This window comes from Hibiscus syriacus, unplaced genomic scaffold (genome assembly GCF_006381635.1).
Source record: "Hibiscus syriacus cultivar Baekdansim isolate YM2019G1 unplaced genomic scaffold, ASM638163v2 tig00012409_pilon, whole genome shotgun sequence".
NCBI classification, from domain to species: Eukaryota; Viridiplantae; Streptophyta; class Magnoliopsida; order Malvales; family Malvaceae; genus Hibiscus; species Hibiscus syriacus.
In genome coordinates, this window is record NW_024062274.1 from 1 (window position 1) to 70920 (window position 70920).

General features: G+C 33.9%; 5 protein-coding genes, 1 non-coding gene and 2 pseudogenes across 9 annotated transcripts; 7 read left to right on the forward strand and 1 right to left on the reverse strand.

Moving 5' to 3' along the window:
• Positions 1-341: 341 nt before the first annotated feature.
• Positions 342-4256, reverse strand: LOC120205383 (annotated as a pseudogene).
• Positions 4257-11486: 7230 nt separating this feature from the next.
• On the forward strand, positions 11487-11558 carry TRNAW-CCA. The gene has a single exon. It is a non-coding gene; the product is annotated as a tRNA-Trp (tRNA).
• A 5253-nt stretch (positions 11559-16811) lies between these two features.
• Positions 16812-22258, forward strand: LOC120205384 (DNA replication licensing factor MCM2-like). The gene is made up of 16 exons (XM_039205274.1): positions 16812-17273; positions 17384-17562; positions 17638-17827; positions 17952-18171; positions 18261-18468; positions 18722-18856; positions 18945-19136; positions 19252-19424; positions 19507-19695; positions 19825-19941; positions 20439-20523; positions 20615-20767; positions 20852-20977; positions 21061-21243; positions 21722-21883; positions 21952-22258. Exons 1-16 carry the CDS (start codon positions 16883-16885, stop codon positions 22072-22074), a joined length of 2826 nt encoding a protein of 941 aa, XP_039061205.1. The 5' UTR covers positions 16812-16882; the 3' UTR covers positions 22075-22258.
• A 1754-nt stretch (positions 22259-24012) lies between these two features.
• On the forward strand, positions 24013-33259 carry LOC120205385 (zinc finger CCCH domain-containing protein 5-like). 2 transcript variants are annotated; one of them, XM_039205275.1, is made up of 9 exons: positions 24013-24463; positions 24818-24952; positions 25051-25182; positions 25354-25512; positions 27833-27925; positions 28263-28379; positions 31568-31642; positions 31848-32071; positions 32256-33259. In XM_039205275.1, exons 1-9 carry the CDS (start codon positions 24047-24049, stop codon positions 33028-33030), a joined length of 2127 nt encoding a protein of 708 aa, XP_039061206.1. In that variant the 5' UTR covers positions 24013-24046; the 3' UTR covers positions 33031-33259. The 2 variants fall into 2 exon arrangements, with proteins under 2 accessions (XP_039061206.1, XP_039061207.1); XM_039205276.1 differs by having other exon boundaries at positions 24013-24457; positions 32256-33258.
• A 3660-nt stretch (positions 33260-36919) lies between these two features.
• On the forward strand, positions 36920-41333 carry LOC120205386 (lysophospholipid acyltransferase 1-like). The gene is made up of 8 exons (XM_039205277.1): positions 36920-37226; positions 37667-37722; positions 38180-38400; positions 38500-38908; positions 39328-39413; positions 39577-39640; positions 39724-39842; positions 41142-41333. Exons 1-8 carry the CDS (start codon positions 36925-36927, stop codon positions 41277-41279), a joined length of 1395 nt encoding a protein of 464 aa, XP_039061208.1. The 5' UTR covers positions 36920-36924; the 3' UTR covers positions 41280-41333.
• A 2762-nt stretch (positions 41334-44095) lies between these two features.
• On the forward strand, positions 44096-45617 carry LOC120205387 (annotated as a pseudogene).
• A 2776-nt stretch (positions 45618-48393) lies between these two features.
• LOC120205388 (histidinol dehydrogenase, chloroplastic-like) lies at positions 48394-54420 on the forward strand. 2 transcript variants are annotated; one of them, XM_039205279.1, is made up of 15 exons: positions 48394-48770; positions 49162-49283; positions 49379-49431; positions 49520-49592; positions 49702-49803; positions 49881-49982; positions 50089-50160; positions 50228-50290; positions 50408-50449; positions 51426-51485; positions 51598-51705; positions 52836-53009; positions 53293-53383; positions 53932-54216; positions 54320-54420. In XM_039205279.1, exons 1-14 carry the CDS (start codon positions 48644-48646, stop codon positions 54213-54215), a joined length of 1473 nt encoding a protein of 490 aa, XP_039061210.1. In that variant the 5' UTR covers positions 48394-48643; the 3' UTR covers position 54216; positions 54320-54420. The 2 variants fall into 2 exon arrangements, with proteins under 2 accessions (XP_039061210.1, XP_039061209.1); XM_039205278.1 differs by having other exon boundaries at positions 53932-54393.
• Positions 54421-65164: 10744 nt separating this feature from the next.
• On the forward strand, positions 65165-70193 carry LOC120205389 (coatomer subunit epsilon-1-like). 2 transcript variants are annotated; one of them, XR_005524025.1, is made up of 8 exons: positions 65165-65335; positions 65426-65515; positions 65641-65792; positions 68085-68220; positions 68301-68456; positions 68894-68973; positions 69901-70056; positions 70088-70193. XR_005524025.1 is itself a non-coding variant. In XM_039205280.1 (7 exons), exons 1-7 carry the CDS (start codon positions 65165-65167, stop codon positions 69992-69994), a joined length of 879 nt encoding a protein of 292 aa, XP_039061211.1. In that variant the 3' UTR covers positions 69995-70193. The 2 variants fall into 2 exon arrangements, 1 of the variants encoding a protein (XP_039061211.1); XM_039205280.1 differs by having other exon boundaries at positions 69901-70193.
• The last annotated feature ends 727 nt before the right edge of the window (positions 70194-70920 follow it).

Consider the following 70920-nt stretch of genomic DNA (forward strand, 5'->3'; position numbering starts at 1 on the left):
TCTGATCAACACCAACATAATTTAAATGGATGACTGTTCGAGCGTGGATTTAACAAAAATATCTTAAAAAGAACAGGAAACAGCAAATATTTGCATCTATTTTATGTGTTGAATCATAAAATTTGACATTTGAACAGAAAAGGTACAAACTTGTTTGTTACATCTCAATACCCCAATTTTGGCCACTTTCTCACCACCTTCATCTTGTAAATGTTAAAAAAAGTAAGAAAAAGGCCACAATGAATGAATATATATAGAGCAGCTAGCTCTCTTGCGAATTGATTTATCCCTGTAAAAAGCAAATTTGGGTACTTTGTCATACTGGTTCCTTAATGTGATCTGAATGTTCAATCTGTGTTCATGTTGAGTTCGGCAAAGAGGTGCCTGCAGAAGGGAGTTCAGTCATGGTGGTACTTGCTCATCCAATCTGCATCAACCGTAGAGCTGTCAAACCTGATCTAAATACCAAAAACTCACCTAATTTGTTCAAACCTGAACTAGAATCAAATCAATGTGATCACAAAACAATAACTTTGAACCGATCAACTCAAAAACAACTAATCCAACGAACTAGAAAGAAAATGACTCAACCTAAAATGTTTCAAACCCAAATGACAAAAACTGATAAAAGAAATCCAAACTCAAATTAAGAATAATTTTATTTTAAAAAAGTATTAATGTAATTAAAATATAAACATAAGCAGTCTACTAATATTTAATATTCTTTTTTAAATTGTTTATGTGCTTTATATACCTTTGAAGATCTATTTCTTAACCATGAGTATCCTTTTAATCATATAAAAACATATGAAATGTGAGCTATTCTCTATCAATATTTTTTATGATATTGAAAATCAAATGGAAGATAGCTATGAGTTGACAAGATAGCAATTTTGACTAACCTAATTACAGATAAAAAAAATCTGACCTTATCTACCAATTCATTCAAGATCCAACTTGATTTGACTTTATATGTCAATGACTTGAACTCGAGAATGATCTAATCCGTTCGAAGTCAAACCTAAATGACTAGAATCAGAGATTAAAAGAACCGAAAAAATGACCAGGACAGCAGGAACCAATGCAATCTGAACCAACCCAACCCGACCACTCATTCGACACTGCAAATCAATCATTGAGAGAATTCATTCATATTATGGATATCATCTCAAACACATAAATGCTTTCCTTCCTAACCCATATTCAACACTTACACCCGAGCCTAAGTAATAAAGCATATAGTAATAAAGTAACACAAGCAAGCCATTCAATATATGATCAATTCATAAAGCCTCTAACAGTTTGCAGTCATCTTAGAAGATGAATACCAACTGAGCAGTGTATAAATTACAACTGGAAGAAGTGAAATTAGAAAGGATTTGAACTCACATTGCTTTCCATTCACTGCAGGAAGTCCATAATCAGCAAGCAGTACGAAAGAAAATTTCATTCCAGATATCGGGTAAGCCAGGAAGACACCAATGGCTACAATCAGGTACCAATGGTTTGTCACTCCACTCACCCACATGTGCATCTCTCCGGAAGGCTGACATGGAAGTTACTTGCAGAATGGCTATAGGAACAGTCATATTCTTTACCACCTCAAATATAGTCTCCGAGAAAATGCTTTGATCCCTCCCTTCGGTTTCTGACAACGGGTTCTGAGTCACGTTGCAAAACCTGCGGGATTTTTCACTGATGCAGAAACCAAAAATAGTAATGATTTATAGCCTGACGAACATATTTTTCATTTGGAAATTAACCAAATAAGCAAATATTGTAATAGATAACTCAAAAGTCTTTTATCAGAAGAATGAATAATGAAAAAATAATTAGGAAACTGTCAAGCAGATATCAAATTGTGAAACTGTTCAACTTTTACATATAAACCAATCCAGGGTTGTTTGCTGGAAAAGAGCAAAGGCTGCAATATTTGTGTACGTGTGCATCCCACTGATAAAAGGAGAACAATCCAAAATATGGACAAAAAACATATTTAATTTAGCAACCAAAAGGAGTTCACTTTGGGCGTGTTTTCTGAAAGAGCATCATGGTGCAGCAGAGCCTTCCGCTCAGTCATAGGTGCAAATGTTCTCCAACTCAAAAGGGCTGAGTTCAAATTCCCCTTCCCCCAAAATTATACTTGATCAAAGAGAAACAAAAGGACAGAAGAAGCATCATAGTATTATTGGTTACCTCCAGTGTGATGGCTCGAATGTTCGGAAGAAGACAAGTGTTCTGTTTGCGTCAATCGTGTTCTCAACCCATGATGCCCAAGTACTTAATGCCGTTTTATATGCTGCAGGAATTGAAATTCCAAGCTTTACTGAGTTCCCAACCTGGAAGTAGCAACCACTGCCAAACAAAGACATTTATGAAATTTTCTTATATGGGTATGGAAAAGCATCTAGGAAATGTCATTTCAGCTAGTCATAGTAAGTTCATAGATAGTAAATGGTAAGAAAAAACACATTTACAAACAAATATTAGCATACAACAGAGAAGGCCAGTGCGCCCCCACCAGTATCCTCTTTCAGTTTAGAATATTTTGAATTGTACGCTTCAAGCATCAATTTAACTAATCATTCAAATCAACACAGCAATAGTAACTATACCGACTTTGCGTTTGTCAAAATTATGAAGGTAAAGCATCAATTCCGTAAAGCAAACTGAAGAAACACTAGACGAGGCAGTAAAAAAGGAGAAATGTTTATTGAACAAATTGCAAGAGGGGAAAACTTAGGTGAAAAAAATACATGAAGGTAATCATGAACTATTTCTTAGTTTCCAATCAACATTTTTTATACATTAGTTTCCAACCTTCAAAAAGGGAAAAAGCTGTAAGTTAAGAGTAGAAGGGATTCAAATTGAAAAATAAGAACCATAAGAATTCATGTAGAAATTATGAAACATTCTCGTTAATTATTATCTTATAAAACTTCAGTCTCAAACTCTTCAGTTGAGGCCAAAAGATACATTATCAAATAATTGAATCATTGCAACCTAATAACCCATAAACTATTATTAATTGAAGTAGACTAATCCCAGTTCAAGTAGTATCAATTACCCACTTAAATTATGTAAATTTGGAAAATGATAATGCAAAAGAGAGTAGACACTGTTTTGTAAGTTCTACCAAAATTATTCGTAAGAACCCAGATACTAGAGGAGATTGCTCTAGAATTAAACATGAAATTAAATATTTTTCATGATATAAGTTTATAGATAGACTGAAGGCAACTTACGTTTCAAAGAGCTTCCCTGGAACCCACCATTGTCCAGTGTTGAATATGAGAACATCTGCATTAATCCACTCATTGCTAATATCATCCAGTTTATCCAACTTAAGGGTTGATCTAACACGCTTTGGTGCATGCCTAGGCATCCAACCATGTTGCACCAAGAAAACTGAGCGAAAGAACTCAATGGTAAAGTTGAAGGAAGCAAACCGAACACCAAGAAATCTGATACGTTTTGTTATCCTATTGCCATTAACTTCATAAACACTCTTCTTATCTTCTACTCCGGTCATGAGCAAGCATATCAATGATTCCCACTGCGTTCTACTCATAGAATCTCCAACAAAAACAATCCTCTTATCTCGAAGCATTTCCAGAACATTGCGAACGTTAAACCTTCGAATATCACAATCTTTGGTTTCCATCTCCATTTAAGATAATCTTTATCTTTCCTTCCATTTCCCAAGCAATTGAATCCTTGTTCCACAAATGGACAATCTGAAGCATTGTATAAGGGGTAATAGTCATCTATAATCCAGCTTCCATCAAAAAAATCACAACATTTCTTGAATCATTGAATTTTAACACACCATATCCATGAAATGCTCGAGTCAGACTAGGGAGAACATATATATACCTCCATTAAGTAGTATAATAAATGAAAGCAAAGCCCCAACGAGAACAAGGACAGGAAACAAGCGTGAAACCCAACCTGAGTTATGATAAATTCTAGGACTATGGAAACACAAAGGTTTAGTGCTTAGAACATTCAAAGCTTTGGGGCTTGAAACATTCAAAATTCTGGGGCCTTCAGCATTCAATGCCCTTCGGTTAAATGATGTACTACTCAAGTTATTCACCATCTCAATCAATTCATAATGCCAGTATATTCAAAGAACCATTCTTGAAACTAGGCAATTTTCTTTTACCATCTTGGCTTACCAACATTCAACAATCTCCCAACCAAAAACAATGAAAAGTTTATAACTTGAAGATCTTCAATAGCCCTTTTCTCTATAAACACTCCAACATTATAGAATCGATCCAATACAAGTACCAGACTAACGATTCACAAAATTTCACCACCAGTTCAGATCAATGTTCGCCCATTCAGCCCACGTAAGTACAAGAGTTTCACAGTAGAGCAAGACACCACGTCAAAGTAAAACATTCAAGTACAAAGAAACCAACACACCTATACATATCTAACATTCAAATTACAGCTTTTACAAAAATTCAGGCAAATCTATCGTCTACATGACAACCCATTTCCCAGCAGTGGCAAATAAAACAAAGTGGGTTTTTCCCAAATCTCAAGAAAAACAACCCGGATTCACAGAATAAAGAATTTCAACAATCGTGGATGAATTGAAGAGAACGAAGAAGAAGGAAGATCTTACTTAGCTTTCGGATGAAGGCAAAGTTAGATAGAAATATAGCATTCAATGAGTGAGAAATGACAGGATGGAAAGAAATGGGAGAGATGAGAGGGGTGTGAAGCGAAGCAGATCGGAGAGGTGGTTAAGAGAATACGACAGCAATACATAAAAATGACTATACTACAAACATTAGTCACCAACTTATTACATCTATTCGATTAGGAGTTATAAAAATCTTGTTGTGGGGTAATCCTCGCTCGAATAACTCGTGTTTGTTTCATGTAATTTGTTTTTCGAAAAATTTTTTCGTGTTTGTTTTACGTAATTTGTTTTTAGGAAAATGTTTTTAGTGTTTGATTGGAGGAAAATTAGTTGATCAACGTAAAACATTTTCCTGATCAACAAAATTTCCTTTGTATTTTCTGAAAAATAATTTATGATCTGATTTTTCGTAAATTATTTTCTGAATTTTTCACTTTAAAAAATAAATACTCAAAATAATTTTATTTTATGAATTTAATATTAATAAAATATTTTAATATCATTTTAATCAAAATATTAATTATTAAAATATTTAAAATATATTTATTAATATTCTAATAATATAATTATATTTTTAATATTATAATAAAATAATCAATTATATTATAATAATATAAGATAATATATATATTTTATTTTAATAATATATAATAAATTATTAATAAAATTTATATATTAGTAATTTCATAGAAATAATATTATTAAATATTAATAATGAATAATATATTTATATATTTAATATCAATATAATAATCTAATAATATTTTAATAAATATATTTAAAATATAATAATTAATATTTTAAAATATAATATAACATTATTACTTTAATAAATAATTAATATAATTTATAATATTTTTATTTGAATAAAATATACCAATATTAATATTTTATTTATAAAATTATAAAAAATAATAATAATAATTAATAAATTATTTTAATATTTTAAAATAATAATATTAGGTTTTATGATAAATAATATTTATTGTATTTAATATTTGTAATAAATAATTTTTAAAAAACTCATCAACTAGTGAAAAAAAGTTTAAACAACATCTTCCAAACATCGTAAAACGTTTTCTAGAAATGTAATTCATTTTCTATAATTTAAATTCCAATAATTCATTTTCCAAAATTCAATTTCTAAAAATTAAATTTAAGCCAAACAAACGAGTTCAATTTACTAATCTACCAACGGAAATATTAAACGCTAAACTTCACAAAGCTCAACGTATAGCGACCATTTGTTGTCTATTTTTTATTCATTTATTATATGACCCAAAATAAAAAAATAATAAAAACAAACAACTAAGTAAATTATTTGCAAGAGAACCCAACTAGACCCATAATCTTAACTATGATAAAACCCTATGATTTCTCTAATACTGCACTAAGTCCACGTCTTTTATTTTATTCTAAAAATTCATCATGCCGCTTCCTGTAGTGGATACTATATACCATATAATTCAAGTATTGGATCCCTAATAAAGGAATGATCCATAATAGAGGTCCAATCATAAGTGGGTGGACATTTGACGAAGTTTTCTTTGAAATTTTAATGATATTATGTTTTTTAAAAAATAATATTTTTTTTTAAAAAAAACAAAAATTTTAAAATAATGTATCATATGTCATATTTTGAGTTGTTAACATATTTTTTAACGAACAATAAAATTGATCTTAAAATGGTTATAGAAAAAACGATAGATACTTAATTTGATCAGAAAAGTTAAACGCCTAAAGTGAATAAAATATAATTAGTCACTTATTTTTTTAATTAATCCAAAAAATTTAGATTATTTTAAAAAACTTTTATCAAAGATTAATATCTAAAATAATAAAAATAAGAGAAAATAACTTCAGTCACCGAAAATGCCTTATCATATACGATTTTAACCAATTTTTTTGGATTTGCGAAAATGACCAACAAATTCGTAACGCGATCTCAAATTCGCAACGCGAACTCCAATTTCGCAACACATGTTTCAAAATCGCAACGCGAATAAGTAAATCACGTGAATATGTAAATCGCAACACAGAAGTCAAATTCGCAACGCTAATTACCGATATAGGTAAACAGTACTATCGCAACGCGATTTTCGTTTTCGCAACGCGATTCTTCAAAATCGCAATGTGAATTTCATTTCCGCAACGCTAATTACCTATATCGGTAATTAGCGTTGAGAAATTCGAGTTGCGAATTTGGAGAATTCGCGTTGTGATTTACATATTATCGTTGCAATTTAACTATTCACGTTGCGAATTTGGAAAATCGCTACGCGAATTTCGTTTTCGCAACGCTAATTACCTATATCGGTAATTGTCTTTGCGAAATTCAAGTTGCGAATTTGGAGAATTCGCGTTGCGATTTACATATGATCGTTGTGATTTACCTATTCGCAACGCTAATTACCGAAGTAGGTAATTAGCGTTGCGAAATTCAAGTTGCGAAAACAAAATTCGCAATGCGATTCTCCAAAATCGCAACGCGAATTTCGTTTTCGCAACACTAATTACCAATATCGGTAATTAGCGTTGCGAAATTCGAGTTGCGAATTTGGAAAATTTGCGTTGCGATTTACATATTATCGTTGCGATTTTCCAATTACTATTCGCGTTGCGAAATTGGAAAATCGCAAAACGAATTTCATTTTCGCAATGCGATTCTCCAAAATCGCAACGCGAATTTCGTTTTCGCAACGCTAATTACCTATATTGGTAATTAGCGTTACGAAATTCGAGTTGCGAATTTGGAGAATTTGTGTTGTTATTTACATATTATCATTGCGATTTACTTATTCGCGTTGCGAATTACATATTATCGTTGTGATTTAACTATTCACGTTGCAAATTTTACTTTTGCATTGCGATTTTGAATTTCGCGTTGCTGTTTTGACTTTCGAGTTGCGATTTTGACTTTCGCGTTGCGAATTTGATTTTCGCGTTGCGATTTTGGAACCTGTGTTGCGAAATTAGAGTTCGTGTTGCGAATTTGTTGGTCATTTTCGTAAATCCAAAAAAAGTTGGTTAAAATCGTATATTATAAGGCATTTTCAGTCACTGAAATTATTTTCTCTAAAAATAAAGTAATACCGAATTGAAAGTTGAGGAGTCAAACTAATTAAAAAGATAAAAACAGATAAGGCTTTTTACTTTGGAGGGGATGTGACCCTCAAATTATATTTTCACTCATACAAATGTAATATTCTAACTTAGAAAATAAATGTAATGTGATCATTTCATCAATATTTTTTTAACTTTGATTGTTACGGTATTGATATGACAATTTATGATACGGACATGGTAGTTTACGGTATAGAAGTAATAGTCCACATTGGCTGATAATGTGACATATGACATGATAAATAGACTAAATCGATTTTTCGGTCATGTTTGAGAGCTAAATTAATTTTTATATATAGAATTTTAAGGGCTTGTTTTTTTAAAAAAAAGTATTTTAAAATTTAAATATAAAATATGCAAATATTAAAAAATCAATATTAAAAATAAAAAAAATTACTATATATATATATATATTAAAATACTATTAAAAATTTTAAAATAAATAAATATATCATAAGATATACAATGATAACTTATAAATTATTAAAAATATTTTTAGAAAGATATATGTAACACCCAACCTGTACCCGACCTGGAAACGAGTCTGAGATGTCATATTGACTTTTCAAAATAATTTCCTTACAAAATAACCAAACATTTGGACTTTTATTAATAAAATACGATCATATACTGTGGAATTATGTTTCATTATAACAAATTTGAAAAAAATACGTTTTCATGAACAGTACTATTCGTATGAACATTGTCATGAACAATGTACCGATGCACAAAACACATCGAATATAAATTGTGTATCGATGCACTGCTACAGTAACTTCGGCAAAACATGTATAAAACTCATAAAAATTTAAGCTTTCATCAGTATAAAATTTCCATTTACATATATACGTTTAAAACATTACAAAACTCAATCATATGATTTTACAAAACCGATTTAGAATATATCAGAGTCAAATCTTTATATACATGCCAACCAATATCAGTATTACAAAATACATACTATTCAATCTGTTTCTGATCTGATTTTTGGAAAGGAGAAACTGACCTGTCTTGCATAACTTTTATCGATCTTCCTCTTCTCGAAACTTATGTATGAAACAATCGCACACTAAGTCGTTGACATAGTGAGGCATATAAAACATAATTATATGCTAACTGTAACTTCTACAATGCATGAACATTTGATACTACCTTATCATACCAAAGGATATATTCTTCTATGTAGCATATACATACATGCACATATTATGTAACATAACATCATTAACATGCTTATCATTTCTCATTTTATCATCACTAATTTATTTTTATACCATATCAGCATATAATATAAACTCTAAATCACACCAATGCATAAACAATTACCAATCTCATATCATATACCAACACATATTATCTCATATAACAAATACATTTCAATTAGGAATACACCCATCACATATAAATATTGTAAATACTTTTGATATCTTTTATAGGCCCATGTACATTACTGAGAACTTAAGGTATTCGAGTACATTGAGGTTGTGCACTTATGTTGTCACCACATTTCGTATAGGGTCCCACTAGGGGCATGTGAACTTTGTCCCGAAAGACCTATGTATTTGTCCTGAAGGACTTCTGTATATGTCCCGAATGACTGCGTCGACCCTCGACTCTTGGCATGCCAACTATACCTCTAGCTCTCATATCACATAACATTGACATTATTTTTATACTTATCACTTTACATATTCACACATTCATACCACATCATTCTTTCACATAGCTCTTTATCACATTTCATATGATCACATGTTTATTCTCTTCTGCCATGTACCACATGTATGTGTAATCATTGATCTTATATCATATGATTTTCTCGTATATTCTCATATCCGATTGCCACGTATTCATATGTCACATAGTTCATATAACTTTTGCATGTAATCACATAAACATATATATACATCATATCTTTTTCACATATGTTTCCCATATAACTCATATCATTTAATTCGTATCTTACTCTTATATCATCATATATATGTCATCTATGTTCATTCACTTAATCTCTTATGTTCATATATCACATATTGCATATTCATGTAATCATATAGGTCATGTCACATATAATAACATATATATATTTTCATGTACTCATGCACACATAAGAATCACATCAATCATATAACATTTTAGGAGTCACTTCTTATTATAGTAACTCCGTCACTGGCTCATCGCAAGCCAATGTTTGATCAATAACACAAGTACAATTAAATTGCACTCACCTTAGCCTTGCTTTTATTCTATCCTAATTCTTTGATTGTTCCAGAACTTGTTTAGGCTCAATATCTACATAAACATAATTTTCGAGACGATTATCAGAAGTCTAAACCTTATAACTTGATGTTAATAACTTAAGCTAGTTTAATGAACCAAAATTCCATTTTCTTTAGGGGTGTACCGATGCACTATGGGTGCATCGATACCCAAAATAGCTTCGAATTTTTCATGCATCGATGCACTCCTTAATGTATCGATGCACCTTCAAAATTTGTCTTAGTGCATCGGTACCTATTCATAGTGTACCGATGCACCTATCAATTAATAAACTGGTTTCACCCGAAAATTCCACAACTTTTCATTAAAATTCCTCCCCTTTCATGTTCTTAACTTACATATACATGCTTAAACTCATTTATATCCATTTATCTCATCTTTAACCTTAATATCCTCTCATCTTTATGAACTTTAAGAATCATACCCAATTTTAAACATGTTTTAAATCTAATTCTAATACTCCATATTCATTAATTAGGTTGATTACAAGTCAAATCCAACTTTCAATTCTTATCATAAATTATATTTCCAAATTTCACTCAATAACTCCAAATCTTTAATCTTACCTATCTCCTTTATCTTTTGATTTTAAGATAACTTGAGCTTTCCTTAAGCTTAGTTATCATCTAATGATCAAAACCCAAACTTTAATTCAATAAATAATCAACTAATTAGAAAACTTACATGTGCAAGCTTGGCTCCCTTTCTCTCGTATGAAGAAGAAGAAGAAGATGATGATGAAAGAATTGCGTGGAATCAAAATGGATTCCACGTGTCTCCCTTATCTTATAAGGGAAATAAAAATCTTTCATGTCAAATGACCATTTTGCCCCTTAACTCCTTTAATAATTACTAACAACTTTCAGGAAAAATTTCCAAATAAATCATTAAACTATTCAATATTATACTTTAATCACCAGATTATGAAATTTTACAATTTAGTCACTAACCCGTAGTTTGGGATGTTACAATATATATATATATATAATCATATCATCAATGCTTATACAAAATATTCTTACTGGATTAGTTAAGACTTACAAATTTTCTAGTTAAATATAATTATGAAACATAGTAATTTTTTGTATCAATACACATTTAATCATACTTTGAAAGATTCTAAGGATTACTCGTAAATCTTTACACATTTTATAATAAGTTAGTATATAAAGTGACACTTCAAAATTATTTTAAATATGATTAGATTTGTGTATTGATGTGAGTTGCGAGTAACTTACAATGTTTTCCTAATTATATATTTATTAATTGGTTAAGTTAATTTATTTTGAATAACGTCAGCTTATTGGTAAAACGTAGATGAACTCAATTATAAATAAATAACGCTCGTTCCTATTTAAAGAACCAAATATTACAAGAAAACAAATTGGTATTATTATTTAATGTATAGAATAAGAGCACCGCCGGATCCGTGGCGCAATGGTAGCGCGTCTGACTCCAGATCAGAAGGTTGCGTGTTCGATTCACGTCGGGTTCAATATCCCGATCACAGGCGGGTCTTTTTTTTACTAGATATTTATAAAGATACCCCCTATAATATCTCCATCTTAACTGAAAAGCCTCAATCTTGTCCAAACAGAGAGAAGAAATTGGTCGTAATTTCATCACTCTACTTCCCTCCGATCCCATGAGGATCTTTTATTTTTGGACTTTTATAAAAATGCCTTGCCCACTTTGAGTACTGGTTAGCAGCTATTCGCAAAAGCAACAATACCTTGCTTACTATTTGTAAAGCTCGGCCACATATTAGGCAAGTTCTCATGTTAATATAATTTATTTCTTCTTTCTTTATGAGCAAATTTTGATTTTAGTGCTGGATCATCTGTTCATTCCCTTTCTTTGGGAGGGGAGACTTAAACCATCAAAAATGGAACAAGACCATGCTTTCCTGCTCCAGCTGCTTTTGTGGCACAGAAGATTCGTTCTTCTACTTTTCAGTTGTAATCTTCAAAATATCTTTTTACTTTGTACAAGCTTTTGTGTTGCTAATTTCAGTAAGACGGTAACATCCTTTAGTCATTTTTATTGGGTGGAGTAGATATGATTAAGACTGCTCCTCAGCTTTGCATTCTGCTAAAAGATTATAAAGTGCATATTTGGCTTTCATGTAAAGCTGGCAGGATTATGCTTGTAATTCCAAATTGAAAGAAATTGTTGTTGGTAAATTAGATGAAGACGGTAGAATCAGAGACTATATAGAATTATAAAGAAAACTTCAGGTCGCATATGACATTTTTCAAAGAGGACTATTTGCCTCCACACAAAGCTGCTAGAGGGTTAAAGACAAAGGTCCTCTCGGGATACAACGAAATTTGAATTTTAGTTGACAAGTAAAATCAATAAATTCTCTTACTCTCACTTTTGTTATAGAAGATTGAATTGTTTGCAAAGAAAAGAGTGATTTGGAAAGCACTATGAATCATCTATTTATATGCATCTAATAAGCACAACTTTAAAATATCATAATATTTTGCACGTCATTACGTTGGAGCAGATTAATGATAGTCAAGACATAACAAACAAATTCTATGTTTACAAAGTACATGCTTGGGCTAGTAGAGATACCTCTCTTGCTATTCATTCCGAACAAAGTATTATTATATGCAGTGACGAACTTTAAAATTTAAAAATAAGAATCTAAAATTTTCAACAAAATGGATATACAAATTTAGTTTTTCTACCCTTAAATAGTAAACTATAAAATGCAAAGCATCATGAGAGAATAGAATTGGCTGTTAAAAATTCTCACATTTAAATTGATAAGGCATACAATGCTAATATTGTATAAAGTTAAACTTCTTAGTGTTAAAACTAAGTGATTAGTTTTCATCATCCTAATTTGTATACAGTATACCCCATTCTAAGTTGGCTTATGCTAAGGTTTGGAATAAAATCGTTGCTCTCATCTCGCTGATATAATCAATGAGGGAGGATGGATAGAGAAGTGGGTGGATGCCCCTACAAATTTTAAATTTCTATATATTTTAGATTTTTTTTTATTGCCTCCAATGACAAGTCTTATTGGCATCGTGAGAATCATCATAGAGGCCCTAATAACCCGATATTCTCCATTCCATTCTTTGTTTTCTTTTTCCCTACCGTCGTGCACTTCACTGGCCAGTGCGATCCGCTTCGCCATCGCCACCTCTGCCTTCTACCATACCCTAGACTTAGCCAGAGTTGCAAACGCTAATCATGCGGGCCTATTACCAGCTCACTTGATTACCCTGATACTTAGTCCAGTTTGCTTGAGCCCAGTGACCTGTATATGAACCTAAATCATCAGCCATTCAGTGAGCCCAACTTATCTGAGCTTGTTTCTATGCATCATATAATAAGCTAACCCAAATCGCTAGTCCAATGACATGTTAAGCCCAATAACTACGAAAACTTCATCAAGATCTACATGAATTGGATATGGATATCAACTTGAGACTTGAGGAAATTGCAATATATTTCAAATTTATCACAAATCAAAATGAAAAGAGAAGCATATCAAATTTTGTCTTGCTGGGACTGGAATGGAAAGTACGCAGTCACAATTCTTAACATCAACGTGTAAACCTCAGAAGTTTAAGAAAGATCAAATGCTCATCAGTTAGAAGAGCTACGTTAATTACGAAACCCGCATTTATAGTTGGTTAAAGCATTCATGACTGAAGGAATCAGATTGCAACAACATCTATATATGGTGAATTTCTAAACAAATTACATTAAAAACGTGATGATCACGCCAAATAGATAATAAAAGGGGTAATTTTGGCCAAGAGTAACATTTAGTTGGATGAACAAAAAAAGTTTAGTTGCAAATTTGAATTAAAAATAGCTCCCAACATCGGAAGTAAAGTCGATATACCAAGCAGCTCAACCAAAACAAATAACAGAAAAACACACTAAAAAGGAAAAGGAAGTACCAGCAAATTAGCTTTAAGCAAAACTTACCCAAAAGCAACACAAAATATCAGATTGCAAAGTAAAGCAGAAGTGAAGGATAAAGCCAGCACTAAATAAAGAAAACCCCGAAATACCCAGAAAGGAATTACGAATAAAGGAGCCAATTCAGATCAGAAAATTTGGATTGAGAATGCAAAAATTAAAAGAGAATTGAATAAAGCTGAAGAAATGGCGAAACGGCTACCTCCTTTTGTGTTCTTATTTTTCATCATCAAACGCTTGCAATGCAAAATCCGAACAAACAGAGGGCTGGAATATTTGTGGGGTTTTTCAAAAGGATTGTCGGTTTAAGGGAAGAGGAAAACAAAATGGAACAAACAGAGCGATAATTGCAATGCAAATAAACAGGCAGCGATGGTACCTTTCAGGACAAAACTGGGAACTGCACCTGCGATGGAGTCTTCGGTTTAACATCTGAAAATGAAAATGGCTGAAACAATTTTTTAAAAACTTTGTTTCGTTGCAACACTGAATATTAAAATTAAAAATGAGGTAAAGTTACATTTCTCCCTGTGTTTTTCATCTTCTTCCCTTTAACGGATGCGGGCTTAATTTGAGTTTTTTTAAATAAAAAATAAACGGGTAATAACCAATAACAATGTGAAGCTTGTCGCATGATACCCATGTGATCAATTGCTGCTTTAATTTAGTTTCTTAATCAAATATTAAGCATACATTTTTGACGAAAAATCCCTAAGAGCCAATATCTTCCTTCCCGACAATGATAAATAAAATCGGAAGAATGATTTAGTTTTCGTCTTGCATAACTACCCATACCATAACAATGTTAGTGTGCATTTGTCATACACCTAGATGCCATCAATTTGGACGATTAGATTGCAGAATCGGAAATCATTAGCACATCGTGGAAATATCTATAAGACTATAGAATTAACGCGCTCTTTCAATCACACGATCATTGTAGGAGGTACCCGACAAGTTTCCAGCTAAACTCTTGTTCCAGAGATGTATTTCTACGTAATATTTAGCTAATTTGACATATTTTTATAAGATTTATCCTACTTGTAAAATTTCAAAATCGCTTTTTGTTTCGCATGTCATTTTTGTATGGAATGAAACCATTTTAGGATTTCACAACAACAACCAACGTCGATACAATAATTCAGGGGTCGCTTTTACCGTGGCAAGATGATAACATAAATTATGTTAGAATCTAAGTTACAATGATCTTGATTGATTCGATTAACACAATGTATATGAGATCTTTTGTATCTTATTACCTATATATTTTTCTTACTCTTCTTCTTTGATACATGGATAATTCGGTTGCACCCCTAAATGTATAGTGCACACTAGCATCTTCACTTTCAAGCCTGAAACCATTGCCATTGTGATTGCAATGCCTCCATTATTATTCAGATCGTCCTCCTCGTTGATCTATTATCATAACTCAAAAAATTCATTCCATTGACGATCGTACACCACTGCACCCCTTAACTGTACAATAACCACTTTTATTTGTGCATCTAAGCCTTACACTACCCCTTATCGATACCAAACCCTCAGTGATATCTTATTCTGCACACATTGTAAATCGGTAATAAACTTTGATTTTTGAAAGAACGGTAATCAATAAACGTAAATCGGTAATTGATATCACACTACTTTGATTTACGCATCTAAGGTAAAAATTCCCATGTTGTTTGTATAGGTAATCGACTAATACTCCAGTGAGCTAAGATTTAAAAACTAATATAAAATGAGAAAGCTATCAATCTTCTTACTTCAAAAGATTTTTGATGTAGAATATGTGTCAGATGTTGATACTAGTTCTATTGTCGATTGAGGAAAGACTATCTTACAATGAATTTAAATATCGTGTTCGTATGTGTCTTTCCCTATTGGGTGCTATAGACTACTATGATGTTTTATTTATTTATTTAAATTATAATGAAGATTTATAAAAGAAAAATATGACATGTTTGTAACTTGACTAATAATGGAGTGGCCTGAAATGTAGTTTACCTTAAAAAATTGACATAATTTTAAAGCGAAGGGTAAAATACATTAAAAGTCATTGAATTATGCTTAAATAACTATTTTAATCATTAAATTTTTAAAAATTATAAAAAGCCTACATTGTTTTTGACTGCTATAAAACAATTACTTAAATTTATCAAAATTTATAATTTTTACAATATCAAAATGACTAATTTGTAATAATTTAATAAACTTAATGAATATATTATTAAATTTAAAATTTTAAAAATAAAAATGATTATTTAAATAAAATATAAGTGATCTCAATATCATTTTATCTTAAATTGAATTGGGTAAATTACATGTTTAGTATCTAAACTACTGCAATTTTTATTTTACTACCTAAACTATATTTATTTCAAAATCATACATAATATTTAATTTATGTTTTAATTTGGTATCCCATTGTAAAAACTTAGTGATAGTGACGACATGAAATTATTTTCCCTTTTTTGATATTATATGTGTCTTGTAATGCTAATTCCATGTCATTGGTACCATTAAATTTTTAACAACGAGATATAAAATTAAAACCTAAACTAAATACTCATAGGTATAATTATGAAAAGAATAATGTTTTTATACTAAAACGGAATAAATGTGATAGTTTATATACTAAATGTGTAGTTTACCCAATAGAATAAGCTTGTGAATCGGTCGAACTCCGTACCCAAACTTCGCGCCAAAAAGGACATACCTTAAGGTGAGGTGTACAGCATTTTGCCGCCAAAACGTCTCGCCAAAAAGACGGGTTTTATCATTTATTTGGGAACCCTAAGTAAAATTCTACCGTTTTTCTGATTTGGGTTCTGCTAGATTGAGTGACCGAAGAGAATACGATTGCAAATGGCTGGAGAAGATTCGGGGAATCCGTTTCCGTCGACGCCAGAATCGCCGACATCTGCAGGGTTTAACACGGATCAGTTGCCCGCTGACAGCAGCCACTCATCGGACGAGGAAGAGGCAGCAGTGGATCCCGAGATAATAAGAGACGAGGTGGATGTGGTGGACGAAGAGGAAGACGATGGAGAAGATCTGTACAACGATAATTTCATGGATGATTATAGGAGGATGGACGCGCACGACCAGTACGAGTCAGTGGGGTTGGATGAATCGATGGAGGATGAGAGAGATCTGGATCAGATCATGCAGGATCGCAGGGCTGCCGAGTTAGAGCTTGATACTCGTGATGCCCGCCTCACAAATCGCAAGCTTCCTCAGCTTCTCCATGACCAGGGTCGATAAATTGCTCCATAGCTTGCCATTTTTTGAATCTGGTTCAATTTTTTCTTTTGTTGTGCTTGTACATGAAGTGGTTAATATGCGGAGTTGAAATGATGCTTGCAGACACAGATGATGACAATTATAGGCCTTCTAAGCGACCAAGAGCGGATTTCAGACCTCCGACTACCCCAAGAAGCTACGATGACACTGATGGGATGCAGAGTTCACCGGGAAGGTCACAGCAAGGCCACTCAAGGGACGATGTACCAATGACCGACCGAACTGATGATTACCCTTATGAGGTTCAGAGTTCAGACCTCTTCTGTACTTCAGTTAAGTTGGCATTTCAAATTGCTTCTAACCCTCATTGTTTTCAGGATGATGATGATGATCAAGGCGAGTTTGAGATGTACCGTGTCCAAGGAACATTGAGAGAGTGGGTCACTAGAGATGAAGTGCGTCGCTTCATTTTCAAGAAGTTTAGGGATTTCATAATTACATACGTGAACCCAAAAAATCAACATGGGGACATTGAATATGTACGCCTCATAAATGAGATGGTGTCAGGTAAAGCGTCTATTCGTCCTTGGTTTTAGGTTTCTTAAAGCCTAGAAGCACAGAATATGTTTGATAAATATTATAAGCGGCAATTTCATATTCTGTTTGTGCTATTAATTGTTCCATTTTGCAGCTAACAAGTGCAGCTTGGAGGTTGATTACAAGCAGTTCATTTCTGTTCATCCTAATATTGCTATCTGGCTGGCTGATGCCCCTCAATCGGTCCTAGAAGTTATGGAAGATGTTGCCCAAAGGGTGGTCTTTGATTTGCATCCAAACTACAGAAACATCCGCCAAAAGATATATATCCGCATTACAAACCTTCCAATTTATGATCAAATTCGGGATATCAGGTAATATAGAATATTCGGTATGTATCACCGTTTGCTAATTTTCCTTTTTCGATAGTTTCATTTTTATCTTTGTATTTGGTCGTTTTCAGGCAAATCCATTTGAACACCATGGTTCGTATTGGGGGTGTTGTGACTAGACGCTCTGGGGTCTTTCCCCAGTTGCAACAGGTAAAATACGATTGTAACAAGTGTGGAGCAATTTTGGGACCGTTCTTTCAAAATTCATATTCAGAGGTTAAGGTTGGTTCCTGTCCTGAATGCCAATCAAAGGGGCCCTTCACTGTCAACATTGAGCAGGTAAAGTTATTGCTCTCTGTGCGCCTGTACCTGACACATTTTTTGTAGGCAAGAAAGGATTATAAGTTGGATCTTGTTTTTGAGCTTCTGTTTGTTATTAAGAATCAAAACAGCTCCAGTTAAACTGCAAATAAGTTTGTATTAGTCCTAGCTGTGTTTTTTTTAATAAATTTATTGTCTCAATCAACATCTAATTATAGTTATGATTTGAGATTTTGTTTTTCATTATATGTTCTGCCTTGCCTTGTTGTAGACGGTATACAGGAACTACCAGAAGCTCACACTCCAGGAAAGCCCAGGAACTGTGCCTGCTGGAAGGCTTCCAAGATACAAGGAAGTAATATTGCTTAATGATCTAATTGACTGTGCCCGTCCAGGGGAAGAGATTGTAGGATACTCTTCTTATATTTAATTCATACTTATTTCAACTGTCAGGAACACTGATTTTTGTTTTGCATTCCATGTTATTTTTTCAGGAAGTCACAGGCATTTACACAAATAATTTTGATATGTCATTGAACACTAAAAATGGGTTTCCCGTTTTTGCAACCGTGGTTGAGGCAAACTATGTTACAAAGAAACAAGATCTCTTTTCTGCCTACAAACTCACTCAGGAAGACAAGGAAGACATCGAGAGGTTGGCCAAGGATCCACAAATAGGAGAAAGGGTTTGTCATTCATAATACTTTCTTTTATTCCGACCTGTGATTCTCTTTTGTAACAAATATTGGAGTGATCTTTTGGTCAATTTCTGATTTGAATGCTTGATGGTCCATTTTTTAGATTATAAAGTCCATTGCTCCCTCAATCTATGGTCATGAAGACATAAAAACTGCAATAGCTCTTGCTATGTTTGGAGGCCAGGAGAAAAATGTAGAAGGGAAACATCGACTCCGTGGAGATATAAATGTACTACTTCTAGGTGATCCAGGCACAGCAAAATCACAATTCCTAAAGTATGATTTAGCTCTCTCAGTTCTTTGGTGTGAATCAGATATCTTTAACATGCGTTTAAAATTTTAAGTATCTTATTTTAAGGTATGTTGAAAAGACGGGGCAGAGGGCTGTCTATACCACTGGCAAAGGTGCTTCTGCTGTGGGGCTGACAGCAGCAGTACACAAGGATCCGGTAACTAGGGAGTGGACCCTTGAAGGAGGAGCCCTTGTTTTAGCTGACAAAGGGATTTGTCTTATTGACGAGTTTGATAAAATGAATGAGCAAGACAGGTAAGTGAAGCCTAGCATAAATTTTGGCACTATAATTTAGATAACTTCAGTAAGTACCTTCCACATTTCTTTTACTTCTTTTAGGGTATTACTTGAGCTGTAAAATTATTGAAACATATGTGTATTCAGGGTGAGTATCCATGAAGCAATGGAACAGCAAAGCATTAGCATATCAAAAGCTGGGATAGTTACTTCTCTCCAGGCTCGTTGCTCGGTTATTGCTGCTGCAAATCCGATTGGTGGAAGGTATAGATGGTTTATATATATGAGATGATTCGGTCAGTGTCTTCATTGTTTAGAGGTTACCACATTTTCATAAGTCATCTGGTTCCCTGCCAACTGGATTTTAACTCCACTTGTTGGATTCATTTGCTTTGCATTTCTTATTCCTGAGGAATAAAAAACCAAACTGGTGGTTGAACTGATTGCTCTTTCAGTTCCTATTTCAACTGGTTGAAAATTAATTGCCCTAAAGTTTGGCTTAAAAGGCTGAAACTTTTTGGTTTCCAAACTTGATAATAAACCAAAATCCAGTTTCACTGGTTTTAATAAGCTTTTTTGGTTTCCAGTTTTCTAGTTTCGATAGTAATCTGGTTCAATGTAACCGCCTGGTCTTGTTTTATTTCTTAATTATTGTTTTTTCCGCTCCCCCTTCTTGGCATAGAACTCTTAATTTTTAGATTCCTGGATTTGTTATATTTTAGTTACGAATCAGTTCATAAAACTATTACACTTGCTTGCAGATACGATTCCTCAAAAACTTTTTCTCAAAATGTTGAGTTGACAGATCCCATAATCTCTCGTTTTGACATCCTATGTGTTGTTAAGGTAATTCCCCTTTGCTTAATATTTATTTTTCATTGTAAAGCTCTATTATCAGATCTTAATAGGATTAAAAAGTACCCGGTTTCAATTGCAGGATGTTGTTGACCCTGTAACAGATGAAATGCTTGCACAGTTTGTAGTTGACAGCCACTTCAGGTCACAACCTAAGGGTGCTAATATGGATGACAAAGCCTTCAGTGAATCCCAAGAGGAGACTCGAGCCTCTGCTGGACTAGCTGATTCAAAGGTTCATAGTGGCTGTTCTATTATGCTGTTTCAACTGCTTGTAATTTTTAGATCTTATCCTCCAAATAATATGTTTACATTGCAGATTCTTTCTCAAGAATTGCTGAGGAAATATCTAACCTATGCCAAGTTGAACATATTCCCAAGATTCCATGAAAAGGATATGGCCAAGCTTACTAAAGTTTATGCTGATCTGCGAAAAGAATCATCTGTGAGATTCCTTTTCTTGTTTTACTTGTGATTTTTAAAGTGATTTGCTTCAATGTTCCAATGTTTTCTTAATTGTCTGTGTAGCGTGGACAAGGCGTCCCCATAGCAGTGAGGCATATCGAATCGATGATCAGGATGTCTGAAGCACATGCCAGGATGCACCTTAGGCAGCATATCACAGAAGAAGATGTGGACATGGCTATACGAGTCCTTCTTGAGTCATTCATTTCAACCCAGAAGTTTGGGGTACAAAAGGCCCTACGAAAGGTATAACCAGAGCTTCACTTCCTCTTACAAAAACTCTCATATGTGCAAATACCTTTAAAATTCTACAATGCTGTCAGTATGGTTTTATTTCTTGCGAGCTTGTTCAGAAAGTATAGAGTATTTTGTTTCTTTTATGATCTGGTATTCTCAAGGCTTGCAAATCTCAAGCATGAAACATACATTGATTAATTATTCCAATGGTTTGGCAGTTTTTAGTTTGTTTTACCTTTTCCTTTCTGTTATACCTTTTAAACTTCCCCTCGTTATTTAGTTAATAGGAATCCATGTGCATCTCTCTGTCAGGCTTTTGCCAATAAAATATTCAACAGTGAAATTTGGTAATGCTCTTGCGGTTGAATTATTGATATTTAGATATGTTCCGGTTTTTGAAGGCCAAAAGTTGATTGTTTTCATCACTTAAAAAATGAAATATGCTTGTCATAATGAGGCTGAGAAGAACTCAAAATGTAATTTGCAGAGCTTCAGGCAATACATAACCTTCAAGAAGGACTACCATGGACTGCTCCTTGCACTACTAAGGGAGCTTGTGAACAATGCATTGCGCTTTGAAGAGATACTTTCTGGATCAGCTCGAAGACTCAACTATGTTGATGTGAAAGTAGCAGATTTGCAAGCCAAGGTATTACAAGTTGAAGTTTTAGTTTACTGATGATGATAAAGAGTGGATTTTAATGACATTATGTGCAGGCTGAAGAGTATGAAATCAGCAATTTGGAGGCCTTCTTTTCGAGCACTGAATTTAAAGCCTTTTACGAGTTGGATGAACAAAGACAAGTTATCAGGCATCACCTTGTGGACGATGACAAATAATAGCTGTGACATTACAAAGGTAATGAAGTTCCTAGTCAACCTCATCCGGCCATATTGATATAACTTGTGTGGTGACAAAATCAAAATCATAACAGTAAATGGTTGTCTGATAATTTGCTTAGAACGGAAAGAGGCAATTGTAGTAGGGACGTTTGAACTGGAGACTACTTTTTCTAACTGAGATTTACTGTTAGCATGGACTTAATAGTTCCAATGCTTGTGAATTGTGATGGATGGTGTTGCCTTTTCTGTTTAATCCCGTTGTTGCCATCAGATGGAACTAAAGTTATCAGAGCCATTAAAATGAATGTGATGGACTTGTAATCACCCTAGATTTATAAATAAATAAAAAAGTACAAAGATATATTTAGGAGTAACATTCACAATATTGAGGGGGCTGTGGGAGCATCGTTGAGTTTAAGTTGCAAGATTACAACGAGAGTAATGGCGAGAGTTCGAGTTGCCTTGTAAATCTAGTATCATTTAGGTCATACATCCCGAGATTTATAAAGATAATGATGTCTTGCGTTATCCGAGTGATTCAGCTATTGAGAGGTAAAATTTCCTAACAATGCTTGCTAGATACATATGTTGCCTCAATCGCTTAGATCTGATTCTGTGGTTGTATTCCTATTGCATCCATTTTATGTTTATTGCTCTCGCAGTTTTCATAGCATTAATCTACATTTGTACTTACTCGGTTGCAATAGTATTTCTTTTAGTACTGGGATCGATACTTGTATATCAGCGCTCTTTATTACTTCAACAATGTATACACTTGCACTATTTATGTGACAATATACCACACATTAGAGATGTACTTATTTATTTCAGTTCGAACATCTAAAGATATCGGATAAGCAAATGTCGTTGAATAATGCATGCATCTTTCATAATGTACTGTAGTAATAATCTTAGAAGAATTTTTTTTTCAACCTCTTATATGGGGTAATTTTTCCCCCAAAATATTAATTGGACAGATTTGCCGTGTCTCTTAGTATCAGTTTTTCGCAATGACCAGTAATTTGTTCTCATTATCATACAGTTTGTGTGATACATTTAATTTATAACGATCGTTATAAAGATATTTAATTTTAAAAAATTTAAACAATACGAGTGTAGTTGGAAACAATTAAAAAAAATGTAAAACATTAATGGTTAATTTTGTGTTTAAACTATTTTTATAAATATTTTACATAAACTATTTTAAAAATATTTTCTTCACATGCATAGTTTGTAAAAGCCTTAATAATACGTTAGAAACTCAAGTAATAATTGTTAAATATTTTGTTAAACTTTTTTATGAAAATATAAGAAGATAAAGGTACTATCATATGATTAATATAAATTTCTTTAATAGTTTGATGTGATTATAATATAATATCTATTTAGATTTTTTATTATTCATTGCGGAATATATATCCTATAGATATAATTATTCGAATCTAAATCATATAAAAATTATATTTATTTATTTTATCATTGAGACTACTTAGTTTATTATAAACTAATGTCAAATTAACACGATCATATCTAATAAGAGTATATAAAATATTAAATTATACAGTGAAGTAAAACATATAAATTATTGTAAAATATATTTATTTGTGAGTGTTGATTAATTTTAGACCATTTGGGTTTTGAAGTGAATGGTTTTATGAGATTTAAAAAAAATAAAGAAGAGTAATTTTAATACTTAAATTTTTAGTTTTAATCTGTTTTAATATTTAAATTTTTATTTTTTTAAATTATATTTAATGTTTAATTTTTATTTATTTTAATATACACAGTTAAAAATTTAAAGTATTTAATATTTTTAATATTATATATGATTATAAAAAATAAATATTTAAATATTAAAGCAGATTAAAATTGATAGTTTAATCATTAAAATAGTAGTTTAACCAATAAATTATTGTACATACTCATATCGAAACAAACAGAGGCAGGGGAACAACTGTTAACAATAACAATGGGTGAAGCCGAAATTGAAACTGAAACTGAAGCTGAAGCAGCAGCAACTTCGGTACAAGAGGAAGGAGGAGGGAGAATAGAGAATCATCCAATCGAGAAAAAAAGCAGAAAAGAAAAGAGGAAAGAATGGAAGAAGATGAAGAGGAAGCAGTGGAGGAAGGAGGCAGCGGAGAAGGAGAGGGAGGCGGAAGAGGCCAGGCTCAACGACCCCGAGGAGCAAAAAAGGATTGCCAGAGAGGAGGAGGAGGAGCGAAAGAGGAGCGATATGGCATTGAAGGAGTTCCGAGAGAGAGAGAGAGCGTGGATCCAGGCTATGGAGATTAAGAGAAAAGCTCAACAAGACGAGGAAGAAGAGGAGAGGCGAAAGAATGATCTAAAGGAGGATGACAACGAAGAACAGCAGCAACAGGTTTGCGTATTCAGCTTCTTTCTATAATCTAATTATTCTTGGTTAATTTTTGGTGGTGTTTTAGAGCTGCAGAGGGTAAGAAAGGAAGGGAAAAAACTTAGGTTAAAGATAGCTCTATTTTCTAGCTCATAAGAAAACTTTGTCAAAAGAGGAGTCAGTATATGTTTCAGCCTTTTGGGTTTGTTAATTTCTTTTGGTTTGCTCTTTAAGGAAGCTGACTGCCAGGCCGATTTACTTATATTCATATTCTTATAGGGGAACTTTGTTTGATTCTTCTGAATTCTGGATCTGAAAGAACCTGAAAATGGTTTTGTTTATTATTTATAAATGGGTTGTCTTACATTCACATATGGTTGCCAGGAAGAGATGGATGATGATTGGGAATATGTAGAAGAAGGGCCTGCTGAAATTATCTGGCAAGGAAATGAGATCACTATTAGGAAAAAGAAAATTAGGGTTCCAAAAGGAGAAGCAAATCAAAAGAGTAAAGCTGAGGTAAAACTATGACAGTCACTCATGAGTTATTTGTTTCATGCTATGTTTTCTTTTCTGATTTTGGCGAAAGTTTTGAATCTGAAGAATTTTTCACACAGGATGCTGATAGGCCTACATCAAATCCTCTTCCTCCACAATCTGAAGCCTTTTCAGACTACCTGAATGCATCATCAGCACAACTGGTGCTAGAGAGTGTTGCCAAAGAAGTACCTAACTTTGGAACTGAACAGGTCCAATATTCATCTCTTTGAAGTGCTAAATATGAATTTTATGCAGACTTTCTTCTCATGTGGATTGCTACCATACCTTATGTTCTCTTGATACTATCTATTTTAGGGGTGGGGTCGGTATTGGGTTAGTTAGATATCATCATTCTAACCTCATGCTTTTAATTTTGGTAGGATAAAGCTCATTGTCCTTTCCACTTAAAGACTGGAACTTGTCGATTTGGTCAGCGCTGCAGTAGAGTTCATTTTTACCCTGATAAATCATGCACACTGCTCATGAGGAACATGTACAATGGTCCTGGCCTTGCATTGGAGCAAGACGAGGGACTTGAGGTCTGTAAATGCTGCCTTCAACTGAACCTTGTGACTTGTATCCTGATAATAATTCTTTCATTATGAATCTACTTCCATACTGCGTTATCCATTTATATCTTGGGATCTTTGCTCAATGAAGCTTGAATTTGTAATATTTTTACTACTGCAAAGATATGAAGGCACATAAGAATGCCTTCAAATTATGCTTTTAAAATTACGCACGGTCTTAATTTTTTATGCCATTGGTTAATGTTTTGGATTTATAGAATCATTGTTTTTAGGTTTTTTGTCTTTTCCATTTTCCGAATCGCTTAAAATTCTTTTATTGATATACCATAGTTGGAAACTACATATTAAATCAGATTATGTTTTATTTCTATTTAGTTTCTTTAACATAAATCAGAGATGCATGGAGGCACTTCTGTGCAGGTTCTTGGTTTTGGCATTGGTTGATTGGTTGGAGTTGAAACTATTAGCTAATGTGTATCCTACTTGCTGTAGATGGGAATGATTATCTTGTTCTTTTATCATGTTACACTCCATCTTTTTTTCGTTTTCCCTTTTTTCATATGTGCAATTTCTACTTTCTTGTTTCCACTTTTCATTTTTGCCTTAATCTACTATATTATTATAACAATCATTGTGCCCATAATTTGAATACATGTTGCATTAGTTATCAGGTAAGACAATTGGTTTTATTGACATTGACTAGTCTTGTAGTAATCCATAAATATTATATAATTCAAGTTGTTATGAGGAATAAATTCTCATGGTTACACATCCAATCTTGTTCCAGTTATGGTTATTCATTATTGCTCCTTCAAAGCTAGTTGATTCAACTTGTAATGCTCATTGCAATTTCTAGCTATTTTTGGCATTACTTTCTCAGTCTAGAATGCAGGGAACAACATTATATAACTGCAATTGGCCTTCTCTTACTCCAGACATTTCTAGGAAGAGGATAAAGAAACTTAGTTGTAGTGTATGAAATTTTTTCCTAACACTAAGCAATACAGTTTTTAACATTTATTTTTCTAATAATTGGAGGGGGAATTTGACTGTTAGACCACATTTTGCTGTTAGGGTGTAACTACTGTCAAGTTGTTGCATTGTCCACAAGTATTGTCTTTTCCAGGTTGTTTTAGTACATAACACAAGGAGAAAGAAAATTATGATTATGTTGATCATACTTGGTATATTCAAAATGCCTTAGGCTGTTTTGTTAAAAATGTTGCCTTATTATCTCAGTTTTAGGCTTCATAATTTGCTATTTTCTATTACTCTTATGAATTCTGCGTTGCATACCATGGTGTAGATCCCATTTGTTTTTCTTGTAATTGTTAAGTTATCTAATGACCTATGATGATACATCAGATGGCTTTTGAAATGAAGACAACAATAGTTGTTCCAAGCTTAACCAAACACTTAAATTGGTGTGAAAAAAATAAGTAATAAGTTACGTTGGTTTTAAAATACAGTTTTATTGTCTCAGTACTTATATTAGGTTTTAGATTTTAAGAGCAGGTGAAGGGTTTGGTTTATAAGAGGGAAGCATGCTAGCTGTTTTGTAGTAGTAGTCTAATCAACACAATGCTGGTTAACCCTAGCTGTTTTGTTTATAAAAAAATTGTTCTTTAATGAGCCTCTCCTATCTCTTTTCTTTATTTTGTTTTATTTTAATTTTTGAGTAGTGATTGCATTCATCTTTAGATTAGATTTGTTTCTCATGCTAAGTGTAGCTTTGTTTAGTGTACTTTTGAAACTTGAATGGTTTTAATAAAATCTAGGAAACATTGCATGTTTAAGCCAGCAAGAAATGTCACAAGGAATAGTTTTATATCTTGATTATATATAAAACTTGATTCAAAGACGGGGAAATGAGTAACATAATTTGTTTCAATGAATTTAGTTTAAAAGAGAAAATATGTTTTTAGTATATATTTAGTTGAGGTTTTTGGGCAGACTAAAATTTCTGCTCTTGTTAAATTTCAATATAGATGACTGATCTATCTGTTTATCGAATGTGCCTGAAAATTTGGTGCTCCTGACAACTATTTTATGCTTTATATATGGATAGAAGTGTTGTCTATATGTTGCCACGCAGATACAAGGATGATATAGGGTTAAATTCACTAGTGATATATTGAGCATAATTATCGTATTGTGTTATTCCCTCTCAAAATATAGTTGGTCTCAGTGAAGACCATTCTTGACAAATGACTTGTAAATGAATGCAGCTACAGATATATGTTTTGGTTGTTTTATATGTCTTATTGATCTTATTATTTGAAGATGCCACTGCTAAAATTTCTTGGTTGATATGTTGTCTATTTTTCAGTATACAGATGAAGAGGTTGAACAGTGTTATGAAGAATTTTATGAGGATGTGCACACAGAGTTCTTAAAATTTGGGGAAATTGTAAATTTTAAGGTTGCGAGCTGCACTTCCTGCCTGGTTAATGATGTTTTAACTTGCTTTCAACTTGACCTATAAAGTGTAACATTCTCCAATTTCCTTTTCCTTTTTAACCTTACGTTTTCAGATATTTTCCCAGGGATTTTGATTAATAATACGGTCAAAATTTAACCAAAAGCTGATAAAAATGATTTCCCGTTCTTTTTTTTTTCTACTTGAAATTTACAACCTTTGGTCAGTTTTCAAGATGATTGTGCATGCCTTTTAGTTCTGTTTTTGTGGCTGGAGCTTCTTTTCTGTTTTATTTTCTTCTCTTTCTTTTCAGATTATTGATTCCAACTTTTTTTTCAAGGTGTGTAAAAACGGTTCATTCCACTTGAGGGGAAATGTTTACGTGCAATATAAGTCACTAGAATCAGCTGTCCTTGCTTATGACTCTATCAATGGGAGATACTTTGCTGGCAAACAGGTAATTGATTCTCTTTATGTTTAGTTATGTGCCACTACTACTAGGGTTTACAAAGAAAACTGAATTTTAATTCAATCTTGGGTTTTGTAGAAAATTGAATATATATGAATAAAAATAGCTTAGGTAGCACCTCTGGTTACATCTGTGTCTTGGCTTTCACTATTTGATACTTGATAGTCCTTCAGTCGCCATGGCTTATTGATGAGTAATTAGAGGTTGATCAAGATTGAATCAAGTGATACCATGACAGAAAAATGAAAGAGAAACTGAAAAGCAGAAAGAAACAAACTGAAGCTCTTATTTTTTGATATCACGCAACAGTAAACATATGTCCCCTATTTAATACTCAGTAACAAATTCCTAATAAAATACTCTACTGGAAGATAGTACAGGAAGATAAAGTTTATCCAGAGATAAAGATAATTTTTTTTTTTGATAGGAATGGAAGGCCTCGTTAAAAACCCCCTTCTTGATTAAAGGAACTTAGTGGTAAGCTCCTTAATCAGCGGAAGGAGGAAAAGAGTGCCTTAAAAACTTTATTGATAATATAATCTTACATAAGATTTAAACACTACACCACAATACATCCCATAAAACTTAACAACAATTTTCTAATAGACCTTCTCGCTGGACCAGAAAATCCAGTGACAGGTCCTTACAGTCAACCTATCCCTTTCTTAGCTAAGCAATCAGCCTCCCCATTGCTCGCTCTTGGAATCCACCTCACTGAATGAACCTTGCCATTTGAAAGAGTCAAAATCTGATTAACCAAAGACAAGTAGAAAACAGGAGCCAAAGCCGGTGATTTAATCCATTCCACTACCGACTTGCAATCACTCTCAACAATCAATCTCCCAACAGAAACCCAAACTGAAGCCAGAAAAATTTCAATACCCCTTTTAATAGCCTTTAATTCAGCTAGCGGAGGAGTAACTTGGTCTACTTTCTCTGAAAAAGTCAAAAGTGTGCAACACTCCGAATCTCTCAATATACCTCCTATACCTCCACCCGAGCCTCCAAGCCTAACAGCTCCATCAACGTTCATCTTAAGAAAATCAACAGGGGGGGGAATCCAACGCAGATTATGACCAACTTTGACTAAAGTTAGAGAAAACCCATCTGCTAGAGATGGATTACCAATCAGCAAATCCTCCCAGAGATAAAGATAATAAGGACTCTTAAACTTTAAAGACTCGTAAAACAGTAGGTACTCTTAATAAAGCAGTAAACATAGTTAGGACTCCAATACAATTTGGCAAAAGTATTATGTCAGTTAAATTGAAGTGGTTTTTGTATGGATTTTTTAAATGAAAAAGAAGAAGAAAAATGAATCAAATGTACTCTATTGGCCACAAAAAAACTTGATTATTTGCAAGGAATGGTTGTGTGTTCTGTAGTTATTTTGTTTCTTGTGGAGCTATAATCCTGTCCATTTTTCGTATTCTTATTTCTAATTTGGTAAAATTGTCTGTATCTCGCATGAGTTGTTGCCTTTTGTATTGATGTAAGTATATTAAACAAGTGTATCTCCAAGTCTCACAGTCCAACTTAGCAACCTGGGCTTGTAAGCTTAATTTTATGTGGGTAAAATTTGTGCTGGCCTCTAGAATTGCTGATAAATGGTTTGTTTCACATTCTAATATAGAGATATAACTTGTTTACTCTGATGCACTCTATGGTCTTGGGTTGCTTATTTTCTTTGTACTTCCCATTCTCCTTTTTCTTCCACTTCATGTTATTTATTCATAAGAATAGCTGGTTCTTAATGGTATTCTAGATGATCGAGTATTTCCACAAATTTTTTAAACTACTGACCGCAACTTAAGAAACTGTCTCAAGAAAATAGCAAACTTACATACATTTGGAGTGGGAATATTTATAGATTAGATAGATACCGAATTATTGTTAAAGGAGCAACTAGGCAGGCAATTTGAGGCACCTTCTTCTACAGTCAAGAAAATAATTGTTGGATAAGGAAGGTAGAATTTTTTTACCTAAATTATCCACAATTTCATATGCTTATATCATCCTTTTAGAACTAGTGAACAGCCACTTCTAGAAACTTCCATCTGAAGAAAATGTCAAACTCATTATATTTGATTTGTACAATAGAAAAGGTAGATGCAAATTATTGCCAATGGAGCAACTAGGTAGGAAAATTGAGGGCATTTTTCCCAACAAGCAAAGAAATAGTTGTTAGATATGGAGGAAATAGTTGTTCGATATGCGAGATAGAAATTTGTTACTTAAATTAACTATGAGCTGGATCATTTACTAGAAATAGATCAGATGCTATTGTAATATTTCTTCCTCTACAATGATTGATGGTTAAATATGGAAGGTGAAATGACTCTCTTGGATAAGTGGGCATTTATGGCTTCCATTTTTAATTGGTAAATCAATTTTGAATAGAAGTTTTTTTTGTCCAAAGTATAAGTCAAGTCCTTAATTAGTTTTCTCATCCAAAGTCACTCTATTCTTATTGTTAGGATGAAAAATGGCATGTAGATAATGCTGTTAAGCCAGACTTTCCCAGTTGAGAGAAAGATTGCCACATGTTATAGAAGAGGTGGAATAGTCATGTGCCATAAAGATGGTGAAATACCTTTGGCCATATGGGCTTTCATAAGGACAAAGAGATCTCCTTTATTTATTAATGCCATCTGATAATTTATTTCCTGTGATCATTGCCACATTGCTATCGTATCTTTTAGTTGGCCAAAAGGGTTAGGGTGTTAATCACAAGACACTTGTATCCAATTAAGGGCTTATTTGGATTTGGAAATAAGTAATGCTTAAGGGGCTCAATAGGATGCAATAAAAGAATAGAAGGCTTAGATGTTAAATTTGATTAGCTACAAGGGTTTTTTTTTTGGGTTGAATTCATTGCTCTGGCATTAGATAGATATTTGTTCGATTAGAATTTTTTTCTTTCTTTCTTGCATTCATGGAACATGGAACGCCATTATTTTGCAACAGATGAAGAATAAAGTAATACGGCCGTCGTTGCTGTGATGCGGTATTTTATAAATTGCAAATGGAATATATGCATGGGCAGCTGTTAAGAATATAAAACCAATACCATATCCATGGGTCTATTTATTTATTTATTTGGTTTTCTAAATTCTTGCTTTCTTTATTTGCCTAACTTTTTAGTCGTCTTTTTCTGAATGATGGGTTCATGATAGGTAAAATGTGAGTTTGTCAACATTACCAGATGGAAGGTTGCCATTTGTGGAGAATTTATGAAGTCAAGATTGGAGGTAATTGCAGCATCCTAATTTCATGTAAAACTCGTTGGGCTATTTTCTTCAGTGGCTTCTGTTGAATTTGCCACTGTGCCTGATATGTTGGTTTGAGATTTTGGGAAAAAGAAAATGACCATCAAAATCATTGTGTTTTGTTATTGATGCTAGCTCTGAAAGAGTTCTCTCTGCCATTTGTGATCTATTTGTCTTATATTAACAGACATGTTCTCGCGGAACTGCCTGCAATTTTATCCACTGTTTCCGGAACCCTGGTGGAGACTATGAATGGGCAGATTGGGACAAACCACCCCCAAGATATTGGTTGAAAAAGATGGCGGCTCTATTTGGTTATGCTGTTGAGGCTGAGTTTGAGATGCAGATAGAGCTAGAGAATTCAGGGCATTCAAGGAACCCTAACCGGAAGGAAAAATCAGATGATGATAGGTGCTACTTTGGTTTTTTTTATTACTTATGCTTTGTGTTAGTCTGGTTTATTGCGAATACAAATTCTTACGTGTTAACTGTAGTATAATGTCTGTATTGTAAATTTCTATTTGTCAGCTTAGGTTTATTTTCATACATCTGTTAGGGTTTGTTCTATTTCTCATCATTTTCTGAATTGTTATAGGCACCGCTCCAGAAGATCAAAATCTAGGGAAAGGGGCAAGAACAATGACAGAAAACAAAGTAAAGGTTTAGATGGAAGATGTGATCGACAAAGCACAAGTTCAAAACTGGAACAAAGCAGTGAGAGAATCCCTGATACCACTTCTGATGCAGGTTATTCAGATAGTGACATAGATTGCACTAGAGATACCGATCAAATTAGATGTCATCATCGTGCTAAGAAAAGGACAAAATGGCAGAGTGATTCACCAGAATTCATGGCTGATAGGAACAGAGATGAGGACAGAGAACATCTCCATTGTCAGACCAAGAAAAGGAGAAGGCATCGGAGTAAAGGGGAATATCGAGATGACCATGGAGACAGTCGTGTCCAAACTCAAGAAGATGATGGAGATCGGTTGGATGGAGACAGAGACAGAGACAGCGAAACACACCACAGCCGAAGCAAAAGCTCAAGTCACCATAGCAAGAACAAAACTCACGTTGCAGATTCACATGTAAAGCACTTGAGTAGAGTCAGTGACGGAGAAAGCCATCATCATAATAGATGGAAAAGCTCAGGAAACCTGGACGAAGTCATTGGACTCGACGATTGTGGAAATCCTGTCGAATGTTCTGAGCGCTCAGATAAAAAAGATATAAAAAGACACAGACATTCGAGGCACAGGTATGAGGAGACTGATTCTTCTGAAGACCGGGAGGTGAAATATCATGCAAGGCATAGATCACATGGTCACAAAAGGCCTGATGAGAAAAAGCGCGGTAGGGATACTTAAATTCTAGCACCCATGAATTAGCTATAGGATCTAAGCTGCAGTTCTCTGTCTTTGTGCACAATTGGAATGATGTGACAGCTTGCTTAGGAACACATAGCACAGTGGAAGCAATGTAGAAAGGGGGCAGAGGGACTTAAAACTATACTAGAACTGGCATCCTATTCAATATGTTCTGCTTTTCTCCTTTGACTTGGTTTGTGCAACACCTCAATTTTACCCTTAGCAACTTACTTAGTATACTTTTTCATGGATTGGATTGAGTTGCCTTAGCTCAATTCATTTTGTTTTGCTGCAGTAACAGAAGTTTGAATTCAAGCACGCCGGTTTGATTTTAATTTTGGAAAATGCGTAAAAAAGTACTTTTAAAAATATAGTAAAATTTAAAATTTAATTGTTTGGATTGTTGTCAAAGAGTAATTTTAGAAAGATAAAATATTCAATTTAGAAATTATGTTGTAAATTAAAATTAAATAATTGAGTATAAAAATATAATGTCACCTAAAAAGTGATTTTTCACTTTAAAATCTAAAAATTTGAACTTTTGAGGTTACATTGAAACTTACTTTTTCAATCATGATTTTAAATCAATTTTTGGGTGTTTGACATTATTTATGAGATGAAAAATCACTTTTTCATGGCTAGAAACATTCCCAGATAATTGGCTTAGTTTGGGAAATATATATATATATTATCTAAATGAAAAATAAAACAATATAAAACAATGTAAAGTTAATATATACTATAAAGCTTTGAATGTATTTGATGTAATTTGATTTAGCAATACCAATTTAAAATGAAAAATAAAATCCAAATGTGTTGCATTTAAATTTTGAAATTAAATATATAACTTAATTGTAGTAAACGATTAACAATTTATTTATATTTAATTTTTTTTTTAAATAGGATGTGTTTGATCTTAGAAAATATAAGTTATTCTCTAAACTGATTACGGGAAAAGGGTAGAACTATGAATTTATTATAGCGGGATTAAAGTATTTTTATTTTTCATAAATACATTTTTTTTAAATTGAAGGGTCCTGGAAAATTTTTCTTTATTTTTTTAATATTAATTAATATTAAACAAAATAACCTCACGATGTTCCGTCCCTAACAAGGAAGCCATGAACCTCATTGAAGCTACCGATGTAGTAATTGATGGATATTAGTTCGAGCTATTGAAAACTTACGCAGAAGAAGATGGGAAACGAAAGTTATTTGGATCGCTCGAGAAGCCAATATGGTAGCGGACGCCCTTTCTAAATTTGAAACCTCTCATGGCACTGCTGTTACTTCACTGGAGTCCCCTCCTTTGACCGTTTGGGACCTCATTATGAGAGATATCCCCAGTCCCTCAGTTTGATATAATTAGTGATCTACGTTTTCTATTAAAAAGGAAAATATAAGTTATTTTCTTAAAAAAATGTGAAAGAAAACGTGTTTAATTATAAATTTAGAAAATTATTTTCTAGGAAATCAAAACAAAACAAGTGAATTTGAAAACATAAAAAAATATTTTCAAAAGTTTCATTAAAATTGTTTTGGAAATTAAACAAAATAGAAAAACATGACATCTAGGTTTTTAGCTTAATATATACGAGATTAAATTTTACTAACAATAATTTTTTTGGGTTTAATAGTATTTGAGGTCCCCTCGCTTTTAAAAAAAATAATTTTTCTAAAACTAATTTCTTGGCCTTTAAACTGAGAAAAAAATAATCTGTCCCATAGGATTGAATATGCTCGTACAAGGACTCGTTTATTTATACCGATAAGAAAATCAAGAACTTGTTAGTCCATTGTGACTAAAATTCATGAAGGGCTTTTAAGTCTTCGTTCAAAAAGACTGGTCAGTCTCAATCATAGAGCTTATATTATAAAGTAAAGCAAGTAAAAGTTTAAATTATGCTTTAGTATCCACAATTAAAGTAAGACATGAGGAGATCCGAGTATATGATGTTATAAATTGTTATTTTGTTTTATTAGTAGAAAATAGCCAATACGTGAATAACGAAGAATGTGTTGATTTCATTTATGTATATCCATGATGTTTTATAATTTCATTAATGAAGTCAGAAAATAACTAACCAAAACAAGTAATTATAAGGACTTAGTTGAGGTTTTGCGTATGATTCCCCCACACGATGCAAGGCCTTCGTTGCTCGTTCGTGCACCATCCGTGTTGATCTTTATCCATCCCTGCGGAGGTGGCGTCCACGTTGTTGTCTCCTCTTTTTCACGTGCTTCCATGCATGGTTTCTTCACTTTAGACAGAAGCGCTGCCTGTCAGTCGTACTGTAATCGCCGGCTGCGCTTCAGGAATATTTTTGCATTTTAGTTTAGCCAAAGCGACCACTAAACTTCTCCATACGGTAGATTCCAATTTTCTTCATCCTGGCTTACCTAGGTTGATCCGTATCCAATTCTTGGTCTCCATTTCCATGAACTCCTTTACACGTTCTGGTTTGAGTTAACTAAAACAGCCCAGGTTGCTGTTGCCGTGGGACACTCTCCAAACAGGTGTTGTATCGATTCCTCGGGTCCTCCGCATACCCCAAAAGTGAGAATCTAAATTAATTTAAGAATATTATTAATATTAATTAATTTCAATCTTAGTTTAAATCTTATAGATTTTTTTCACTTTAATCTCTAAAAAATATTTAATCCAAAATTGGATCTAATTTATTTTTAGTTTTATAATTCAATTGAATATTATTTATTTATTTATATTGTATAAAACAAGAGATTTGAACTAATAACATTTAGAAGAATAACTTAACACTCAACCACCGGAACGAAACTTGAACTTATTATATTATGGACAAAATTCATCATTTACCCATTTCATTAAAATCATTTAATTAAAATTATCAACGTAGCACACTCTTATTAATTGAGTATTTTTAACATTAGAAAAATAAAACAACAAAAATCATTTTTAATAATTTAAAAGATAAAACATCTCAAAAATAATTTGAAGAACATCTCGATCAAAAATCATATTGGATAAATGTATACTTTAATGGACAAATTAACTTTTTAAACCACTAACAACCAATTTGTATAATAGGATGAGGCATACAATTCTTTAAGCAAGGTTAGATGCTCTACTTTTGACGTTTGTGAATGGAGTAAATTGGGTTGGAAGGATCGTTCTAGCCTCTGTATTATCCGATCTAAATCAATCGATTAATACGTTTGTGAATGGAGTAAATTGGATTGGAAGGATCATCATCGCCTCTGTATTATCCGATCTAAACTAATCGATTAATAAATCAAATATAAATAATTACACTAAAAAATCCTTTTAAACCAAAATATTTCAATAATTTGGAGGAAAAAGTGCAAAACCAATACTCCCAAATTGTCGTTTCTTACCAGTCGATTTTCTCCACTCAAACATCATCGTTAAAATCATCACCTTTGTCCATTTACCGCGCTTCCCTTCTTGTACGTTCTGGCATATACCCTTTTGAAATAAACGTACAATCCAACACAGCACGTCACCCATGGCGTACTTCACAAATATAATGTCACTTATAAATAAATATTTCCTAATCTTTCCATCTAAATTTTTAGGGTAAACTATATATTTAGTATCTAAATTATTTTTTTTATTTTATTTTAGTATTTAAATTTTATTTTTTTAAATTATATCTAACGTTTAGTTTAGGTTTCAATTTAATACTTCACTGTTAAAAACGTAAATATGATATTGAAGTGTCATCATAAAATAATATCATATTATCATTAAAAATAATAAAATATCACATTAATAGTTTTGTTAATTTTTTAATACCGGGAACAAAATAATAATTTAGATACAGATCATGTAATTTACCCAATATTTTTCACATTTTATAACGTTGCAATCTAATTTGAAAGGGAACCAAAAAAATGGAGCTTGACATGGAAACTGTGGCGGCTTCAATCGGTGTATCGGTGGCCGTGCTCCGGTTCCTCTTGTGTTTCGTGGCCACGATTCCGGTTAGTTTCCTGTGGCGATTTGTTCCGGGTAGACTTCCTAAGCACGTTTACTCAGCCTTTTCAGGTGTGTTGCTTTCCTATTTGTCGTTTGGGGTCTCTTCGAATCTGCTTTTCTTGGTGCCCATACTGGTGGGTTATGTCGCCATGGTTCTTTGTCGCCCCAAGTGTGGGATTATCACATTTTTCTCCAGTTTCGGTTATTTGATTGGCTGGTAAGTCTTCCAGGAAAATTCTCATCTTCACCTTATTGAGCTGAAATGTGAGAAAGATTCAATTTTGGGTTAGCCTGCATACTTAATTATGATTCAGTTTTCGTTAAACAGCAATGCATGTCTCGGATACTAACTGATACTTTCTTAGGACCAATTGTACAGGTTTTTAGAAGGGCTTTCTATTTTTGGGATGCATTCTCCTCCCATGAATAAGAAAATTTATGATGGATGAGAGTTTAATCGGATGGGAAGATTGTTAAAATTTAATATTATTAATTAATGATGAAATCTATTGCCCATTTGGAAGTCTTGGTCTGCCAAAAACGTTATGTTTTGGCCATGCTTCATGTCAAATTGACTATTCATGCTTGGTGTTTCAGTATTTCTAAGCACTTATTTTGTTGTTTTGATAATTGTCAATTATTCGTGTTTGTTTCTAGCCATGTATATTACATGAGTGGGGATGCGTGGAAGGAAGGAGGCATTGATGCTACTGGTAAGCATGTTTGGAATTTCTCCTTTCACGTGTAAGAAGTTGTTCTTTAAAATCCCATTACTAGCAGGGACGGACGTAGGATCCTATGCTAGGGGGTGAACTTCTAAAATTTTAAGAGGGGGCGGAAATAGATTATCAATAGAAGAAAAAAATCTAAAATATATGATAATTTGAAATTTTCAAGAGGGTAGCTGCTCACTTGGTTTATCCCTGATTATTCGGTAAAATGGATAAATTAGGTAAATCTTATTATTGCTGCTCTTGAGTCTTGAGTTCTAATGAATGTCAACCCTTGTTTATTCCTATTCATGGGTTGTAATTACAAATATGTTCCCACATTGGCCTTTAAATGATTTTATCAGATTTTCTGTAGTTTTGTCACAAGTCCTCTAAAGAATGTTTCTGTAGTACTTTGTAGATGTTGGTTAACTTTGGAGCACTATCTTCTAATATGTAGGAGCATTGATGGTGTTAACACTTAAAGTCATTTCATGTGCGATAAATTACAATGATGGGTTGTTGAAAGAGGAAGACTTACGCGAGGCTCAGAAGAAAAATCGGTTGATTAAGTTGCCCTCATTAATTGAATACTTCGGGTACTGCCTCTGCTGTGGCAGTCACTTTGCTGGTCCAGTTTTTGAGATGAAGGACTACCTTGAGTGGACTGAAGGGAAGGGGGTAGGTCTATTAATTTGTTTGTGCATTTGCATGCCTTTTTTATTCTGAAGTTACCAGTATGAAGCTTCGATAATCTTGTCACTCTTTTTCCCTCTGAAGATTTGGGCTCATTCAGATAAAGGACCATCACCTTCACCTTATGGGGCAACTCTACGAGCAATTTTACAAGCTGCTATATCCATGGCAGTTTATCTTTACCTTGTTCCGTATCATCCCTTGTCACGGTTCAGTGAACCCATATACCAAGAATGGGGATTCTGGAGGAGGTTAAGTTTCCAGTATATGTCTGGCTTTTCTGCGAGATGGAAGTATTATTTTATCTGGTCCATTTCAGAGGCTTCCATTATTATATCTGGCCTGGGTTTCAGTGGATGGACGGAATTTTCTCCACCAAAACCAAAATGGGATCGTGCAAAGAATGTTGACATCCTAGGGGTTGAGTTAGCAAAGAGTTCAGTGGTGTTACCACTTGTCTGGAACATACAAGTCAGCACCTGGCTTCGTCACTGTGAGCATTTCCACCCACTATTCTTCTTTATGCTGCTTTTGTTATTTTCTTGAATATGATTTGTGCTTGTGTGCGTATAAATATTTCTTAAAATCTACATAACTTTTGGAATTGGTTTCTAAACTCAACAATGTTTGTTTCTCCAATCCTCTGGACTAAAGGTCGCATTTATTTATTTGTTGAGGAATCTTGATGGCTTGGTACGATCCAATTGTTACTTTTTGTCAGTTTCCTTCGAAAATCAGTTCTTCAATAAGTTACCATACATTGGATTACAAATATGACATTGCTTTTTAGTTTTTCTAGTGACGATGTTTACTTTTGTTAACATCAACCATCTATCAGGACAACATTGAGGTAAATGCAGGCTGAAGTCATAAGATGAGTGAAATTTTTTAACCTAAATTGTGTTGGTGCAGATGTTTATGAGAGACTTATTACAAAGGGGAAGAAACCTGGTTTCTTCCAATTGCTGGCCACCCAGACCATCAGTGCTGTTTGGCATGTGAGTCGTTCTGCTTTGCTGAAAACATTTATGTTCACAATACTCTCTCCTTTGTTTTTTTGTACAAAACAATCCTAAAAGAATATGACAGATATATTTTGCTCTGATTTTCCATGGCACTTCTCTCATTAGTTCTTGCCCTTTTTTTCTCACTTGTAAATAGGGACTATATCCTGGGTACATGCTGTTCTTTGTTCAGTCAGCTTTGATGATTGCTGGTTCAAGAGGTACAAATATAGGCATCTTTATTGTTTATGGGATCTGTTTATTATTATTATTATTATTTAGCTCCCACTTCCTTTCTGATCAGTTATTTACCGATGGGAACAAGCAATTCCTACAAATATGGGTCTAGTGAAGAAAGTACTAGTCTTCATCAACTTTGCTTACACACTGCTGGTTCTGAACTATTCGGCAGTCGGTTTTCTGGTTAGTTCTTTCTCTCAAAGTATCATTTACGTGAGATTAGGTAGAAATCGTATAATATTTGGGTACCATATGCATCCAATCAAGTCACCCTCTGTGTATCATCTATGAAACATGGACATGAGAAACCTCTTATTACTGTTTTCATAATGGTGTCCCACATGGAAACAATGTCGATATGATGTATTAGTACAGGACTTTGTAGAAATAAATAACCAAATTGGAAATGGTCCAACATGCATGAAAAGGACACTGGTTAGAGTAAGAAAGGAAGATGTTTGGGCATAGTGGTGGTTAAAACTTTGATTCCGAGATGTGTTTCACCTAAGCCAAGCTATGTCAAGGCATGCTCAAAGCTAAACTTTCCCAAGGGTCTAGGTGTTGACAAACATATAAGCTTCTCTCATTCAAAGGAAAAAAAGGGAAAGAAAATAGTTCATTAATAAAGTTATTAAGAGATGAACTGATGAAGGGATTACTTATTCAAGGCATGCTCAAAGCTAAACTCTTCCAAGGGTCTAGGTGTTGAAAAACATATAATCTTCTCTTATTCAAAGGGAAAAGGGGGGAAAATAGTTCATTAATAAAGTTATTAAGAGATGAAGGGATTACTTGGAAGTTGTGGGAAAAGGAATCTCGAGGTATTTGACTATCAGCCATTGACTTGGAGGATTTGATTTACGGCGAAACTAAATACTCAAAATCCTAAACAAATGGAAAAGAAAAATAATTTAAAATACTTTCTTAGAGAATGAAGATTGCAATGACCGAAAAGGAGAAGAGATTTACTTTGGGGTGCTTTTGAATGAAGAGAAGCAGCGAAAGATTGAACTTTCTTTTAGTTGCTAGGACCCGGATTTTCTTTGCGGAAGAACGTTCCGAGAGAGGTGGTTGTGCTTTGCATTTTTAGGCAAAATCATGTTAGGAGAAGAGTAAGGTTTGAGCCATGGGATCATAGCCTTGACTCATTTATTTGATAGTAAATCTGGAAGAAAAGAATAAATCCTGGAATGCTTTGTTGGAAGTCGATAATTGAGTAGGTGAATTATTTATATTTATATTTATATTGAATATTTTTATACTAAAACCAATATATTTATTGGCATGCTTTGTTGTATTTTTATTTTCAGAAATTGTGTAATATGTATATTGTTCGTCTGTATATCATGTTGTACATGGATTATATGTCGGTTCATGTATCATAAGATTATCATACAAACTAATGAACATAATAGATATCTCCTTGTACACATAATTGTATAGTATTTGATACGCTCTTTTGTTTACGTTTGTATCGTACAGGTATTGAACTTGCGTGAGTCGCTTGCCTTGTACGGAAGTGTATATTATAGTGGAACCATTGTACCGATAACATTGATTCTTCTTGGTTATATAATACCAGCAAAGCCTGCCAGATCTAAAGCTCGTAAGGAACAGTGAGAATAAACCCAGAATTTCATCTTTGGTTTGAAGTTTGTCATTTGTAACATGTCAAAATTTGTATGGAACGAGCATTTCTGTGTTTGAAGTCGTTCAATGTCAATCGGATTTTTTATTAAATAGTCTGAGACGATTACAAAGTAGTATTTGTTCATAATTTTTCTCAATAACTGATAATGTACATATCCAATAGATATAGTTGCTCGAATTTATAACTTAAAGAGAGAATAAATGAAGACTTTCCTATCTTTTTTAATGAACATACAAATGGTTCTCCCACTACATGATATTGTTGTGTTGAGTTTTTTTACTATTAAAAGTTACAAAATGGTTAATCGATTATTTATTATATTCCGAAGTCATTTTTTCCGTTAAAAAATTAACGGTCGTCTAAGTTATATGTTAACATGTTGATCGATATATGATAGTTGTTTGAGATTATGAGATTAGATTTTATCATATCTCAGTCAGTATGTTAATATCTAGCTTAGACGATCATTATATTTTTAACAAAGCAACTTCTTATAATTAAGGGACTCGATAAAGTAACTTTTTATAATCAGAAAATCATTTTATAATTTTTAATATTTGAATGTTAATAAAAAATAGTTGAATGTTGATAAAAAATTATAATAATTGAATGGCTAAACAAAACAATAACTTTTAATAGTTGAATGTTGATAAAAATAATAATAATTGAATGAGTCAATTAAATAATATTATATAATTAAAGAATCATTTATATATTTTATCCTCAAAATATAAAAGTGTAGATAGCTATCCAATACTTGGACTCCAAGTAATATCAATAATTGAAAAATATTATAGTGGAGCCGTTGAAGATATTGTGGCTTACGTGGTTGATTTGAGAAGCACAAAAAATAAGGGGAAAAGATTCCACACGTGGACCACGACTTTCAATGGGACTAAAGTATAAGTACATATCTATAGAGTATTGGTACCAAAAGCTAAAATTTATTCTAAATTTTAATTTCATAAATATATTAAAAGTATGTTTTTATTTTTTATTAAAAAAAACTTAAATGCACCATTACCTTAGGGGTGTTTGGATCAAGAAAATGATCATTAATAAGGAAGTAAACTTTTTCATATCACATATCCACATTTGGTTAAAAATATTCTCTCAGAAATCGTTTGGTTCACGAAATATAAAATTACCTTATAAATAAGATTATCGAAAAGTTACATGTCCTAATATTATTAAGAATGTTGTATTACTTTATTTGGATTGTTTGACAATAATGTAAGATTACAATGTTTGGTTGAAGAAATATAATATAAGAAAATATGTGTTTTTACCAAATTGTCCTTGAAATATTTTTTTAACAAGTTGAATTCTCAGCATTAAAGTTAAAATATTTACATGATAGTTCATAGAAAATATAAATTTTAATTTATATATATTTATACACAAATAATTTAATATATATTTTATTATTTTTTACTTTTTAAAAATACATAAACATACTTACACCAATATTTTTTTTTATAGAAATCACTAATCTTATTCAAAATAAGAATTATTCTTAATTAAATAAAGAGTTACAATCATAATCATAAATTAAACACATAATTAGGACAATTTCCTATAATCATTTAAACAAAACTAACAACTTAATATCGCATAAGGACCATACAAGAAAAGATTAAAATCTAACAAAAAAACTCGAACAAAGATAGATACAAAACAGATCTTATCTCTTTGACAAACGAACCACAAAAGGAGATCAAACTACTGAAAGACCACTGACAAATCACAAATCAGATTTGAGTGACGTGAAAATCTATCCACAAACGCATATCAAGTATCTAAATCCAATTCGAGGGTCAAAAGCAGGGAAAATCAACAATATAACATATAAGCGCCATTTTGATCAATTGTGGCGATGTCAAATCAACCATTAGAAAAATATAAGTGGAAACAACGGTCAAACGACCGAAAAATATGCCAAAAAGGTAGAAAAAAATGTGTCATAAAGACATATGAAAACGTGTCATACAAACATACTTATTGAAAATAAAAATACAAAAGATAATAAAGATGTAAAACAAGAAAATAAAATGACAATAAAGAATACGAACGGTCGGCAACCAACATTAAAGTTAATGTCATCGTCGATCAACAAATACAAAAAGAAAAAGGGATAAACAACTTACAAATGAGAAAAAACTTCGTTCACCTAATTTCTTTGTCAGTTAATAATACACTAAAGATATGATAGCAAGATATTTAGAGATGTACATACTTATACCGGTGTAAGTATGTGTTAATTGCTATTTTTTTAAATTTTATTCATGTTGCATGTATGAGTTATACAATAAAATATCATATCAAATTATTTAAAAAAATTAACAGAAAACACAAAATTATAACAAAAGAAAATATTTTATGAAAATTAATTCTAAAAATAAATGAAATAAAATAGATATAAAAAATATAATTTAAATCAAACGCATACATAATAAATATTCAAAATAAAATAGATTTTTTTTTAATTTTTACCATAGCACCATATTATTTTTACCTTTTATGTTTTCTTTATCATAGATGTATAATTTGAAGATTTTTTATATTAAGGCTTAAAATTAAAAGTGTAGATACCTTTCCAAGACTTGGACTCCAAGTACTATCAATAATTGAAAATATTATATTGGAGTCTTTGATCAAATATTGTGGCTTGGACTCCGAGACTTGAGGTACACAAAAAAGATTCCACTCAAGTGGACCACGCCTTTCAAATGAATGGCTAATGTAAGCGTATTTATGAATGGTCTTGCATCAGCACCCTCACAATTCACTTCCACTCTTCCTTCTTTCTACTATGGCTTTCCCATCCGACCAGCCTCACTTTGTGTTGTTCCCTTTCATGGCCCAAGGCCACTTGATCCCCATGGTCGACATCGCTCGAATGTTAGCACAACGTGACGTGATCGTCACCGTAATTACAACACCTCATAATGCAAAGCAGAGTCCACAAAACAATCGCTCGAGCCGCCGAATTAGGCCACCCGATCCGTCTAGTGCAGCTCCGATTCCCCGGCAAAGAATTTGGACTGGCAGACGGAGTCGAGCATGTAGACATGATACATACAATAGAGGACATGTCTAAATTCACGAATGCGGCAAACAGTGTGGACTTGGAGGTGGAGAAAGTATTGGAGAAGCTAACGCCACGCCCCAATTGCATCATTTCGGACATATGTCTGTACTATACCCTCAAAGTTGCTACCAAGTTTCAGATTCCAAGGTTATCGTTCCATGGAACTTGTTGCTTCTGTTTTCTCTGTATTTACAACATAAAGTCCTCCAACATTCTTGACAACATAACATCCGATCACGAATGTTTCACGGTGCCAAGCTTGACGGAAAAGGTCGAATTGACTCGATCTCAGTTACCGCTCAATCTCGTCAAATCGTGGAAGGATATTTTTGTTCCTATGGACGAAGCACACGAGGCATCGTATGGGGTTGTCGTAAATAGTTTCAAAGAGCTCGAGCCGTCGTATGTCAAAGAGTACGCAAAGGTAATGAGTACTTGGTGCATCGGTCCAGTTTCTCTGATCCACAAAAACGAGTTAGACAAGGCTGGAAGAGGTAACAAAGCTTCGATCGATGAACAACAATGTTTGAAGTGGCTTGATTCTCAAGAACCCAAATCTGTGATTTATGCTTGCCTTGGAAGCACCAACACGCTCAAGTACCCGGAACTTAAGGAGTTGGGTTTAGGCTTAGAGGCATCGAATAAACCATTCATTTGGGTCCTAAAAGGAAATAATGAAGCATCGAACCAAGTGGCAAAGTGGATAAAGGAGGATGGATTCGAGGAAAGAACCAAAGGAAGAGGGCTTGTGGTAATGGGATGGGCACCACAAGTACTCATTTTGTCACACCCAGCTGTAGGAGGGTTCCTAACACATTGTGGTTGGAATTCAACGATCGAAGGCATTTCTTCTGGCGTCCCACTGTTAACGCTGCCACTCTTTGCAGACCAGTTTACCAACGAGAAACTTGTCGTACAAATGCTGAACATCGGAGTGAGTGTCGGGGCCGATATGCCTACGACCTGGGGAGAAGAGGAATCTGGGTTCAGGTTGAAGAAAGAACATGTTCGAAACGCAATTGACCGATTGATGGATGATGGAAATGAAGGAATGGAGAGAAGAAAACGAGCAAAAGAGTTGGGAGAAAAGGCACACAAAGCTGTTGAAGTGGGGGGATCTTCTTATCTTAGCATGACAAGGTTAATCCAACATATTATCCAACAATCTTCAATGATGCGTTCGGATTTGGTTGCAACCTGACAGGGAAACAAAAACTGAGAAGGACCTTTATAATAAGAAAATCTACATCATGTGCAAATGTGATTGAACCGTTTGATGTATTTTCTGTACTGAATACTGATCTTGCTTATGTTTTTTGTTACATGTGTGTTAGGCTAATATATTTTTAATTTCAAATATAACATAAATAAATTTAATAGTACTGTATTAACAGTTTGATTAAAAAATTTAAATCTAAAATTTTAACCCCTAAACTTACGAAACTAAAAATAAACAAAATAAAATAAAATACATAAAGAATATAAGGACTTCGAGAATAATTTTACTTTTTAAAAAAAAATTATTTTGTTTTGATTGTTTTTTCCCCATCGTTGTCATTATAATTACATAAAAATTAATGACTCCTTATCTAACACAGTTCCTCGATCAAGATTAATCTACTTTAGTAACATGCGTATGATAACACACACCAAGCTTCGAGTTTAGTAAGGTAAAATCATACATAATATATTACTCTCGTACCATATTTCTTAAAAGAAATTAGAAACAACATTAAGGAAACATGCATTGATCTTCTAAACATAAATTCATCACAATTAGGGCCATAGATGAGACAAGTCATATCGTGAATTATTCGAGTTTGATTCAGTCAAAGTTTGATAAATACTCGATTCGAGTTCTTAATGAGCCGAAACGAGTTACTTGATATTCGACTCGAAAAAAATAATATAATTTTTAAAAAAATTAAAAAATTAATAATATTAATGTTTATGTGATGATTTTTTTTAAAAAAAAAATGCATTATAAGATTTTTATGTACTTAAGTTTCATGTTTAAATTCGAGTTTGAGCTTCAACCGAGTTAAGTTTAAGATTTTTTTATTTTAAGCCTTTTCGAACTTCAATTCATGGTTTCAAGTTCGATTCGAGCTTGAAAGTTTTAGGCTCCATTTTAAAGTTTTCGAGTTGAGTTGAACTCAATAATACTCGAAATCGACTCGGTTCGTTTATAGCCCTAATCACAACATTGTATTTGTATATCACTTCCTCGTTATAGATTTATTTTAATAGACATATAGATTTAGAACTTTTTCGATGTCCGATGGTCGAAAATTTGTCTTCTAACATGTTTATTTTAGTAGCTTATATTTTGGGGATCCGGTTAATTTTATTTTATGTGTTGGAATGAAGAATAATTGATTTTGGGTAAAGGTTTAGTGAGTAAAGTGGAGAAAGGAAGAATTTGAAAATTTTAATAAAAAGGTGAAGCTTAAGCGCCAATAAGAGAAAAGTTAAATTGACTAATGATTAATTAGATCATGATAAAGTGTAAGTAGTGGAGAGATTGATGGCTTAAGTCAGAATTATACATTTTAAATTTTATGAATAAAGTGCTAACTTGTCATTTCATTCATTTTAGTCTAATTAGGTTATTTCGTTAATTTTCTTTAATTTTTGCTTAAATTAAGCAAACCCAAAGTTAAAGAAACTTCAACTGGTTTTATAAGAGTACACAGGAAGGCTTGGAAGCGATTTCACTCGTTTCCTACCTCAAGAAATCACCATTCTTGTCGTTTGGAGCTTTAAACCTTAAAACCTCTTTAAAAATTGAAAACATGTGAAACTCTTGTTCTATTATCTTCCCTTATTAGTGTTAATTTCAAGTTCTGGGTAGGTTGATTATGAACCCTAAATGGGATCCGAGTTAAGGTTCATGATAAAATTAAAGGGTTTTATTTAAATTGATTTTATGTGATGTTAGATTTGTGTTAATTGAGTGTTCTTTTACATTTTTAGAGTCGAGAGGGTTGGTAAAAACTAGCACTTCAAAAAGAAAAGTTAAATTTTCTCGAAATAAATAATTGAGCTACTTAGGTTAAGGCGGGTGTAACTTTTTTGTGTGCTTTTATGTGTTTTCTGTCATCATCTTGTAGGCGATCTCTATGTGCTTTAGTGGTTCATTTAGAGCCTCAAATGATGGTAATTTGTGTAATGATAAGATTGATAAGTTTTGTAGTTGTCATTGTGATTAAAATGAACTGTGTGAAACCATGTGTATATTTGATGTCCGAGAGATGTTTCAGACTTATACCAACCCTATGAGGCCATGTATACGTGTATTGGGAGCTACGATCTCAAATGTGAAATTGGTTTTGTGGTTTGTTCGGTTTGATCTTGTGGTTTTTAACTATTCACCATTTTTTTAAACTCAACATCAAAAAAAAAAAACTTCAAATTTAAATAGAGTTTATTTATTTAAATTTATCATATAATAAACTCATAATGGATTGGTTTTGGAACATTAATTTTTTTATTCAGTTTGATTTGGAATAAACGATTTTTATATGTAAAAATTGAAATGAAACCAAATTATAAAATAAATCACATAATATAGTTTAAATCAATTTTTCAATTTTTCTGATTTTCATGTTGATCCTAGTTTACTCTTTATTTTAGACATAATGTAAAAAGTCCATTAATATTTGATAGAATAATCATTTTGTCTATTATTTTTTTGTGACAATTTTTGCCCTTAACGTTTAATTTTAGATTAAAAATGGGTCTATCTTAGAGCGCTAATCGTGTGTTACCTAATAATTTTCACTTATAAAGGGAGTTTTTTGCCCCAAAGTGAAACGTTAGAGCCAAAATACTCCCAAAAAATAGGGGGCAAAATGACTATTTCGATAAATATTGGGGGCTATTTTTGGCATTATGCTTTTATTTTAACACCCCCTTATATTCTCCTTTTTTTTTTTTTTGAAAAGAACGAACTGAATTTCACTAAAAATAATAATTTATCCATTAAAAAAGTAGTTTCAGTTTGCCCAAGCCCAACAACTAGGGCTGAGTCACTTGTGTTGTTCCCATCTCTCAACGGCAAACGCAACTCTCTCTGGTCTCTCTGCTCCCCGCGGTGTGACCGTCGTGTCGCTGCCGTCATCTGTCATCCACCTCCGCATAATCTCTTTAAATAACTAAACTCTTAAAGTATTTGTTTATATACAACAATAATTATCAGTTGATATTGATAGATTCATTAGGAGTTGAAATTAGTTGGTTATGGATTCTCAGCTACTACGATTTAACCCAGCCACTTATCTTCCTATTAAACCATTTCGCTCTCCCCATTCCTCTTCCTTCACTGCACCTAATTTCATCCGCCTTTCATCACTTTCTTTTCGTTCAGGTACTTCCTTTTTCGAATTTCTTAATTGCTATATGAAAATGATTGCTGTTTGTATTCCCGTTCCCTTTAATGATTATACATCCTTGATTTTCCAATTCTCTGGTTTGTTCATTTCAGCCAAGCATTTGGTTCATTAGTTGTATGAATCCATTGCTCAAAACCTGGGTTTGAATCTCATTTGCTATAAAATGAGACTACTTGTTTGTTCATCCATTTGGCTCAATATTTTGTTGCATGACTTCCACGCTCAAAACCGGGATTTGAATTTCATTTTTCCGTAAATTTGTTTTGCTTTGTGCTTGATAAAGCAGGTTACCTGTTCACCAATACATTCACCCAGTTTATTAAACTACGAGAAACATGTCTCTTTTTCTATCTTTCACTGTTACAGGATTGTCTTGTAAGAGGATAAGGTGTGCAATGAAGTCTTATAAGTTGTCAGAACTTAGCAAGGCTGAGGTAGAAAGCTTGAAGGCTCGTCCTCGCATAGATTTTTCTTCCATATTCGGCATAGTGGGTCTATCTCATCTTTTCCTTATTTCTTATGCATTATCTTTGTTCAGTTCCTGCTGGTTGTAAATTTTCATATATGGTGGTATGCTTCTTAGGTCCAACCAATAGTCGATGATGTCCGCAGCAGAGGTGACGCTGCAGTTAGAGTGTAGGTGTTACTTTCAATCTTTACATACGTTTATTTTCCTGTAAGCATTTTGTGTTTTAATGCATTTGCAAGTGTATTTCTTTTGCAGTTATACTGAAAAGTTCGATAAAGTGAAACTACAGAAAATTGTTGAGAATGTCTCAGAGCTTCCCTATCCTGAGGTACGTTTTTTTTTTAACATTTATTCTCCTTGAAATCTCATTAAACCTATAGCTTGTTTGTTGAGCTTGTTGTGCCCATTGCTTTTCTTGCTATGCTTCCATGTCTCAGCTTGACCCAACTATTAAAGAGGCATTTGATGTGGCACATGACAATATATATGCATTTCATCTTGCCCAAAAGTCAGCAGAGAGAAGTGTTGAGAATATGAAAGTAAGTTAATATTACTGTTTTGTTGTTGCATACTTCCGTATATTGTTAACATAATGAACATCTTAGTACTCTGATAGGGTGTTAGATGCAAAAGGGTTGCTAGGAGTATTGGTTCCGTTGGTCTTTATGTACCAGGAGGAACTGCTGTTTTGCCTTCAACTGCTCTAATGCTTGCTGTTGTAAGTTTATTAAATTAATTACATTAGTTTTATCTCTAGTTTTATTTCTTTTTAACAGTAAATCAAGATTAGCTTGATTTGACATTTGGCTTATTCCTTGCTCCAGCCTGCACAGATTGCTGGATGCAAAACTGTTGTTCTTGCAACTCCCCCAGGCCAAGATGGCAGCATATGTAAGGTATTTGCTTTTCTTTTTTCTTGAATAAACAAATAATGAGAGAAAGCTGATCAGTATTTTGCCACAGGAAGTATTGTACTGTGCCAAGAAGGCCGGTGTGACTCACATTCTTAAAGCCGGTGGAGCTCAGGTGTGAGAACATTGAATATATGATAAAAAAAATCAGCATTTGAACCATTTTACATTCCTATTAGATCTCAACTCTTCATTGTTTTTTTTTCTTTTTAATTTAAACTGAATTTTACAGGCTATTTCTGCCATGGCCTGGGGCACAGAATCTTGCCCAAAGGTAAGGATTCTGCGTCAAGTTTTTCTCAGTTATTGAGTTTTAGTACCAATAGATATTTATGGCAATTTTTTGAAGACACACGAGTAATGATTTTTCATGTGTTTACTGCTATGTTACCTGTACTTTGGTGTAAGTGTTGGACCCGGGTATGCATCCGACATGAGTCTGGCTAGATTTTTCTAATTTTTTTCTATGTATTTGGAGGATCCTTAGGGGTCACATCCCCAAATCCAAGTGTCAGACATGGATACTTAATGAAACTGAAGAGTCCAGGCAGCATAGTTTTGCTTTCAGCAATTTAATCAGAAACTAATCATCTTTTCTTTTGAGCTTAACTGATTAATCAGATTCTTTTATATGCTCTTATTAAGATATCTTTAATCTGAATTTTATACTTGGGTTTCTCCTTGCTGAAATTGTGTTTTACATATTTATGTCATGTCAAGTGGCTGGGGAACTGACAAGAAATCTTCAGTTATTTTTAAATAGTGTAATTTAATTAATTGTAAAAAATGAAAATCTTCAGCAGGACTTGTCCTCCACTGTCGTTTTCCTTTCCATAACTTTCTTTAGGTGCTTGTGTGTGGATAATAACATGCTGTTGTAAATAAGATAAGTAGCATGGAAAATATTGATTTTTATTTATGCTGAAATGCTATATCTTTAGAAAATTGTAATAATGATCTGAAAGCTACTTGATAAGTTGTAAACGATCAGAAAGCTATGCAACATGTTTAGGGTTCACTTTGTTTCATTTGAGCATGTATACTAAACTAAGAGGAGTCTATTATACCCTATGTCAAAGTAATTCCTCAACTGTTGCTTAGTTGTTCTAGACTTTGAATTTGATTAGTTGTTGAAGGCATGAAAATTCAGTCAAGATAGTATATATTTTAGGGAGGAAGATGACTATCGATTTATCTTGACCACACTTTTTCAGCTTTTTATTGTTGTTAAGGATTTGCCTTTATTGCAGGTTGAGAAAATTTTTGGACCTGGAAATCAGTATGTAACAGCTGCCAAAATGACACTCCAAGTAAGTTCAATTTGCTTGCTTGCAGAATTCTTTGATCCGATATAAGAAAGCTGTCGAAACACATGTTCTACTTCTCGATCTGATTCTACCTTTGATTCCTATTCCCTCACAGAATAGTGAGGCTATGATTTCAATTGACATGCCAGCTGGCCCTTCAGAAGTTTTGGTTATTGCCGATGAGCATGCCAATCCTGTACATATAGCTGCAGATTTGCTATCCAGGTTTTCTCATGCTTTTTAGTTCTTATTAACCACTATTTTACTTAAATCTTAAAGTGTTGCGATGTTTGTTACTGTATTGGTGAGACAATCTCAAGTTATCTGTTGCTTCATGAAATAGTCCATCAGGATGACTTTATAGACTTATATCTGTAATGGTATTTCCTTTTGGCTTTTATCATCAACTAGTATTTCTTTGTGTAAATCAAGATTCTAGAACCTCACAAGTTAAAGTCCATTGTGTGCATTTATGATCTCAAGTCTTGTTATTGCTATTAATATACAATTTTTGGCTTGTAAATCACTATCTATAGCAAAGAACTCTTTTTTGTCTCCATGTTTGGGAGATAATAGTTATTTATATGAACTGTGGTTAAGCTTATTTAACCAGAAGAGTATATTGGGCCGAAGTGGCCAGAGATCGGAAACCTTTAATCTGGAAACTAAATATTACTGACTAGTAGATAATTAACTATTTTATGGCAAGATCATTTATGGTCTTTGCTGCTTGGACTTAGGAGAGTGTTGCACATGAGAATCTTTCTCCATTTGTGTCAAACCTTTTTTAAGTTTTTCCCTTATATTTGGAGAGTTAAGCCCCATAACCTTCTTTGACTAAGTACTTTAGGAAAAAATGAAGCGTCAGAGCAACATAATGACTTTTTTAAGTTTTCGTAGACTTTTTGCCTATGATGTAATTTTCTATGATCTTCCAAGTCAAATGTGACTGTTTTAGATGTAGTCCTTTTTCTTTCCTAAATTTCATTTTGAAGTGGATGATTATTTGTGAAACCAAAACTTGCAAAGTAGATTATTCAATCCCTCATCTTGTGATACCCGGGTTAGATGCCTCTTTTTCTTCCATTGTTGTTAGAAAAGATTATGTACTGATTGATTAGTAAAGGATGGTCTTTATAATTAATTTGTTGCTTTTATGGCCTCAAGGGATGTTTCACATTTTAAACTTGGGATTTTTATTTTACAACCATCAGATTTTAGGTAGGATTAGGAGAATGGAACATGGTTGGTTTCCTTTCTGCAACACCAGATCCAGTTTACCTTAATTTGTACACACAACGTAAAAAAAATTGCTTCTATTGGACATGATGTAGTGACAACAACTGCTATTTTCAGGCTGAGCATGGCCCTGATAGTCAAGTTGTTCTTGTAATAGCTGGTGAGGGTGTAGATCTTAAAGCTATTGAGGAGGAAATTAGTAAACAGTGCCAAAGCCTTCCAAGGGGAGATTTTGCTTCTAAAGCACTAGGCCATAGTTTCACTGTTTTTGCTCGAGATGTGGTTGAGGTTAGTTCTCATTTCTCTGTCTTGGTGTTCATCTATTTTGAGCCCAACTTGCATAAAATTACTTAAGATGGTAAAACTTTATCATGTTTGTAAGCACACGCTTTTATTACATCAAAACTGGGCTCATGTTTACCCCTGCCTTCACTCAAAAAGTATAAAAGTTATGGTTTATTTCTTATTTTGGGTTTTTTTTCTTATTTTGTTCTTGCAATAATACAATTCAAGCATATAAAATATCTTGTATTCCACTTTCTGGGATTTCTCATGATCATCTTCTTTCTAGGCAATCTCCTTCTCAAATCTCTATGCACCCGAGCACCTTATCATGAACGTGAAGGATGCAGAAAAATGGGAGGGTTTTGTTGAGAACGCAGGTATTTTTTATTTTGTTTTTATTACTTTATAATACTATTTTTATTATTGTCATAATAGCCATTGTGATTGCATATCTAACTTCCCATGTCACTATAACATTATTTTGGTCAGACATTTGAACTTGTTTTACATACAAGTCCACCTGGTTTCGCATTTGCGTCTTTAAAATTTTCCTACTTGCTGGTTTATACAGTCTTTGTTTAATTGGTTTAAGATCCAAGTAGGTAACATTCAATACATATATGTATTCTCATGCTTTAATCAGGAATGTTATTTAGATTTTTCTGAAAGCTGATGATAGCGATTCTTAATGTAAAATACCAACACTCTCGTGCTTTGATCTGGGTCTGCATGCGTTATAACTCCCTACCATCATCTTTAGCTAAATAATACACATTGTTAAAATTGACCAATAAACATACATGACAAGTTACATTAGTTAGGCCTGCTACTAATTTAGTTACATTTGTTGGTCGATGAGTAATGTAAGCCTACATGACAAGTTTTCTTCTGCAATTGTTAAATCTCTTTGGCACTGTTCCTGCAGGTTCGGTGTTCCTAGGGCCGTGGACGCCAGAGAGTGTGGGAGACTATGCAAGCGGGACCAACCATGTTCTTCCAACATATGGCTATGCAAGGATGTACGGTGGGGTGTCGCTCGACTCATTCCTTAAGTACATGACCATTCAATCTCTGACAGAGGAAGGCCTAAGAAACCTGGGACCATACGTGGCCACCATGGCAGAAGTCGAAGGGCTGGATGCTCATAAACGAGCGGTGACCCTCAGACTCAAAGACATTGAAGCCAAGCATGCTTCTACTGTGAGATGATGTAAGTCAATCATATTATCTTGTATGATAGTTCCAAAGTTTGACACTGCCCTTGAGTTTGATTATTGTACTGTAACATATAATCCACTTTCACTGCTACGCAAGTGGTCTAGAGATTCGGGGTCAGTTTAATTTTTCCATTTCACTGCATAATACCAAATAAAGCCAATGAATGGGCTACATTTCTTCTGAAAACTATCAGCTTATACATGTCCAAATAAACCAACCATTATCGGAAGTAGGGGTTAGCATTCAACGAGTCAAATCGAGTTGAAAAGATCAATTTTTTGAGTCAAGTTTAGTTTTACTCACTCCTAATAAGGAGTCCATTTGATAAGAATACTTGCTTTCTAGATTGTTATATTCATAATCCCTCCATTCTTTATTCCACTTTCATTAATTCTTTTTGTTGGAAGCTATAAAATACTTTATAATTTATTCATAAACATATTTTTTAAATTATTCATAATTTATAATATATATATATATATATATATATATATATATATATATATATATATATATTTTACAAAGATAATTTTAAATGGTAAACCAAGCAAAATAAACATAAATCAGAGTTCTCAAGCTCTACTCATAATTTTATACTGTCGCAGTATTCCACTCAACACAAGCATACATCATTTCTTATCAAGCTTTAAAAGCAAATACAAAGTCACGAAAAGAACCCATTCCAAATAAAAAGACACAACATCCGTGTGTCACGGGCTACACTCGATCGAACAAGAAGTAAAGTCATGTGCCTAAGAAAGTCTGTTTGAACGATAAGTTTTATCGCTCCTAGGGTCCTTGTTAAGGTCAGGTCTTGTCTAACTCATCATAGTTCCGCAAGCGCACTACATGTTATTTCAATTTTCATCGTGAAACCTCCTTGGCCCTAGCCGATCGCCATTTTCGTCTCGAATTAACCCTCTTGCCATTGCTAGCCCGGTGGACGGTCTCCAAGCTCTATCTGTATTTAGAATCCACATGCCTTCCGGTGGTCTTTTCCACCTTATCCAATGTCTTTAGTTACTACTCTCTCTTTGTGACTTTTCTTTTGCTTTTTGGAACCCCCGGGCTAGTTTCTTTCCACTTTGTTATTAAAAACCAGGTCGTTTTTATTTCTCCATAGGTTCCCAACGATGGTCTAGAACAACGTGCCCTAGCACGTCCCATCCTTGTAGCTTTTTCCCGCTCGGTAGTTTTTCCTTATTGTGGAAAAATCAAACAAGTTGTACAATTGATTTAGGTGCACATGCAATTATTCAATTGCTTTCGGTGGCAGCATTAATTTTGTTAAAATTAGGTGCACCAATGATTGAAAATTAAATGGGCAAAATATAAATTTTAATCATTAAAATTTATGGTATTTACAAAATTAAGTCCTTAAGATTTAGCTATAAATACCTTATCTCATTTAGCTTCAAAACTATCCCAAATCATTCTAGTTTTCTTTAAATACTAGAGAGAATTTAGAGAGTTTCTTGATAGTTGTTTTCTCCTTTTTATCGAGAGAGAATTATCATTGTTTTCTCCTTGGTAGATCGAGAGAGGTTGTAATTCCTATTTTCTCATAGTGAAATTCTTCTACTGTTGCCCGTGGTTTTTACCCTAAATTTTTAGGGGTTTTCCACGTAAATTTTGTCTCTTTTATCTTCATTTTTATTTTCTCAAATTATCAGTTGCGATTTTACTCTATCCGATAGTCGTCTTCCGCAACAATTGGTATCAGAGTCAGATTTAAGTGTGTAATATCTGCTTATTGTCTTTGTGGTTGCCACCAAAAGGTGGATCCTCCAACATAAGAAAGTAAGAAGTTATTACCCATTATTTGAAGGTTCCAGATAACTATTCACGATAGTGAAATAGTGGGAGCTATCCGTAAAAGAAGATATGACAACGAAATTTGATATTGAAAAGTTCAATGGGAGAAATTTCTCATTGTGGAAATTGAAGATGAAGGCCATCCTGAGGAAAGACGGTTGTCTAGCAAGTATCAGTAAAAGGCCAGTGGATTTCACAGATGACAACAAATGGATTGAAATGGACGGGAATGCTATGGCAAACTTTCATCTAGCATTAGCAGATGAAGTATTGTCAAGCATCGAGGAGAAGAAGACAACTAAGGAGATATGGATCTCTCACCAAATTGTACAAGGCCACATCGCTGCACAATAAAATTTTCCTTAAGAGAAAATTATACACTCTCCGTATGCCATAATCTACTTCAGTGACGGAGCACTTAAATACACTGAATACTTTATTTTCTCAGCTTACATCCTTAAGTTGTAAAATAGGAGAACAAGAACGTGCTGAACTTCTACTTCAAAGTCTACCGGATTCGTATGATCAACTCATCATCAACTTGACAAACAATAATGTCACTAGTCTAGTCTTTGATGATGTTGCAGCTGCTGTTCTACAAGAAGAAAAGCGGCGCAAGAACAAGGAAGACAGACAAGTAAATCTGCAACAAGCAGAAGCGTTGACAATGATGAGAGGAAGATCAACAGAACGTGGCCAATACAACAGTCAAAAACATGGTAGATCGAAGTCGAGGAGCAAGAAGAATTTAAAGTGTTACAACTGTAGAAAGAAGGGTCATTTGAAGAAGGATTGTTGGAGTCTAAATAAAAACTTCAATCCACAAGGCAATACCGCAAACACTTCAGATGATGGAGATGCTCTATGCTGTGAAGCGTAAACCACCGTGGAAGGAAGAAAACGATTTGCAGATATATGGCTCATTGATTCGGGAGAAACATATCACATGACCTCAAGAAGAGAATGGTTTCATCATTATGAACCTGTCTCAGGAGGATCTGTTTATAGTTGCAATGATCATGCCTTAGAGATCGTTGGCGTGGGAACCATCAAATTAAAGATATATGACGGAACAATTAAAGTTGTTCGAGATGTGCTGCACGTGAAAGGCCTGAAGAAAAATTTATTATCCTACGGATTGTTGGATAATAATGCAAGCAAGATTGAAACACGGAAAGGAATCATGAAGGTGTTCCGTGGAGCGCTTGTGGTACTGAAAGACGAAAAAATAGCTGCAAACTTGTACATGCTGAAGGGAGAGACTTTGGTAGAAGCATAAGCCTATGTTGCCTCATGTAGTTCAGATTCGGCAATGCTATGGCATCAGAAACTTGGACACATGTCAGAACAAGGAATGAAAGTCCTTGTGGAGCAAAAGCTACTTCCAGGCTTAACAAATGTATCACTTCCTTTGTGTGAGCATTGCATAACAAGTAAGCAGCACCGGTTGAAATTCAACACATCAAATTCTAGAGGCAAAAGTGTTCTAGAATTGGTTCACTCTGACGTATGGCAAGCACCAGTAATGTCCCTAGGTGGAGCAAAATACTTTGTCTCATTTATTGATGACTACTCGAGGAGATGTTGGGTGCACCCTATTAAGAAGAAATCAGACGTGTTTTCAACTTTCAAAAACTTCAAAGCGCGGGTGGAACTTGATTCTGGAAATAAGATCAAGTGTTTCAGAACAGATAATGGAGGAGAATACACAAGAGAAGAATTTGATGACTTTTACAAGAAAGAAGGCATCAAAAGACAGTTCACAGTGGCGAACACTCCTCAACAAAATGGAGTGGCAGAGCGAATGAACAGAACCTTGTTAGAAAGAACAAGAGCAATGATGAGGGATGCAGGCCTAGAAAAATCATTATGGGCAGAAGCAGTCAATACCGCCTGTTATTTGGTGAATCGAGCTCCATCAACTGCAATAGAGCTGAAGACACCAATGGAGACGTGGACTGAAAAACCAGCTGATTATTTAAACCTCCATATATTTGGAAGTATAGTGTACGTGATGTACAACTCCCAAGAAATTTCAAAGTTGGATCCAAAATCCAGGAAATGCAAATTCTTGGGGTATGCTGATGGAGTAAAGGGGAATCACTTGTGGGATCCCACTGCCTGCAAAATGATCATTAGCAGGGATGTTATCTTTGTAGAAGATAAACTACAAAGAAAAGAAGATGATGATAGCGCTGAAAAGTCAGAGACTACTCAGATACATGTGGAAAAAGAGTTTGAAGAAGGAGATTCTTCTGAAGCAGAACCAGTACATGATGAACAATATCCAGAGAGTTCTGAAGCTCCAACAACTCGTTAATCAGATCGTGTGAGAAGACTTCCCAATTGGCACTCAGATTATGTTATAGAAGGAAATGTTGCATACTGTCTTTTAACATAGGACGGTGAGCCATCAACATATCAGGAGGCAATAAACAGCTCAGATGCTTCACTGTGGATGATGGCGATGCAAGAAGAAATCGAAGCCCTTCATAAAAATAATAAATGGGACCTTGTGTCACTACCACAAGGAAGGAAGCCAATTGGTAACAAATGGGTTTTCAAAATCAAGTGAAATGGTGACGATCAAGTGGAGAGGTATCGTGCAAGACTGGTGGTCAAAGGATATGCTCAGAAAGAAGGTATTGATTTCAATGAAATTTTTTCTCCTGTGGTTCGACTAACAACAGTTTGAGTAGTCTTGGCAATGTGTGCTACATTGAATTTACATCTGGAACAGCTAGATGTTAAAACAACTTTTCTTCATGGAAATCTTGAAGAAGAGATTTATATGCTCCAGCCTGAAGGTTTTGAAGAAGACGAAAAGAAGAACTTGGTTTGCAGGTTGAACAAATCTCTGTACGGTCTAAAGCAGGCGCCGAGGTGTTGGTATAAGAGATTTGATTCCTTCATTATGTGCCTTGGATACAACAGACTTAATGCAGACCCTTGTGCTTATTTCAAGAGGTCTGGTGATAACGATTTTGTTATATTGCTGTTGTATGTGGATGACATGTTGGTTGCAGGACCCAACAAAGATCATATTAAAGAATTGAAGGCACAACTGGCTAGGGAATTTGAAATGAAGGACTTGGGATCAGAAAACAAGATTCTAGGGATGCAAATTCACTGAGACAGAAGTAATAGGAAGATTTGGCTTTCACAAAAGAATTACTTGAAGAAAATCTTGTCACGATTTAGCATGCAAGATTGTAAGCCAATTTCTACCCCTCTTCCTATTAACTTCAAATTATCCTCCAGTATGAGTCCTAGCAGTGAAGAAGAGAGGATGAATATGTCTCGAGTACCGTATCCATCAGCAGTGGGAAGTTTAATGTTCGCTATGATATGCACAAGACCAGACATTGCACAAGCAGTAGGAGTGGTTAGTCGGTACATGGCGAATCCAGGCAAAGAGCATTGGAATACAGGAAGAGGATCCTGAGATATATCAAAGGGACCTCAAATGTTGCATTATGTTACGGAGGATCAAACTTACTAATCAATGGGTATGTAGATTCTGACTATGCAGAGGATTTGGATAAAAGCAAATCTACTACAGGATATGTGTTCAAAGTTGCTGGTGGAGCTGTAAGCTGGGTTTCAAAATTACTGTCAGTTGTGGCTACATCCACAACAGAGGCAGAATATGTAGCAGCTACACAAGCCAGTAAAGAAGCAATTTGGTTGAAGATGCTATTGGAGGAGCTTGGACACAATCAAGAGTATATATCTCTGTTTTGTGACAGTCAAAGTGCCTTGCATCTAGCAAGGAATCCAGCATTTCATTCAAGGACTAAGCACATACGAGTTCAGTACCATTTCATTCGTGAAAAGGTAGAAGAAGAAACGGTAGATATGCAGAAGATCCATACCAAAGACAACATAGCAGATTTCATGACGAAGGCGATCAACGCTGATAAATTTACCTGGTGTCGATCCTCTTGTGGCCTGTCAGAGACGTAAGCAACATGATGGTACAAGGTAGAAAGAATAGTGTGAAGATATAATTGTTCCAATCAAATCTTCAAGTGGGAGATTGTGGAAAAATCAAACAAGTTGTGCAATTGATTTAGGTGAACATGCAATTGTTCAATTGCTTTCGGTGGCAGCACTAATTTTGTCAAAATTAGGTGCACCAATGGTTGAAAATTAAATGGGCAAAATACAAACTTTAATCATTAAAATTTATGGTATTTATAAGATTAAGTCCTTAAGATTTAGCTATAAATACCTTATCCCATTTAACTTCAAAACTATCCCAAATCATTCTAGCTTTCTTTCAATACTAGAGAGAATTTAGAGAGTTTCTTGATAGTTGTTTTCTCCTTTTTATCGAGAGAGAATTATCATTGTTTTCTCCTTGGTAGATCGAGAGAGGTTGTAATTCATATTTTCTCATAGTGAAATTCTTCTACCGTTGCCCGTGTTTTTTACCCTAAATTTTTAGGGGTTTTCTACGTAAATTTTGTGTCTCTTTTATCTTCATTTTTATTTTCTCAAATTATCAGTTACGATTTTGCTCTATCTGATAGCCGTCTTCCGCAACACTTATCCACTCTTTGAATTCCCTGGTGTCAAAATCTTTGTCTTGATGTTCTGCCTCTAGTTCTCTCCAAACTATTTTATTCGTTTTGCAGTTTCTTAATATGTTCTATTGTTTCTGTTTCACTGTTGCATTCCTTGCAACTTGCTTCCTACGTTATCGTCTTCTTCATTCTGACCTCGTTGGTGTTTAGCTTGTTTAGGAGACATAACCGTATGAAGAATTTGATCCTTTCCGTGGTGTTTACCTTCCAAACCCAGTCCAACCTATTCTCTCCTTTGTCCCCTCTATCATCCATTGATGCTATTTTTTGAGCTGATTTCACTGTAAATCTGCCATCTTTCTAATGTCCCCAGTAAACCTTATCATATTGCTTACCGTTGTTTGTAGTAGGGATGGGGTCCCTTGTATTTGGTTCTTCGTGTTCTCCGTTATCATGTTTTGTATTTCGTGTAGGTTCCATGTCTTCTCATTTGTGGTATAGTGTGCCACTATTTCATCTCTTCCGCTCGTGTCTATACCCGGGTATTCTTCTTTTAGCGTTTTCTCTCCTACCCACCGGTCGTGCCAAAATCTCATTTGCTCCCCCGACTGGATCTGATGTTTACTTCCCTTTCTTATTATGTTGTGTGTGCTAAGGATGCTTTTCCATGTTAACGAATTGTTTGCTTGCCCTTTCGTTTCTATGAAGCTTGTTTGCTTCAAGTATTTAGCGTAGAATACTTTGCAGTTTGCACCAAAGAGCTTCTTGCCGATTGTGTATCTTCCATCCGTTCTTAACCAATAGTGCTAAGTTGGTGGTTCTCGCCTTGCGTAGCCCGAGCCTCCTACTGCTTTAGGCTTACAGACATTATCCCAATTTACTAGGTGTTTGTCGCTACATTCGGTTCCTCCTCCCCAAAGGAAACTTCGATTAAGGCTGTCTAGCTTATTGCAGATTGTCACAGGGAGGTTTGTTGTCTGCATTGTGTGCAACGGGATTGTTGTCTTACCGATCGATTGAATAAGTGTTCTATGTCCTTCCATCGAAAGCATCTTGTCTTTCCATCCGACTAGCTTTCTCATCACTTTATCGACTACCTGCGCATATGTATTCGCATTGATTCTTTTATGTATTATAGAGACTCCCAGGTTTGTTCCCAAGTCTTCAGTCAAAGGTATACCGTATACCACTCAAAGTGCTTAGTTCCCCTGCAAGTTCTCGGCATATATTTTGGGGACACAAACATTTCGGATTTTTGTAAGTTGACTTCCAAGCCCGAAGCTCGACTAAAAACCTCCAAACAGTTTCGGACTAGATTTACCTGTTCCACTTTTGCTTCTGAGAACAAAAGCAAATCGTCTGCGAAGAATAAATGGCTGATTTTTGGTCCCCTCTTGATATTTTTACCGCTTTCCAGTCACCCTTTACTTTGCTCTCCAAGATCATGTGTGACAACCGCTCCATGACAAGGATGAATAAATATGGCAATAACAGGTCCCCTTGTCGTAGCCCCTGTTGAGGTTCAAAGCTTTCCGTGACCCTTCCGTTCCATAATGGTTCGATGGTGCACGTTTTGACACAAAACATTATTATTTCCCTCAACTCTTTTGGGAAGTCGAATAGCGTTTGGTTAAGAAAGTCCCAGCTAACCTTTTCGTAGGCTTTTTGTAGATTTATCTTCATAATGATAGATCATTTCTTTCCTTGCAAGTTTGTCATCGTATCATATGTACTGCTTCTTGGACCATCAAGATGTTCTCCGTTGAGCTTCTACCCGTAAGAAAACTGTTTCGGTATGGCCCTATAACACGTTGGAGGATCAGTCGCACACGTTGTACCAGTGTCTTTGATAGGATCTTGTAGGTGGTGTTAAACAAGCTTACAGGACGGAACAAGGTGATTTTATCTGCCGCGTTTGTTTTGGGATCAAAACTAAGTAGACTTTTAGTATTTTAGGGTCAATTTTGCCTATTGCCGTGGCAGACTTTTCTCATTAATAAATCTGCTTCTGTCTCCATCTCTATCTCATAATGCATAAAGAGACGTTAATTTCATGTCAACTTAACATGCCAATACAAGGAAACAAAAAAAACCCTTTATTACTTGACAAATGACACTCCCGAAGACCACTTAACACAATACTAGACAGCACGAAGAAGCCGGAAAATGGTGGAGCGTTTGGAACTCCAAAAAAATGGCTGTCTCTTTTTCCCATATATATGGGGTACACCAGGTTGAGAGCAGCTTCCGTAAGAGACCTCCGAATTATGAAATGCCCTCCATGGACTCGATCCCACGACCTCAAGATTAATAACCTTGTTCTACCAAAAGGTGGTGTAAATGGCAATGGCGGCAGTTGAAGTGGCGGTGCAAACGGCATGTCCAGGAAGGGAAAGGGAAAAGGTGGCAAGTTCTTCATATCCACTCCACATAGTTGCTCTTACCTTCTTTCTTCCCCACCGAAACCTTCGCTGCCGCCTGGTCCTCCGTTGACGTCGTCACGTATTGATTTCCAAGTTGAAGAGGACGAGCTTCATCGCTCTTTACGATCAGAACCAGAGTCAGGAGGCTGAAAAGGAACGAGCTTACAGTATTTTTACGAACCATGTCCATGTCCATGACTGTCGACTGCTAATTGAAATGCATCCATCGTGGTTTACATATAGAGGGAAAAGTGGCATTGAAATGAATGAAAGCTGTGATAGTAATTAACAGATTAAATGCAAGGAAGAAAAAATGATTGAAATTAGTGCCAGTGCCATTATAACCTCTCCATCAAGCTACAGAGAAAAGCAAACATAAATGCGGTAAAATCTAAACATTTGTCCAACATGCAGTTGCATGCCGATTCCCACCGTCTGAAAAATTTTCGGGTGGGGAGTTTCATTAATCGCCATCCAATTTTTTAATGCCCCTGATAATCGTATTCGTTATGATAGTAACATGACCTCTTATCTTAGTTGCAATATTCTTTTATTGTCGGTAAGGTTATGTTTTCTTATAAAACCATTACTTACTTGATATCACCAAATAGTTAAGTAATAAATAACCATGATGTATTCGATATTACCTAGTAATAAATAGTCATACTAAAGATAATCGACAATAATAATATACGGTTTCGTCTAAGCAGTCAGATAATATATATGACGATACCTAATGTCGTTAAAGCAATCATGTAATAAATAATAATGATATTTAGTGTCACGTAAGCAACCAAGTATCAGTGATAGAGGAATCTGGTCTACTAAAAGTCTAAAACAATCGATAACAGTTCCCACCGACATTAGATAAGAAATGGTTGTCTGGTATCACTAAAAATCAGGCTACGTAATCAGATATATTCGAATATTCTATTGTCATACGAGATTACACACATACATAGGTGCTGATAGGTCACAAATATCAATAATTGTCCTTTAAGGCCAATCAATATTGTTTAACTACTTAGTCACAATATCTATTTCTCTATAAGACACAAGTCTTTCCTCGCAAGTCATTATAAACATTATTCTCAATCATAGGTTATTCTTTCTCAAAGTATCTTTTTCGCGAACCAAACACTCTCTAAAATTAATAAAAAATATATTTTGGACCATTTTTATATTAATCCATAAAAATATAAGATAAAATACATAAATGGTTTCGTGACTATAAGATCTTACTTTACTGAGTCCCACGATTATTAAAAGCTACATAATGGTCCATCGACTATAGAGAGTTGTTTTGTTGAGTCCCTCGACTATTAAAAGTTACAAAATTATCACCAACTATTCATTATTTTCTAAATTCGTCCTTTTTTTGTTAAAAAATTAATGACAATGTGAGCTAAAACGTTAACATATTGACTGAGACATGATAAAATATGATCTCATAATCTCAAACAACTATCGTATCTTAGTCAGCATGTTAATATCCAACTTAGAGGATCGTTGTTTTTTTAACGTAAAAGAATGAGTTTGGAACATAATGAATAGTCGGGTGATCATTTTGTAACTTTTAATAGTTGAGAGACTCAACAAAATAACTCCCTATAGTCCGGGACCATGTTGTAACTTTTAATAGTTGAAGGATTAAATAAAGTAATATCCTATAATCGGGGGACATTTGTGTACTTTACCCAAAATATAATAGGCTAAACTACACATTTAGTAACTAAGCTATCAGTTTTGGTCCGTTTTAGTACCTAAACTTTCAATTTTTTTAAAATAATATCTAACGTTTAGTTTTTGTTTCATTTTAGTGCCCACTATTAGAAACTTAACATGTTTATTACTTAAACTATCAATTTTAGTTTGTTTTAGTGTCTAAACTTTCAATTTTTTCAAAACTTAATGTTAAGTTTTTTTAAAGAGTACTAAATTGAAACAAAAACTAAACGTTAGGCATGATTTTAAAAAAATGAAAGTTTAGGTACCAAAATAGATCAAAATTAATAGTTTAGATACTAAACTCATAGTTTACCCAATATAATAACTTACTAACTGTTAGGATAGGTTACCCAATTGCATATTACAAAACCTTGTACACAATTTTAAAATCTTAAAGAGAAGAAAAATACATTTGTAAATTGGTTTGAGATCTGTGTTAGGGAAAATGGCAGCAGCGGCAGCACCGGATCACTTGTTCAATTTGAGGAACAATTTATACTTGGGGTCCTATCAGGCTGCCATCAACAACAGCGATCTTCCCATCCTCTCCTCCGAAGACGCCGTCGAGCGCGACTGCCTCGTGTACCGCTCTTACATCGCCCTCGGCAGCTACCAGGTACTCCCTCCCTTTTTCTACTCAGTTTCATTTAATTCTTCCTCTAATACTTGCAAACTCTAATACTCGCTTCTGTTTCTCAAATCTCAGCTGGTGATCAATGAGATCGACTCCTCCGCCGCTACTCCTCTCCAAGCCGTTAAATTGCTGGCTCAATATCTCTCCAACCCTCATGATAAGGTGAATTTCGTTTTAGATCTTCTTGAATTTTGTTGTTATAAGTACAGATCTGCAATAAGAATGGGGAAAATATGTTGTTTTGATTTGGGATTTACGGTTGGGTTTTACTGAATTATGGCAATTAGGAATCAATAATTGCGAGCTTGAAAGAGTGGTTGGCAGATCCAGCAATTGGAAACAATGCGACATTAAGGTTGATTGCTGGAATAATTTTCATGCATGAAGAAGATTATAGTGAAGCTCTTAAACACACCAATGCTGGTGGCACCATGGAACTGTGAGTTTTCTCATTCCACTGTATTTTCATTCATACTTGCATTCTATTATTAGTTAAAATAAGCTTAGTTGATTATTGTTCTTTGTTATATATATGGTCAAATTGATGAACATTTGCTTGTACTGTTAATTCATCTAGCCTCTTAAACCGTTAAAATCATTAGATCTTTACTTCTTTAGACTTTTCAAATTGAAGTCTTAAGCATAGAAGAAAAAGGGTCATTAGATAGAAAACAAAATTGAGAAGGAAGGATTTGAGGTTGGTTTGAAATAAAAATACTGACTGAATTCCACATGAATCAGTATAATTAAACGTTATACAACCCTGAATCCTCTGTTATTTCATCTTGGTCCAAAATTTCCGGTTGCCTAGTTCAATGTGCTAGAATTCAGACCTCTGATAATAGAAACATGTAAGTTCTCTGTCTGTCTGTCTCTCTCTTATGTAAATGAAAGCACGCATAAATTGTTACATACGCATAAATAGGAAATGGAAATAAATGCACTGCATTTTACTAATCTGTCATATTGGGGGGGGGGGAAATTAACTGTTGTAGGTGGTGTAAGCGTTAAGGATTAGACTATGGTTCCTGGACTATTCTTTGTGGCCCTTAGAAATGATCCATTAAATAGAGGAACTTGCATCAAAATGAGCATAGGATAACCTTTCCTATATAAAAAAAACAGTAAAAAACTGTGTTATAAAAATACCAATGTTGCACCACTTTGCAGTTTAAATGGATCAGAATAGGTTTAATTCCTGCACATTTAGCTTCACATATCTGTTTCACTTTATACCTGTATATCATCCACAAACTGAAAATTCTATTTTACATGGCAATTACATATCATAAAAGATTTTAGATCTAAACAAACAGATCCAATATCTGAAAAAGATGGTGACTAGCATCTCTTCAATTTACAAGATACAACAACAATAATAGTAAGTTTCAGTAAGGTATTCTCTGTATCTGTTTCAAATACTGTCGATGCTGCTATATATCCACCATTGTAGTGAATATGAGCTCGTAAGTTTATATTTGGCAGTAGTGCTAAAAGAATTGCATTTAGTTGACACCTGACTTGCATTGTCCTGCATTGTTAATAATACATTCTTCAGCCAACCAATTTTCCTTGTCTCCATGTTTGTGGTCAAAGGTGAGTAATCCTACTTTGGTATAGCTAAAAGCAAATACCTGAAGTACAGGACAGGATTCTAGGTATATATTGGCAAGTCAGTTGTTTGAAATTGCGAGATTTGTCTGGATTTTGTTGAATTTTTCCTACTAGGAATCCACTTGTACTAGCCGACTGCAACCTTTGAGTTATGCTCTTTTCTTCAGGTGTAGCATAATGTAAAGTGTTCTAGGTTTCACAGCGCAGATTTAGCTCACTTCTTTGCAACTTTAGTGTGAAAATAAGTCTTAATCTTATAATCAGATTCTTGCAGGTGGTTTCTACCTGCTTACAATTTTATATTCAGAAGGAAATATAGCTGTATTTTTTATCTTCATTTGTGTCTAGTTGGTATAAAAGAACATGGAGTACTTATTTATGCTTTGAAGCTGTTGACACCCTGTGACCCTGATGCTGAAGGATAACTTTTCTAAATAAGGTTCATTTAAGTAAAAGCCAAAATTGTTAGTTAAACCCATCCAATGATAGTCTGCATCACCTAACTATCACCAGGCTTTAAGAGGTTTGCCAAAGGCTGATGCTTTGCGAATGTCGGTCACTGTTCATCATCATGGTTGCTTTGGCATAGGTTTTGCAACTTGTAGTTCATTCGGTTTCCCTAATACCCTAGCCGTCTAGTTAGCTGAGATGCTGCCTTGAATGGCTCACAGTGCTCTCTTTTGATTAGTTTTAAATGGAATTTCACTGATAGATATACAGTAACCAATTAAATTCATAAGCTGGTGACAATAAAATATTTCTTGCGTATGCAGGTCTCTCATCTTTTCCACAGATGAAAATTACATGCATAAGTTTGTATAGCATGCTGGCTTAATATTGCATTTCTTTGAGAAATTTTTCTGCTTGAAAGTTGTTGAGTTATTCTGTAAAATCCTTGTACCAAATATACATACAGATGTAAATTAAGAGTTAACGTCAATTCCTTCAGAAATGTTATTGTTCCATTTACTGGGCCTCTGAAAAAGGCTTATGTTCCTTCTAGTGAATTTGAGTTGACCCTTTGACTGCTAAAGCATAACATCAGCAACTTATATATGTACAAGCAAATTGGAAGCTCTGATTTATCTGCTGGAATTTTCTGTTCTCCATTTCTCAGTCATGCATTGAATGTGCAAATCTTCATTAAGATGCACCGATCAGATTACGCAGAGAAACAACTGAGAGTCATGCAACAGATTGATGAGGACCATACACTGACTCAACTTGAAAATGCATGGTTGAATCTGGCAGTGGTATGGAATAATTTTCATTTTAATAATACTATAAGCGGGATATCATGGATATGCTGTAAAATGTTATTCTACCAAATCAGGGTGGTTCCAAGATACAAGAAGCGTATCTCATCTTCCAAGATTTCTCTGAAAAATATCCTATGACTGGATTGATCCTAAATGGGAAGGCTGTCTGCTGTATGCACATGGGAAACTTTGATGAGGCTGAAACACTGCTACTTGAAGCACTTAATAAGGTAAGTTCAAATGGTGGAAATCAATTTTTTATTTCTCTAGATTTAAACCTATGATTTATCAATTCTGGTGATCTTATGATTATCCATGAACAGGAATGACTACACCTAATGTGTTTCATGATTTTATATTACTCTGCCAGACTTTATATGCATTAAGTTTCAGTTGTTGATATAACCCTTGAATGACTGCAACACTTAATGTGTTTCATGATTTTAGACCAGACTTGCTATACATTAAGTTTCAGTTGATATAACCTTTGAGTGATGTCAAATGATATTGAACGAGGCTTGGATTTTCCTCTAGTTCATTTATATTCTTGTCAATTTTAAAGTTTTGGATTTGTCATGACACCTAATATTTCTTTCTCAAGTTTCATTGCTACTTATTAGTTGGGTTATATAATTTTATGTGATAATGGTTATTTCAATTAATATAGGATGCAAAGGATCCTGAAACTCTGGCCAACCTGGTTGTATGCAGCCTTCACCTTGGTAAATCATCTTCACGTTTCCTAAGGTAAATTAGCTTTTCATATCCTCTATCTTTGTTTGTCCGGGCTTTTATTTGTTGAGTACCCCTGTATCACTTTGGAAATTTTATAAGTTTTGGTAACATTTTCTAAGTTACTAAGCTGATGACAAAATGTCCATGTTCTGTAGTTACAATTGTTTGATGGATTGGCGGATCTGATACCCTAATAGGAATTTTCAGCTTTTGTTCATGTTAACATCCTTTCTTCTATGTTTCTATCAAATATTGTACAGCAGTACAAAAATAGCATATGTACGTGTCTGCTAACCAAACTGCAAAGTTCTTAGTTTGGGGTGTCTAGTCGGTGACAAAGGTTAGGCATGCCTTTTTAAACTGAGATTCAGCCATCCTTGTAATTAAATCTCATATTCTCTAAAGTTGTTTTATTTTCCATGTATTTCATCTTTGAAGCCTAAGCAAGGCTTGAAAATCTTGCAAATGTGATGCCTCAGTATAAATTGATGTCAGCTGGTTCGAAAATCAGCTTTTCCTGGGGCAAGTTGCCTTTTCTTTTGCATTTTCCTGCCCCCAATTTATTCATGAAGATAGCATGTTGTCTAACCTTAAATCAATTGAGAAAAGTTGACTATATATATATATATTCCTAATTGAGTTGACATGCCATGCATACCATGCAAAACTAGATATTTCAACAATGTAAGTTGAAGCAGCGTTTCTGTGTGAAAAGAGCATGCTGGATGTTTCTTCATCTAGAATTAGTGTTGCTTCAGAATATTAAAACCTCAAGTGAACTAAAACCGCAATCAGTAATTCTAGGCCTGGTCTTGGTAGATTATTTCATTTGATTGATACCGACTGATGTTACAGCCAGATCTTAATTGAGAAGCCTATGTTGTTGATTGTTTTTAGCAAATGCTCCCAACCCTGACCTTGCTTTTAACTACATTGCAGCCAATTGAAACTCACACATCCAGAGCACATTCTTGTTAAACGTGCGTCGTCCGCAGAAGACAGTTTCGAAAGAGCGGTACAATCAGTTGCTTGAAGAAGTGGGGTTAATTTTTGTTTTACACAATTGTTATGGTTGCTATTCTTTGCCTTACCGGAGTCTATGATGAATTATGAGATTGCTGACAAGTGTAGTGCTTGCTGGGAAAATATAAAAGGGTACCTGGAAACATTTGGATTCTACGGTTTTTGACCATTGTTTTGTACTGTTCATGAGAAAGTATCACTCTGATATTGTCTGTACTGTTCAAAAGAAAAATCAAAGAGGGATTATGAGCGTATCATTTGAAGTAGAGTTAAAAAGAAGTAATCTCCAACGATCAGTCGGTCTAGTGGAATGAGGTAGTACGAAATTTCTTAAGCAATGTTAGGAGTTTGAATCATAGCATTTGCGAATGGAGGAGGATTGACTTCATAATAGGTCTTGCAAAGTTTGATCTGAAATAATCAATTAATAGACAAGATATGAGTGATTAAACCAAAAAGAGAAAGAAGAGCTGATTTTTATGATCAGATGGAATAGCTAACCATCCTTACGTGTTGATATTGAGATGATAAATAAGCCGGATGACTTTAGTGTCAAATTGAATATCATGACGTATTTATTAAATAATTACGCATTTATTTATTAATTATTATTAACCTAAATTGTAAACAAATCCTTTATATTTAAAAAAATAATATCCGTAACAACGTCATTTTGATAATTTATTAGTTCAATTAAGTCATCTTAAAATATAAATAAATATATTAATATTTAAACATAATATATATCAATAAAATGTCAAAATAAATATCTAAAATTAAAATATCTAATCACGTTAAAATCTTAAAATGATTTAAAATAAAATTATCTGAAATAACGTCACAAATCAAAACTCTAATCTTTGCTTTAAAAGAAGAAATATCTTTAAACATGCCATCACCAAAATCTTTACAGTAAATATAATTGTCTAAACTATA

What these genes read in the sequence shown, in the direction of transcription:
- LOC120205384 (XM_039205274.1), top strand. Translation starts at nt 16,883, where the DNA reads ATGGCTGGAGAAGATTCGGGGAATCCGTTTCCGTCGACGCCAGAATCG. An exon ending in TCACTGTCAACATTGAGCAG is followed by an intron (nt 18,469 to 18,721) that starts GTAAAGTTATTG and finishes GCCTTGTTGTAG; the next exon opens with ACGGTATACAGGAACTACCA. An exon ending in ATCTGCGAAAAGAATCATCT is followed by an intron (nt 20,978 to 21,060) that starts GTGAGATTCCTT and finishes TTGTCTGTGTAG; the next exon opens with CGTGGACAAGGCGTCCCCAT.
- LOC120205385 (XM_039205275.1), top strand. Translation starts at nt 24,047, where the DNA reads ATGGGTGAAGCCGAAATTGAAACTGAAACTGAAGCTGAAGCAGCAGCA. An exon ending in AACAGCAGCAACAGGTTTGC is followed by an intron (nt 24,464 to 24,817) that starts GTATTCAGCTTC and finishes TATGGTTGCCAG; the next exon opens with GAAGAGATGGATGATGATTG. An exon ending in GATACTTTGCTGGCAAACAG is followed by an intron (nt 28,380 to 31,567) that starts GTAATTGATTCT and finishes GGTTCATGATAG; the next exon opens with GTAAAATGTGAGTTTGTCAA.
- LOC120205386 (XM_039205277.1), top strand. Translation starts at nt 36,925, where the DNA reads ATGGAGCTTGACATGGAAACTGTGGCGGCTTCAATCGGTGTATCGGTG. An exon ending in AGGAGGCATTGATGCTACTG is followed by an intron (nt 37,723 to 38,179) that starts GTAAGCATGTTT and finishes TCTAATATGTAG; the next exon opens with GAGCATTGATGGTGTTAACA. An exon ending in AGTGGACTGAAGGGAAGGGG is followed by an intron (nt 38,401 to 38,499) that starts GTAGGTCTATTA and finishes TTCCCTCTGAAG; the next exon opens with ATTTGGGCTCATTCAGATAA.
- LOC120205388 (XM_039205279.1), top strand. Translation starts at nt 48,644, where the DNA reads ATGGATTCTCAGCTACTACGATTTAACCCAGCCACTTATCTTCCTATT. An exon ending in GCACAGAATCTTGCCCAAAG is followed by an intron (nt 50,450 to 51,425) that starts GTAAGGATTCTG and finishes CCTTTATTGCAG; the next exon opens with GTTGAGAAAATTTTTGGACC. An exon ending in GGGTTTTGTTGAGAACGCAG is followed by an intron (nt 53,384 to 53,931) that starts GTATTTTTTATT and finishes CTGTTCCTGCAG; the next exon opens with GTTCGGTGTTCCTAGGGCCG.
- LOC120205389 (XM_039205280.1), top strand. Translation starts at nt 65,165, where the DNA reads ATGGCAGCAGCGGCAGCACCGGATCACTTGTTCAATTTGAGGAACAAT. An exon ending in TCTCCAACCCTCATGATAAG is followed by an intron (nt 65,516 to 65,640) that starts GTGAATTTCGTT and finishes TATGGCAATTAG; the next exon opens with GAATCAATAATTGCGAGCTT. An exon ending in GCTGGTGGCACCATGGAACT is followed by an intron (nt 65,793 to 68,084) that starts GTGAGTTTTCTC and finishes TCCATTTCTCAG; the next exon opens with TCATGCATTGAATGTGCAAA.